This window comes from Bubalus kerabau, chromosome 6, assembly GCF_029407905.1.
Source record: "Bubalus kerabau isolate K-KA32 ecotype Philippines breed swamp buffalo chromosome 6, PCC_UOA_SB_1v2, whole genome shotgun sequence".
Lineage (NCBI taxonomy): Eukaryota > Metazoa > Chordata > Mammalia > Artiodactyla > Bovidae > Bubalus > Bubalus kerabau.
In genome coordinates, this window is record NC_073629.1 from 21,833,625 (window position 1) to 21,890,954 (window position 57,330).

Here is a 57,330-nt window from a genome sequence, read left to right on the forward strand (position 1 = left end):
AGTTCTAACCATTAGACTTCCAGGGATTTCTTATCACATCTTAAGATGTCAGTTACCTGGGTGTAAACTTCGTTGAAGCACTTCATTGTATGTATACTTGAAAACTGCAAGAGACTGGATCATAAATGCTCTCATCACAAAAAAGAAGTGAGAATTATGTGATGGGATGGAGGTGCTAGTTAATGCTCTGGTGAGAATCATTTTGCCATATATAACTGTATCTAATCAACATGCTCAACTCACAAGTGTTATGTCAATTATGTCTCAAAAATTTAGAGAAAAAAAATTTATGAAAAAAAAGAAAGAAACCTGTGTTACTTCTTTAGAATCCATCAAAAGCCAAGGGGATACGTTCTAGTGCTGCAAGTCCAAGTGCAATGCAGCTGGGGAGGAAGAAGGACTGCTTACTCACTGGTCACCTGCCCAGGGTTGTCTGCTTTGGCTCCAGCAACTGGTGGGAACTAGACTGGCCTTCACCAGCGCCTGCAGGCTCCCACTTCATCCTCATGAGGTGTTTCGATGAGGAAATCACCAAGGATTTCTTCTTTTCCCCTAATTTATTACCACTTCTCACTGTGTCTCTTCAAGACCATTGTGGATGCTGAGTGGACAGGGCTTGAAGGAAAGGCTGCCCTTCTACTACTGGTCTCTTCTGGCCCGGAGGTTACTGCCCACGGGATCACAAACCAGGGGGCCGGGAGGTCACCGGCTCTCTGAGAACCAAAAGTCGCCGCGTGCACCCAGGTGCACCGCTCACCTGTGCCTCGCCGGCTCCAGCGTACTGAATGCACACTGCCCGGCTGAAGCTTCTCCCGCAGCGCCACGCCTGCGTGGGGCTCTAGACCCCGCGACAGGGGCCATGCTGAGGTGGCCCAGCCCTGCCCCCGACCCTGGAGGACAGGCCGCGGAGAGGCCAATCTTGACCGACCTGGCCAAAAGAGTTCTTGACCTCGGCCCAGCCCCACACACTCGGGGTTAAACGACACAAACCCTAAAGTTTCAAAGGAGGGAGACTCTCGAGTTGAATCCATCTCCCGGCCTTTATGAGGAAAGTTGAGGGAGGAAATCAGACCAAGAAAAACATTATGTGCCTCAAAATGCGTAACTAACCAAAGAAAAATAGGATTTTCTGACAAGTTGGAAGTGTGCTCTGAAAGACTGGTGTCAAAGAGAAGTGTGTTCGGTCTGAGCCAACAGAGCATCAGGTAAGGTGGGAAAACACCCTTGCCACAGGGGTGGAAGGGGAAAGACCCAGAGTTTCTTTCGGAACCCTGGGGCCTTCCCAGAAAGCATAATCCATTGACGCTGTCCCCTTTCCCACATCTGTGGTCCTTAGAGATACTTGGGATCCCAGGTCTCACCTGGGGGCCTCCATTCCAACTCCTTTTTTTTTTTTTGGAAGACAAATCACAAAGATTTGCACCACTCTGATGTTTGCTTTTCAACTATCAAGGTCCTGAAAGCCTCTGGACCTCGCTAAAGGAAGGAGTAACTGACCAGCTGCAGTTCACAGAGGAGCCTGAAATTTTGGCCTGAGAGAAGAGTTGGAGGAGTGGGGAGCAGATTCTGGGGGATCTTGGGGTCTAACTGCCTGGGGGCCCACAGGGACCTCGCTCTGGGAGAGGTGAGGAACCCTAAGTCAGGGCCTTTCAGGAACCCCAGATCCTTACTTGAGTGACCACTTGGGCTTCCAGAGGCTTCTTCCTTTGAAAATCTGAAGGCCAGCTGTGTCCAAACATGCCTTTCTTGGGCACATCACTAGGCACTAGTAGCCATGTGGTTTCTGTAGTGTAGTGGTTATCACGTTTGCCTAACACTCGAAAGGTCCCCGGTTCAATGCTATGCTATGCTAAGTCACTTCAGTCGTGTCTGACTCTGTGCGACCCCATAGATGGCAGCCCACCAGGCTCCACCGTCCCTGGGATTCTCCAGGCAAGAACACTGGAGTGAGTTGCCATTTCCTTCTCCAATGCATGAAAGTGAAAAGTGAAAGTAAAGTCGCTCAGTCGTGTCAGACCCTCAGCGACCCCATGGACTGCAGCCTACCAGGCCCCTCCATCCAAGGGATTTTCCAGGCAAGAGTACTGGAGTGGGGTGCCATTGCCTTCTCCGGTCCCTGTTTCAAAGCTGGGTGGAAATAATGTCACTTTCCCACAAACCTTTAGATTCATATTTTAAACAAAAATGGAGGCCCAGCGCAGGGAGTGAGACTTGGTGCTTCAGCTTCACCATCAGTCCTCCCAAGGAATATTCAGGGTTCATTTCCTTTAGGACTGACTGGTTTCATCTCTCCTTGACCTGCATACAGGTTTTTCAGGAAGCAGGTAAGGTGGTCTGTTTTTCCCATCTCTTGAAGAATTTACAATAGTTTGTTGTGACCCACACAGTTAAAGGCTTTAGAGTAGTTCATGAATCAGAAACAGATGTCTTTCTGGAATTCTCTGGCTTCTTCTATGATCCAGTGGATGGAAAATGGAGGAAAAGAATAGAACCAAATTAATTGGAAAAGTATATGGGAAAGGTTAAATAGAGACGACTACAAACAGTGGAAGAAACTTCATTAGTAAAATGAGTTTATAGGGTAGATGATGAGCCTACTGTTTGGTGAATTCCAGGATTCCCGGTGACCTGCTTTCCCCCGAGATCCCGGACATAGGCCCTCCTGTGTGTGTGTGTGTGTGCGCGCGATTCACATCCAGGCTAAGGCAAGGTAGTGTCTATAGCCTGTCTGGCCATTTGCCTTTTTTCTTTTTTTTACTTTGACTTATAGTTGATTTTCAATGTTGTGTTTGTTTCAGGTGTACAACAAAGTGATTCAGATACGCACACATATACATCTAGTTTTGGTTCAGATTATTTTTCCTTACAGATTATTACAAAATATTGAGTATAGGTCCCTGGCTATACCCGAGGTGCTTGTTGGTTATCTGTTTTCTGCATAGTAGTAGTGTGTATATGTTAATCCCAAACTTCTAATTTACCCCTCCCCCTTTCCCCTTTAGTAACCATAATGTTATTTTCTATGTCTGTGGGTTTATTTCTGTTTTGTAAATATGTTCCTTTGTATCAGTTTTAGTGTTTTAGATTTCTCATATAAGCAATGTCATATATTTGTCTTTCTCTGCCAGGCTTACTTCACTAGGATGACAATCTCTTGGTCCATGCATGTTGCTGTAATTGGCATTACTTCATTCTTTTTTTTTTTTTTTTTTTTTGGTTGAGTAATAGTCTATCCATTTACTTTTAATTCCAGCACCAGCTATGCCCCCTAGCAGTGGTGGGAGAGCAGAATTTGCCACTGGCCTGGAAGCAAAATGCAGCAAGAAGACTAGTAAATCCCACAGCGCACAAACCTGCCAGTCAAAGCAAAACCTAGAACAACTGCTTGTCTCCCTGTTGAACAGAACACATCCCCAAAGTTTAAATATTGCCCTTCAAGGAGCCTTGCCTATAGTTACACTAACAAGATAACATGGTCATTGTTGTTGTTGTTTTCTGGTAAAGATATGTCTAATATCAGTGAGGTTTTTCTTACACTAAAGGAGAAGGCGTACTGAAGAGGTTTACACTAAAATGCAAACTAGTCATCATGGTCTAGACCAGCTCCTTTCCATCCACCATCCACTGATTTTTACAGAAACAGTAAATCATTGAACTATAGGCACAGTTTGTTGAATTTTTGCAAACGTAATCAGCACCCAGATCAAGGTGTAGAAAATCTCCCCCACCCTTGAAATGCCACTTGAGCCACTTTCTAGGCAATTCCTACACTAGATCGCTTATTTTATTACCATTCTGAGATCTACTGCAAGAGTGTACTGTTGCCTGCTCTTGAAATTCAAATGAAGGAAGCTACATTTTTGGTAACTGACTTTGCTTTCATGCAACATTTTGTTCATTAAACATATTCATAGTGTTATGCACATTTCACTACTTTTGGTATTATTGGAGTAATTTTGTCGGGATTTTTTGGTGTCAACTGGTGTTCTTGATGAATATCCCATACCAATTTTTTGCATATTGTGCATTCATAGAAGTAGTACAATTGCTGGGCCATGAAGTAGGTACAAGATTAACTTTATTAGAAACTGCCAACAGTCTTCTAGAATGATTTTGAACTGACTGCTACAGGTGCAATTGCTCCACATTTGTCGGCATTTAGTGTATGAATTTTTTAAAAAGCAGTCATGCTGGAGGCTGTGTAATGTTATCTCCTTATCAGTGTGACGTTTATTTCCCGAATGAGTAAATATGTCAAGAGTATTTTCTTATAGCTTCTGGTCATTAAAATATTACCTTTGTGATCCCCGGCTTAGGCTTCACAGGAAAAGGGAACCAGGTGCTGTGGTCGGTCGCTGAGGTGTAGATGGATTTTCCTAAGTGTCTCTCAGAGACAGAGGCCCAGGCTCAGGGTATTCCCAGTGTCGACAGGTTTAGCTCCAGTGACTGGCCCAGCAATAGTGGACATGCCCAGCCTCCCAGGCTTTTACCATCTCCACCCACTTTCAGTTGAGCAAGTGCAGAATGTGTTTTTAAAATATTCTCTTTCAACCTATTCATTCACATTCATTTCCCTGAGTACTTTGAATGGCCAATTCATCTCACTACCATCAAGGGAAAACTGTTATCAGCAGCATAGGCAGGTGGTTCATGTAAAAATCAACGTCAGAATATCAATACGATGGTGATCCAGGGAAATGCCCTGCCTCTCCAGCTGCTGTTGTTTGGAATCCTCGTGGTCTCTACCAGGCAGTGGGCACGGTTTCCCTTTTCCCTTGGAAGCTCGCTCAGAAGACCTGTTAGGACAAATGTTATGTCCACTGTAGGGCAAGAGGTGAGCGAGGGAGCGGGGCTGGTGGGCGGGGGCCAGGGGTGTGGACCAAGCCTGCAGAGGCAGCGGTAGATGAGGCAGCAACAGTGGCTGTGCGCGTATGTGGTTCTGGAAGAGCTGATGAAAGGCGGTGAGTCCGGTGGGTGAGAGTGGGTGCTCTGCCTGTGTGGGGAGGGGCGGGAGGATTGGGAGATCTTTGCTAGAATTACTTTGCAGGGAGTGATTTGGTAAGGGAGGGGGAGGGGAGGAGGGCGACCCTGAGTGCAAGATGGTGGCCCGACGGGTCCATGCTTATAGTTAGCTGGCAGCAGAGATTCCGTGATCTTGAAGGTGCTTTCTCCAATGGAACGTCTTGTCCGTTGCCTTCCCGGCGTTCTGACCTCTGTGATTTCCCTACTAGGGTGAAATCGACTTCAGAATTTCTGCTTGATAATCCCTATATAGTAAAATGTCTATATTCCTTCAGGTGAACTGAGGAAAGGACAAACTCAATAGTTTAAAGTAGCAGGGGACGGATAGGCATTACCTGGGGAACGTGCCAGAGGGCTTCATCCATGTATCAAAGTGTATCTTCCATACCTGGCTGATAAAAAAATTTTGTACCTCTTGATTTTGGTGATTATTTCACATCAAATAGCTGTTCATTCATGATTTGTGCATCTTGTTCTGTGAATACACCTTAATAATTTTTATCTCGGATAGAATGGGCGGTCACATGTTGCAGAACCCAGTGCAGACCATTACCGTGTTGAAGAAAAAGAAGTCAGACGCCACGTGAAACACGGAGGCCGTGCCGTGACTCGGATTCGAACCGAGGTTGCTGCGGCCACAACGCAGAGTACTAACCACTATACGATCACGGCGCGCCACATACCAGGCGATGAGAACGGTCTTTACTGTCTGTCCTTTGACGTGAAATGATTTCGATCGTTGCGCTGCTTTATTCTTGGGAACTGCAGCTATTCGTTTTCTCTCTTTCATGCTCGCTCGTCGGTTTCCCCGCTCTGTCTCTCAATTCTGATACATTGTGACAAAAGGAAACACAATCAAACCAAACACCAATTCTCATCTCCCCAGATGCGGCACGTTCCTTCTGGGAAGTCTGGCGGTCCTCGTCCCCACCTCGCCGGCTTCTTTTCCAGCTCTTCGCAGTCGTCCCTTTGGATCCACCTTCCCGGTTAGCTGGTTCCGGCTCCCGCCCCACCGACCGCGGTCGAGCCGAGGGAGGGCAACACCAGCGGTGCAGACGGCCGGGTGAAGGCGGAGCAAAGAACCGAAAGAACCAGTACGGAGCCCACCCGGCGTCCAACCTCCCTCCGGCCCCCTCGGCTCCGGCCCGGGGCGTCTCCGGCGCGTTTCTGCCCTCGGAAATGGGTGTGGCTCCACCGGTCGTGGAAGCGGGTAATTACGCATCCATGGGGATGAGAAGCACCTTACTCGAGCGTGTCTCTGTGGCGCCACCTATTAGTGCCTTGGGCTGTTCACGGAAAGGTTGGTTGTTCTAAACACACCTTAGGAACGCCTTCCTTGAAGCACTCAAAAGCTGTGTGGGTCTTTCTACGAGGCGCAACCTTTCTGGGAAAGGCAAAAGGGCTCCTCTACTGCTTCCCTCCTGTCCGGCGTCATGGTGCACAGGAGGTTTGCCAGGTCTCTGGGAGTCCAGAATTTCCTGAAGCAGTGAAACCAGTAACCGTATTTCTTTACCTTTCTCCTTTACTGAGTATGTAACAAATCCACTGTTCTGTGTTTTAATCAGTTACGTATTTCTATAGGGATTTATATTTAAAATCTTTTATTTTCCCCATACAGATACCATTTCTCTTTTCCTTCCTCCCTGTGCGTACATCCAGATTTCCATCTGGTGGTGTTCTTCCTAGAGGATTCCTTTAGCATTCCTTGTATAGTGGGTCTGCTGCTGATGAAGTCTTTCAGCCTTTGTATGTCTGTAATGGTCATTATTCACCTTCATATTGAAGGACTTTAAAGGTGGGTAGAGGAAACGGCAACCCACTCCAGTGTTCTTGCCTGGAGCATCCCAGGGACGGGGGAGCCTGGTGGGCTTCCGTCTATGGGGTCGCACAGAGTCGGACACTACTGAAGCGACTTAGCAGCAGCAGCAGCAGTGGTAGAATTCCACCTTGACGTTTTTGGCTTCTGTCCTTTGAAGAGGCTGCTCCACTGTATTATAACTTCCATGCATCTCTCTCCTCTCTCTCTCTCTTTTTAGTCTTTATTAAATTTGTTACAATATGGCTTCTGTTTCATGTGTGTGTGTGTGTGTGTGTGTTTTTTTTTTTTTTTTTTTTTTTTGCCATGAGGCCTGTTGGGTCTTAGCTCTCCAACCAGGCATCCAACTCACACCAAGAAGGCAAAGTCTTAACCACTGGACCACCCGGGAAGTCCCTCACTTCTAGGCTTCTGATAAAATCCGACATGTGCACTTTTGTTTCTACATGTATCCGGTCTTTCTCCTCTGGTCCCTCGGGGACTATATGCTTTTTCAATGGCTTTGAGCACCTTAATTACGATGAGACTAGATGTGTTTTTTCCGTGCTGTTGTGCTCATTCATTTTGTTCATTTGGCTCCTTGGATCGGTGGGTTTATAATCTTTACTATGATTGAAATTATCTGACATTGTTCCTCCAAAACCTGTTTCTCGTCCCTGGGTATTTTCAGGAGCATCAGTCACCCATGTATCAGGTCTTTCAGTGATGTGCTAGCATTCAATGGGCAGTGCTAAAGAACGTTCAAAGTACTGGAGAATTGTGCTCACTTCCCATGCTAGTAAGGTTATGCTCAAAACCCTTCAAGCTAGGTAGGCTTCAGCATTCCACTTGAATCAAGAAATTCCAGATGTACAAGCCGGGTTTAGAAAAGTCAGAGGAAGCAGAGATCGAATTGCAAACATTTGCTGGATCATAGACAAAGCAAGGGAATTCCAGAAAAAAACATTTACTTCTGTTTCTTGTGCTACACTAAAGCCTTTGACTGTGTGGATCATAACAAACTGTGGAACACTCTAAAAGAGATGGGAATACCAGACCATCTTCCCTGTCTCCTCAGAAGCCTGTATGCGGGTCAAGAAGCAACAGTTAGAACCTTATACGGATCAACTGACTGGTTCAAAATTGAGAAAGGAGTACAACTAGGCTGTTTACTGTCTCCCTGTTTATTTAACTTGAATGCAGAACACATCAGGGGAAATGCCAGGCTGGATGAGTTACAAGCTGGAATCAAGATTGCTGGAAAAATATCAGCAACCTCAGGTATGCAGATGACACCACCCTAGTGGCTGAAAGCAAAGAGGAACTAAAGAGCCTCTTGATGAGAGTGAAAGAGGAGAGTGAAAAAGCCAGCTCATAACTCAATATTAAAAAAACTAAGATCATGGCATCCAGCCCCATCACTTCATGGCAAATAGAAGGGGAAAATGTGGAAGCAGTGACAAATTTTCTGTTCTTGGGCTCTACAACCACTGCGGATGGTGACTGCAGCCATGAAATTAGAAGACACTGGCTTCTTGGAAGGAAAGCGATGACAAACCTAGACAGTGTATTAAAAAGCAAAGACATCACTTTGCCCACAAAGGTCCATATAGTCAAAGCTGTGATCTTTCTTGTCGTCATGTACCAATGTGAGAGTTGGACGATGAAGAAGGCAGAATGTTGAAGAACTGATGCTTTGGAACTGTGGTGCTAGAGAAGACTCTTGAAAGTCCCTTGGATGCCGAGGAGATCAAACCAGTCAATCCTAAAGGAAATCAACCCTGAATACTCATTGGAAGGATGATGCTGAAACTCCAATACTTTGGCCACCTGATGAGAAGAGCAGACTCCTTGGAGAAGTCCCTGATGCTGGGAAAGTTTGAAGGCAGAAGGAGAAAAGGGCAACAGAGGATGAGATGGTTGGACGGCATCACCGATTCAACGAACACGAACTCGGGCAAACTCTGAGAGATATTGAGGGACAGGGAGGCCTGTAGTGCTGCGGTCAGTGGAGTCACAAAGAGCCAAACACAGGTTAGCAACTGAAAAACAACGACTCTTCAATGACACTATGTTCATTAAAAGCCTTTTATTTGGACAGTGAGTTTCCATTTGGATACTGTGAACAGCTTTTCATTGCTTTGTGCTCCATAATCTTGTTTATGTTGTTTTCTGCCATGTCTAATCTGCTCTTCAATCTGGTGAATTTATTGCATTGGAAGTTATAGTTTTCAGCTCTAAAGTTTGATATTTTTTGCCATTTTTGTATGTTCTGTGTTTCTAATTAACATTTTGGACATATGTATACCGTCATGATAACTGTTAAAGTCTTCTCTGCAGATTTTTACATTGTGTCCCTTCTGGCTCAATTTCACTGACTGATTCATTCATTCATTTGTCTCCTCCTTACCTGTCATTTTCCTGCCTCTTTGCATGACTGGCATCCTTTGATTGGAGGCCAAGCACTGTCAGAGTTTCCCATTTGGGGCACTGGCTGTTTTGGTATTCCTACAAATCGTCTTGAGCTTTATCTGGGGTACATTTGAGTGACTTGTAAATGGTTTGATCCCTTTGGATCTTCCTTTCGTGATTTTTTTAGGTAGGTCAGTCTAGAGCTGCTTATTCCCAATACTGTAACAAGAGTTTTCTGAATGTTCTTCCCAATGGCCCAGGAGTTAGGAGGAGTCCATTCTGTCTGGGGGGATTGAATACAATTGCTTGTCCTGTGTGAGCACCAGGCATTGCACCAGGATCTTTTTAAAACATTCTTTCCTTGGCCTCAGGCACTTTCTTCATAACGATACCCCATCATTACTCTGCTGAGTACTTGAGGGAGACCCTTTCATATCCCAGCATTCTCTCTCTCTCCCACTCTCTCTCATCACTGGACCTTTCTTCATGTTTCTTTCTTTTATTATTAACTTTTATTGAAGTATAGCTGATTTACGATGTTGTGATAATAGCAAAGTGAATCAGCTATACATATACATATTTCCCCTCTTTTTTGGATTTCCTTCTCATTTAGGTAACCACAGAGCATCCGGTATTTCCCTATGCCATAGAGTAGGTTCCCATTTGTTATTTACTCTATACATAGCATCAATAGCGTATATAGGTAAATCCTAACTTCCCAATTCCTCTGACTCCCCTTTCCCCCTTGATAGCCATACCTTTGTTCTCTGCCTCTGTGTCTCTACTTCTGCTTTGCAAATAGGAATCATTTGCAAAGCAAATGATTGGATCTTTGTCCTGTGAACTCTAGCTGCCTTGGTCTCCACCAACACTCAGCTTCTTGAGTCCAGTGGATTGACCTCAAATCCTCCTCTTGGTGCCCAGCGTGGGAACTCACCAAAAGCAGGAAGCTGGGCCCATGGCAAGACTCATCTTGTTTGTTTGTCACCTCTCAGGGCTTGCTATCCTTTGCTGCCTGATTTCCAGTGTCTTAGAAGCTAGTATTTCATGGTTTTTGTCTTTTTGTTCCTTTGGGAGTGGGACAAAGGGGGAGAGTGAGCTTTAGGAAGGAGGGTTAATCTGATTTCTGTCGCTGCACCTTTGCTAGAAACTGAAGGCATCTCTTTATGTTCTTAGTTTCCCCTAAATAGATGTGCTAATTTATATTCCAATGTATTTTGCCGACTCAAGGAAAGAGTCTTTTTCTTCATGGTCTTGCCATCACAAGAAATTGTCAATACCCCTGTCTGTTACTCTAACAAAGGAATTTGTGCCCTACTGACTCAACTTAGCGGGAGGTACAATGAAAAGACAATGTGTACATTTCAGAGATTACACATATTTAGCAGCTAAACTTCCAAGCTGATTGGAAAGTATTCTAATAATTGTAACTCTTTTCAGTGGTGACCAAGTCATTGAGTCCAGACAAGACCAGCCAGAATGACTCTGGAGAGCCTCTTGCAGAGCAGTTTATGGATTACAGGAGTTTAAAAAAAAAAAAAGCCCACTAGTCCCAGACATTTATCCTCTTCCCTTCCCCTATGATTTGCATTTTTGCTTTGGTTGGATGCACACAATCTAATGTGGGGTCTCCCTCCAATATACGGGTACATTTGCAAGCCCGAGGCTCTCTCCGCATGATATCTTGACAGTACATGGCTACATCCGGAAAAATTATCTCATTTGAGACACATTGTTGCAAGCTACAGAATCCTGCACCGATAATACATCGTGTGCACACCTGGATCCTTAGAGTTATTGGTTCACCTTCCACTGATTCCTCAGTTGAAGCTCAGGAGGAAACAAGAGCTCTTTCAATTTTCTGTACTCAGTCGAGGATGTCTCTGGGTTCTAGGACATTTCTCTCTGCCCCTCTCTCACCCTCTTGGAGTCTGTGCCCTTCTGTCTCTCTCTGTCCCTCATACTCTAGGCCTCTGTGGATCTTACCCACTTTCTGTCCTCCTCATCTGTTTTCCGCAAATGTGCATTAGGAGTCCTTCAGTCAGCAAGCACTTACTAGACACTCACCAGGCACCAGGCCCTTCTCCAGGAAAACTGCTGTATCAGGAGCAAAGTCAAGGTCCCACTCCTTGGTGCATTCACACCAGGAGGCATCAAAAATAAGAATCTCTCTCTCTCTCTCTCACACACACACAAATAAAAATCACAGCGGGAGAACAACCTGTCATGTTCTCAGGTTCATCTGCCTGCCAGTGCCTAAGGACCCCAGCAGTGAGTAAAAAAGAATTACATAGCACATGGAAAAATGGTGACTTGAGGTCTAGAAGGCAGGTAACTAAGAATCAGGAATTAGAAAAAAAAAAAATAAACGAGTGCTTCCAGTAAACAACAGGTCCTTACTTCTCAGCTTAGGGAGTCCATGTGTTGTGCTCTTCTTCAAGTGACGTTATGGCTACATTCAGGAACATCTCCTAAAGGTACCCACACATTCTCTTAAGCTGTTAACCTATAGCCCCTCTATATATAATCTATAAAAATGTGGGCGGCATTATATTTAAACAGTGTTTTGTTATTTCTACCTTAAATAGAAATTCTCCAGGCAAAGATTATACATTAATCCAACCAATTTAATATCAGTCAAAGAACTTAAAGTTAATGATAGATCTTAAAATCGTAAATTGAGCTGAATCGTGGCAGATAAATACTACTTAGAAGCACATATTAGATGATAGCTAAAAGCATTGACCCCAAATTGAAAGGGGAATAATTAAGTCACTATGATTTGAGACTCAAAAGACTTAATCCAGATTTAAAAGATATTATATGGTATATTTAATTTACTGGGATACATAATTTTAAACTTTATAAATAATAATAAATGTGAAAGTCACCATGAAGGAGTTTTTAGACCAAAATTATTAAAGCAGTGTGGTACATACCAGGAGTCATCTCTGGGAGCATGACAGGACAAATATTTTCTATGTAATTATAATCAATTATTAGAATTTCAGGAGTGTAAAAGTATTTGAGATTCATCCTTATTATCAACTTGAATTTTATTCTTGTTTGTAGCATGGAGAGCACTAATTTATCTAAAGCTAAACCTTTTTTATATTCCTGAGTTCAGTTCAGTTCAGTTCAGTCGCTCAGTCGTGTCCCACTCTTTGCAACCCCATGAATCGCAGCATGCCAGGCCTCCCTGTCCCTCACCAACACCCGGAGTTCACTCAGACTCACGTCCATCGAGTCAGTGATGCCATCCAGCCATCTCATCCTCTGTTGTCCCCTTCTCCTCCTGCCCCCAATCCCTCCCAGCATCAGAGTCTTTTCCAATGAGTTAACTCTTCGCATGAGGTGGCCAAAGTACTGGAGTTTCAGCTTCAGCATCATACCCTCCAAAGAAATCCCAGGGCTGATCTCCGTCAGAATGGACTGGTTGGATCTCCTTGCAGTCCAAGGGACTCTCAAGAGTCTTCTCCAACACCACAGTTCAAAAGCATCAATTCTTCGGTGCTCAGCCTTCTTCACAGTCCAACTCTCACATCCATACATGACCACAGGAAAAACCATAGCCTTGACTAGACATTTCAGCAAAACAAAGGGAAAAAAAAAGAAAAGACCTACATGGTTGCTCTTCACTGAGATAGAAAAGGTGGTTCAGAATGCCACTTTGAAGAGAGGCAGAATGACATATGTGTGGGAAAACAGGGTGCCTCTGTGCTTGAATTCAGACTGGACCTGGGACTGGGTCAAAGCCAGAACACAAGACTAAGCATTATTGTCATAGGCCAGCCACCCAACCGACAGCACCCACACAGCAGTTCTGGGAAGCTTTTGAGAGTATTCCCCTCCCTTTGAAGCATTTCCCATCTGGTTCTCTCATCTTCCAACCACAGGGAAGGATTCTTCACCTCTGTGTCCTGACAGAACACTTTATGCCCCCTGCTGGGCACAGGGAGCCAGGCAGGAGCCAAGGGGGCAGCTGCACTGCCACGATGGGTTTCTAGCAAAGGGGCGTGGCAATCCCATGAACAGAGGAGCCTGGTGGGCTAGAGTCCAAGGCATGGCAAAGAGTTTTGGACAAGACTGGGCCAGTGAGCACGAGCACCAGGCAGTTCCACCACTCAGATGGATCCAAAGCACACCTGAGTGCCCGCCAAAGCAACCCACAGGAGGCCAGAGGGCAGAGGGCAGGTGAGAGCGGAGGATGAAAGCCTAGACCGTCCTACAAGCACAGGGCATGAGTGGCCTGCACTTGAGAAAGACCTGAATAAAACTCCATCTAGGCTATCCCTGCAAATACGCCTGCTATGGCAGCATTGGTGGTTCGGTGGTAGAATTCTTGCCTCCCACGTGGGAGACCCGGGTTCGATTCCCGGCCATTGCATTGTGATTGTGTTTGTTTTGGGCTTCGCTGGCTCATGGACAGAGGAATGCTACTGTCCAAGGGATGGCCAAAAGGACTGAGCGACTAACACACATATACCTTCTCTACATCCTAAAGAGAAGGGATTCCAGGTTCCTGAAGAGCCAAGAGAGCCCTCTTCCAGACGGTACAGCTGTTCCCTGGCCTTCATCCAGTTGGTCCTCCTGCCATTATCGGGGAGGCCCCGGAGTCAGGACAGACCTCAGGGAGTAGATTGACACGCTCTTCACCGGTTGAGAACCAAGTGGCCCCTGCTTCACAAGGAAATGGGTTCGGGAAGAGAGCTTGACCTCTCACCACACCTGGATTGCAGGTCTTCCCCCACGACCTGCGGCACTTACTTTGATCGGCCTAGGATGAGGCTGAACCTCTGATCGAGGTGTAAGGCAGCCGGTGTTGCGCTTTGTCTTGGGCTGCGTCTCTCTTCTGGGCATTTCTTCGGGGGCAGGGGATGGCTCCCTCCCTTCAGCGCGCTCCAACCGCCGGCTCTGGATCCCCGCCCCTTCTCCTGGTGCTGCAGGGCGCTGTGTGTCTGTGGTCCCTCGGGCGCCCGCTGTGCATCCACCCTGACCTAGAGAGGACACCGCACCCTCGTCCGGTCCAAGCAGGACGGCAGCACGCCGGTCGCGACAGAAAGACGACGAACCCGCTCCTCTGTCTGGACGTGAGAGGTGAAAACTAGGACCTGTAGGGGAGGAAAGCAAGGGGAAATCTCATGAAACTGAAAGGTTGTTGTTGAATCACGCAAAGATACCGGGATTCTTGGCCCTCGGAGGAGAAGAATTCAATCCGGGGCCAGAGACGAGGCTTGACCGCTCAGAGCTTTTGTGTAATAAAGTTTTATTAAAGTATAAAGGAGATAGAGAAAGCTTCTCACATAGGCATCAGAAGGGGGCAGAAGAGTACTCCCCTGCTAGCTTCGGCTGGATGTTATATAGTCACTAGCAAGCAGTCTGTTAATGAAAGAAAGGAATGTCTTAAAATTCAGAATGGCACCAGGCCCCTCACCCATAAGATGCATTTTGGGATAATCGTGGCCCCAAATGGTTTATCCTGGGCCATAAAATGATTAACTTGAATCTTGAAGAAGGGCAGACCACCATACAAATAGTTTCATTTACATAGATTAGGGGAACAATATCTGAGTATAACATACTGGTTTGTCAAATAGGTTCTGAGCCAAGAGGCGGAACCGACTTGAAGACCGAGTTTGGGGGTAAATGCATAGTGCATTAGCATAGCTTAAGACAAACATTTCCATAAGAAAAAGGCATTGCTTAACTTCAGGTGAAACCAGGTGTCATTATGGCAACACAGTATTTTAAGAGAAACCTCCTTTTAAATTTGTATAGAGAAGGAAAAAATATCGCTAGTTTGTTTCCTCCTGCCGCTTACGAGAGAGAAAAATGTCTGACACTTGCAGGCTATTTCCTCGGTATGGAGACCCCTGGCCTTCCTGCCTGTTACCCTCTCAAAACGTCCTGATCTAAAGCCATTTTCAAGTCCGCCTCTTTGGGGACTCAGACCTCCAGACGCACTCGGAATCCACGCGGAATCAGCCGGAGCCCCGCGGCCCTGGGGGCCGGTGCGCATCCTGGGTGCGCCTTCCTGGGGTTTGAGCCCCTGAACCTCAGACGGGAAAGAAACGCAGTGACCGCCGCCCTAAGAAAAGGAGAAAAGCCACTGCTGGAAAAAAACGGCATATGCATCCCTAAACTTGAGAAGCTTTATTTCTAAAGGAAACCAGAGACAGACAAACACACAGACAACATGGCATTAAAGTCTTTCAGCGAAAAGAAATTCTGCCTGCTGTGAGGTGAACAAGAAAACTCTTCAAGACACCTGCTTTCTGAGAAAACCGCCTTTACCTCTCTGTTAAAATTCACTCTCCATGAAATGTTGAACTGGAAAATTCAAACTGGAAAAAAGGCAAACAGAAGACTTTTCAGACATTGTAAAATGTAAAGCAAAGCTGTCCTTCAAGAATAATCTCAAGTTTGATGAGAAAGGAATGAAGACCGTCAGATCTGCGTGGACTGCGCCTGGCTCCTCCGCGGCTTTATGCGGGGCCAGGTCGGCAAACGAATTCAACAAATGACCTGAGCCTCAGCCTTTGCTGCACTTCCTGCTAAACGTGAAAATGTGATGCAAGTCTTGCATTATCTCAGTTGTATTATATCCTGAGAAACCCCTGCCCCCATGCCCGCCCAGTGCCCGACGGCACCATAGAAGTGCTGTGATAGGGCTGTGAGAGAGCGCGGGTCAGGCGCATCGGAGCAGAGGGGAGGGCAGGTCAGAGGAGAGGGCATGTCATTCGTTTCACGAGTGGAATTTAAAGCATCGAGCTCGCTGCCCGCTGGCGCCATGAAAAGGGACTGCAAAGCGCGCATTCGCAGCCTGAAAGGGCTGCGTCCACCTTGCAGGACGTCGGGCCGCCTGGGGATCAGACTCACCTAACTGCCCTGGCTGCTAGGGCTCCTGAAAACTGAGGCCTCAGCGGGGGCGACCTCTGAGCTTGGGCGCAAAGCTGGCACACAGGGACCTCGCTCCTGGAGAAGCGTGGAACCCTAAATCAGCTCCTTTCAGGAACTGCAGATCCTTACTTGACGGATTGCCTGTGTTTCCAGAATCCTCTTCCTTTGAAAATTTGAAGGTCAGGTGTGTTCAAACATGCAGTTCTTGGATATGTCACTAGACAAAAGCGGCCGTGTGGTTTCCGTAGTGTAGTGGTTATCACGTTCGCCTAACACGCGAAAGGTCCCCGTTTCGAAACCGTGCGGAAACAACTCAACTTTCCCGCAAGCTTTTAGATTCATATTTTAAACACAAAATGAAGGCCTGCCGCGTGGAGTGAGGCTTGGAACTTCAGCTTCACCGTCAGTCTTTCCAGTGAATATTCAGTGTTGATTTCCTTTCCTGACTGGTTTGAACTCTCCTTGACCTGCATACAGGTTTTTCAGGAGACAGGTAAGGTGGTCTGGTATTCCCATCTCTTGAAGAATTTTCCACAATTTGTTGTGATCCAAACAAAGGCTTTAGCGGAGTCAATGAGGCAGAAATAGATGTCTTTCTGGAATTCTCTTGCTTTTTCTATGATTCAATGAATGAAAAACGGAGGAAAAGAAAAGAACAAAATTATTCGGAAAATATATGGAAAAAGTTAAATAGAGACCACTACTAACAGTGGAAGAAACTTCATTGGTAAAAGGAGATTACAGGATGATGATGATGAGCCTACTCTTTCATGAATTCTAGGATTCCCAGTCAACCTGTTTTCCTGCAGAGATCCTCTCTGAGGATCAGGTACTATCTGGTCGTACGTCCTTCCGTGTGTGTGTATACAAGACACAGTGGAGTAGGGTAGTAGTGGAGCTTGGGAGAGGATGCCCAGACTAGAAGCAATCGTACATCATTTACATTTTAAAAGAGTGAAACAACTCCCTGGGTGGGCTCGAACCACCAGCCTTTCGGTTAACAGCCCAGAGCGCTAACCGATTGTGCCACAGAGACCTGAGACAAGTTTATTCCTCCCTCCCACCGAAAGCAAGCATACTTAGGGACCTAGGCAGAGCCACCTGTGTTTCGCAGCATGCAGTTTCCGCCTAATAGTGTGTTCCTAGCACGGCGTTTCTCCAGACAGCGGGAGAGATGGAGTCCACGCAGCCTGTTCGTTCCCGTCGGGAAGCCGAGATGTTCCTAGGGCAGAAAGTCACCTGAGCGCCCCCGCCGCGCATTGCGCCCAAGAGACGCCGGAGCCTGAGCCGAGGGGCCCCCGAAGGAAGCTGCTGGCTCTTGGTGTTTGCTATCCCTTCCTCCGACTATTTGTGCTTCTGGGCAGCGGTTTAGTGCGTGTGGTCCGTGTGGCTGCAGCTGGCAAGAGACCAGTTTGTCGTGATCCACACAGTTAAAGGCTTTACCTGTCTTTGGACTTAGAGAAAAGAAAGGTGTGAGGCCGACGAAAACATCCGAGGAAGGACAAGACCAGGAGAGAACAGAGAATGAGCCAGAAGAGAGAAAGGGACTGGAAGGGAGAGGAGAGGGCTGGTACCGCGGTGGGAGCCGTCGCTGGGTTGGGGCATCACAGCGCCTCATTCAGGAGCCGTGCCCACCCTTTACTGAGGTGTCCAGGAATCCGGTTCACCCCAAATTGCAAAGCTGCTGGCCTGGCATTTGTTCTGGCATTTTCCTTTGCCGGTTCCATGAGGAAGGGCAAGGTGGGCAGTGTGGGTTTGCAGGTGAATGCAAGACCTATGGGCTACCTTGGGGATGACTGGTGGGCAAGGAAACACAGAAATTCACTTTTCCATTTGCAGGCTGGTCTTCAGGGTCTGGGTGGGAAACTGGAAAATCTGAGTGCCGATAGCAGTATTTATTTAGAGATAAGGAGATCAATAGCCAAGCAGTCAGTGAAAGTGGTTATGTTGGTGGGGGAGTGGGAGTGGGAACCTGACTGGGGCCAGTGGAGTACTCTTTGGGGTATATGTAACTAGGAATCATTCGCATGTGTGTGTGTGTGTGTGTGTGTGTGTGTATACAAACATATATACATAGTAAGGAGCATTGCTTATATTTTAACTTTAAATTTTTACATAGTCATAAATAAATATATATCTTATCTAAAATTCTGGGTCTTGTGTCATGTATAAGAAGGTTTTCCACTTAAAACCTTAATTTTTTTTATTGGGGGATATTTGAAGCAAGGAATTGGACTACTGTTCTTTTGACGAGCTGATCAGATGAACTAGTAAACTGGCAGATCCCACCAGCCCAGGAGGCTACCACTGCCACTGTAAGGCATCAGGAACTTAAAGCCACACCCAGACTTTATGCAGTGCAGTGCCAAAATGCAACACCTTAGACTCAGTGATGACATGCAAAGTGCCATGTGCTGAGGCACTGTCTACAAATTTTACATGGGTGTTCTCACTTTATCCTTTCAACAGGCTTCTATCATATCATCATCCTCATTTCACACATAAGAAACCTCAGATATGGAAGGTTAAGTAACTTGTCTAGTCACTCAATCAGTGAGTGGGAATCTGAAACCAGCATTTTGAACTGGAAGCCTGCCTGGCTCCACAGGATATGGTGCCCATCAAAGAGGAACACAAATGGTAAAAATGTTTGGCAAGAAATTTAAGACTGTATATTTCTTTCACAAAACACCAAGCAGGATTCACATAATATGAATAAAATTGTCTGCAATATTCTCATGAACCACTTGCCTCCCAAACACCTTTCTTATTCCAAGAGCTGCTCCCCTTGAATCCCCAACTTAAACACACCTTCTGCAAGGACTAGATTTTTCCTCCCTTTTATCCTTTCCTCTCACCTTTCTAATACCTCTTCCACAGCTCTTCTGTTCTTTCACTTCCAGGTCATTCATTTTTTTAATTACAAATGTTAAATATATCTAAAGAAGGAAATAAGCAGTCATCCATAGTCCCACCTCCTGGAAGGGACTACTGTTATCATCTTTGCATGTTTTCCTTCAAATCTGTTTTTAAATTATCCTAAGTTGTAGCAAAAGGTGCATGGGTTCATGCTAAGTCATTTCAGTCCTGTCTGAGTCTTTTGGACCCCAGTGACTGTAGCCTGCCCGGCTCCTCTGACCGTGAGAGGATTCCAGGCCAGAATATGGAGTGGGTAGCTATGCCCTCCTCCAGGGAATCTTCCTGAACCAGGGATAGACCCCACATCTCTTGTGTCTCTTGCATTGGCAGGTGGGTTCTTTACCATCAGTATCACCTGGGAAGCCCCTAAAGTATGTAGGTTTATTTTTCAAATTTCAAATAATGCACAAAATACAAATATGTAACATTTTGAAACATCTTAAATTCAAAAGTAACTTCTGTTAATGTAGGTAAATGCTGCTGGAGTCATTTAGGTATATCAACAGAGAGAAGAATATATATAAATATGCTTTTATATGATTGAGCTCTTATAGGTTCTATTCCTATTTTCAAGTATTTCAATTTAATAGTGCATAAATTTAATGAAAAAAATACAAAAATGAAGAAACTGTTGAGCTTTCAATCAAATTGTTTACCTTAAGAGATATACATTTCTAAAAGAACCCTCTAATGCTAATAATAATGATTATAATTGAATTAAGTTATTAAAATTTGGAAGGATTCTTCTCAAAGTAATTTTTAAAAATCAAATTTCTTAAGAATTAATTTAAATATAATACAATCTATCCATTTCAAGTTTGATGACTTTTGACAACTGAACATGCCCATGGAACCACTACCATGTTCAAGAACATCTCCAGCACTCCAAAATATCCTCTTGAGCCCCTTTGCTGACAATCCCCCTGCCACGCCCTGTCGATCTGTCCCAGGTACTCAATGATCTAGTTCTTTTCACTAGGGATTAGGTTGCCTCATCTAGTAATTTGCATAAGTGGATCCACAGAGTATATACTCTTTTCATCACTCAGGGTGATGTTTTAATCCATATTGTTGCCATGTATCAGGAATTTGTTTCCTTTTATTGAAGAGTAGTATTCCTTTGAGTGAATATATCACCATTATATCTATTCACTTCGTGATGAACATTTGAATGGTTTTCAAATTGGAAACCATTATGAACAAAGCTGATATTAGCAAGTTCCTTTTGTGGGCATGTGATTTATAAATTCCATTTAAAACTTTTTATAAATTCACAAATTTATTTTGTGAATGTGAATTCATTCACAAATTATGAATAAATTCATAAAGACAAAATTTATTGAAATGTTTAAAAACTGTATTCAAATGTTACAAAAGACTGAAGTACCAGCTTCTCTTCGATTGTTTCCTACAAGAACATCCTTAATATTAGCCACATGCTCTACCAGCTGTATTATTTAATTATCTCATTTAATCTACAAATAGCTTTATGAAGTACTTATTATTTCTTTTATATGACACTTGCAAAATTGGCCAAGCAAATTGGAGTTGACCCAAGGTCAGAGGGAAAGCAAATAGTGGCACCGGGACTAAAAGGAGGCCCCCAGATGTTGGGCTCATTACACTTGGGCTAAATATTCTCTGCCCTTCCTGGTTTCCTGTCTACCTTTCACCCCTGATCTGTGTGCTTGAGGCTGACCCTGGCAACCAGCATTTCCAGGTCTTTCTTGCCAATGGACTCCAGTGGGTGTAGCCAAACAAATGAGATCAGAAGAGAGAGGGGAGGAATGTGAATGAAAAATTTGCCTGCCGTATCAGCAAACAAAGCGTGCTGTGCCATCTGGCCACCAGCCACTACCGACCTTAATAAGTGCATTAAGAAGGAACCTATCTGTTGTTGGAGTAGGAAATGCAAGCCACTGCAGTGTTCTTACCTGGAAAATCCCATGAAGAGAGGAGCCTGGTGGGCTCCCACCATTTCATGGCGTCCCACAGAGTTGGATATGACTGAGCATGCGTGGCTGAACACAGACTGTGGGGTCTTAGGTCCACAAACCCTGGCCCACAGCTGTGAAAGCACCAAGTTCCAACCACTAGACTGCCTGGGATTTCTTATCACATCTTAAGATGTCAGTTACCTGGGTGTAAACTTTGTCGAAACACTTCATTATTTGTGTATTTGAAAGATGCAAGAGACTGGATCATAAATATTCTCATCACAAAAAAGAAATGAGAATTATGTGATGGGATGGAGGTGCTAGTTAATGCTCTGGTGGGACTCATTTTGCCATATATAACTGTATCCAATCAACGTGCTGCACACCCTAAACTCACACAGTGTTATATGTCAATTATATCTCAATAAACCTGGAGAAAAAATTTATAAAAAAAGAAAGAAACCTATCTCTTGTATCTTTGGAACCCATCAAAAGCCTAGGGGGACACATTCCCGTGCTGCAAGTTCAAGTGCTACCCAGCTGGGGAAGAAGAAGGCCTGCTTACTCACTGGCCACCTAGCCAAGGATGTCTACTTTGGCTCCAGCTGCTGAGGAGAACTCCACCCACCTTCACCGGTGCCAGGAGGGCCTGGTCCCTGCCTATACTCACTTCATCCTCAGGAGTGGTTTAGATGAGGAAATCACTGAGGATTTCTTCTTTTCCCCTAATCTAGTCCCACTCTTTCACTGTGTCTTCAAGACCACTGTTGGATGCTGAAAGTACAGGACTTAAAGGAGATGCTGCCCTTCTCCTACTGGTCTCATCTTGTCCAGACGTTACTGCCCTGGGGTTCAGAACCAGAGCGGCCAGGAGGGCACTGGCTGCCTGAGAACCTTTGTCGCCACGTGCATCCAAGTGCACCGTGCACCTGTGCCTCTCCAGCTCCCTGCAATTTGAATCTGCTGCCCCCGAGCTTCTCAGGTGGCAAGAGAAGAGTAAAGCAGTCCTCTTTGACCTGCAGTAATCTCCAGGGCTGGGAGGATCTGTGAGTTTATCAGCTCATCTGATCAGCTCAACAAAAGAGCAATAATGGTCCAACTCCTTCCTTCCGGAATGCTGAACTTTTTTTAAAAAAATCATGGTTTTACAGTGGAAAACACTCCCCTACACATGACAATAGACCTAGAATTTTTAAAGACTTATGACTACACACAAATTTAAATCCAAAATACAAGCAATGAGCTTTTGAAAATATCGTGTATGTAATACAATGTTACACACGCCCCCAAACAGTAGTTTCCTGATCCCTTCCCACGTTCCTTTTTTCCAGGGATAACCACTTTCACTGACTGTTTGGCTGTATATCTCCTTATCTCTAAGTAAATATTGACGCTCGGATTTTCCGGAGCCCGACGCTGCAGACCGGCCTGCAAAGCTGAAAGTGGAGTGTCTGTGTAGTTCCCCGCCCGCCATTCATCTCCAAGGCAGCGGCCACCTGCAGATCTACATAACCCACCTCACCACTCCACACGGAACCCGCAAAGGGAACTTTGTCAGAACAAATGCCAGGCCAGCAGCTTTGCGATTTGGGGTGAATCGGGTCCCTGGACACCTCAGTAAAGGGTGGGATCTGCTCGCAGTGAGGCGCTGTGGTCTTCCCAACCTAGCGACCGCCCGCCGCAGTACCTGCCCGCTCCTCTCCTTTCCAATCCCTTTCTGCTTCTGGCTCATCCTCTGTTCTCTCCTGATCTTGGCCCTTCCTCGGATGTTTTCGCCGGCCTCATACCTATCCTTATAACCGCTGAAAGTTTCAAATTATAAAGATCAGAGAGATGCTTCTCAGCACCACGAAAGGAAAACTAGCTATTCATGTCCATCACGGGCCTCATCCGTACTTTTCTCCCGAGCACTAGAGGACACAAATGTTTCCATCTGCTTACGTCGTGAGACGTCTTCTCGGTGGAGCAGAGTCGCGGCAGAACGAAGGGAACCCAGCCCTCGGCTCCGGACTCCCTTCGGCCCCGGAGCAGCCTGGCCGGGCGGCCCTGGGTCAGGGACCTGGGGTCTCCTCAGACGTCGAAATCTGCGACCTCTTTCGATCTGAGCTTGGGACCAAAGGACGAGATTTCCAGAAGTGAAGGTTCGAATCTTGACCGAACAGAGGCTTTGCGTGTCCAATGGAGACTTAAGAGTGAGAAACTCTGAATAAAATCATAATAAACTGGGACAGGGCCAATAAAAATTCGGAAGAATAGAGAACTTGAATAAAACACAGTTCTTCTCATTCAGGTCTGGAACCCTAGAACCTAAAGCTGTCGAGATTCCCAGCTTATTATTGACATCGCAGCCCCTCCACGTCACCATTTAGTCACAGGGACAACTTTTCTAATTAGAAAGGTTCCACGAGATTTGAACTCGGATCGCTGGATCCAGGGTCCTCACCATTACACCATGGAACCTCTTTGGCATCTACATTCTCTCCACTGCCAGGGAAAGGGTATCTGCTTCTTCAGCCTCCATATGTCCCATTCCTACTCCCAAGACTTGAACACAGTTGACACTCTTCCCTTTGCTTTCTTTCTGCTCCTCTCCTCTGATAGGCTCAGTTCACTCTCACCTCAGAAAATGAGGTAAAATCCACTTTGGGTTTTGTGCCAGGGAAGAGCCCCCTAGCTCTCCATCATCAACCACATATTCTGCTCTGGTTAAGCAGAATGTCCCATCTTGAGGTAAAATTTCTGCAAATAAGAGTGTTATTTGCCTTCTCCTTGCCTTCACTTTTTCTCATTGCTTCAAGAGGGCAGATGGTTGTCTGGGCAGGAGGCGGGATTTCCTGGGTCCCTTAGTTTTCCCATAGTACAGATTACCCTCCAAAGCTGCTGCCACCACCTCTAATCTGTAACATGTAAAGTGTGTCGGCAGTGGAGTGGGAATGGAGGCAGGAGAATGCTCCTTTTCTTCATATATTTCTGATTTGGGAGGGGTGAGGTTTTTTCACAGCAAGTGTATATTTGTTAGATTTGCAATATAAGTAAAAATAACCATTTACATCAAACACTCAGACAAACCAGCTATACTCACCTAGAAGTGAAGTGAACCTCGCTCAGTCTAGTCTGACTTTGTGACCCCATGGACTGGAGCATGCCAGGTTCCTCTGTCCAAGAAATTCTCCAGGCAAGAATACTGTAGTGGGTGGCCATTCCCTTCTCCAGGGGATCTTCCCAACCCAGGGATTTACCCTGGGTCTCTTGCATTGCAGGCAGATTCCTTACCTGCTGAGCCACTAGGGAAGACCCAAACTCACCTGGAGTGACTCAAAATCAACCACATGTTGAGGAGGACATGAGGCACAGCTCTGACACTTAGGCAGTCACAGACTCTTTGGTCAGGTCGATCAAGTCAGTTTCTTTTCCATTTCTTAACATACCAAATCTAGAAATTGCAGTTTTAAAAAAGGCGTACAAATATCAAGGTACCCAAGAGCACTGATTGTTGAATCATAGAGGATGCACATCCAAGTTGTCTTACAGTACAGACGGTACTTATGTACCCAAAATACCACTACATTAAATATTTGCATGTATAATAGGTATAAATCCTATCAGGGCTCAGACTAATAATCTTTACTTCATTGTATCGTAAAAGTGTTTCTTCCCTAAGCAAATACACATAACAGAAAAAATAGCACTGGTTTTTGGCCTGTCAAAAGAGTCAGAAAGATGGCTACTGTTGCCTTGAGACATATTTGTTTCCAGAGACTGGAGAGAGGTTGACTCAAGGAGGAAGGAGGCAAAGGGGAGGCTCTTGTTATGAGGAGGAAGTTCACAGCTCCAGGGTGAGAATATGAATCTTCTTTTTGGAAAATCAAGCTGTTGAGTAGTAACGAACAACACAAAGCCAAGGTTTATGAATTCAAGGACCTGAAATGGACTCTGACTCATAAAGGAAGAAAAGAAATCCATAGAAAGTATGTTGAGAGATCACAGAATGGCCAGGAAACCTGGAGAACAGGGCTCTCACAAGGGGCAAGGACAGAATCAGGTGAGGTTAGAACTGGGATGGGTGGAGATGTGTGTTCTTCCCATTTCCTCCAGCCTGCACATCGGTCCTGATCTGCGAGCAGAGAACTGGCAGTGAAGGGTGGTCCAGCTACATTGGAGCAAACTTCAAGAACACTCAGGGAGCAAACTGCAAGAGCAATCACAGGAGCCTTTGTCTTGATTCCGTTTACAGAAATTTCTGGAAGTATCAAGTTAATTCAAGGTGAAATAAATAAGGGTAGAATTCTCCAAGCCAGCCTTCAGCAATATGTGAACCGTGAACTTCCTAATGTTCAAGCTGGTTTTAGAAAAGGCAGAGGAACCAGAGATCAAATTGCCAACATCCGCTGGATCATGGAAAAAGCAAGAGAGTGCCAGAAAAACATCTATTTCTGCTTTATTGACTATGCCAAAGCCTTTGACTGTGTGCATCACAATCAACTGTGGAAAATTCTGAAAGAGATGGGAATACCCGACCACCTGACCTGCCTCTTGAGAAATTTGTATGCAGGTCAGGAAGCAACAGTTAGAACTGGACATGGAACAACAGACTGGTTTCAAATAGGAAAAGGAGTTTGTCAAGGCTGTATATTGTCACCCTGCTTATTTAACTTATATGCAGAGTACATCATGAGAAACGCTGGACTGGAAGAAACACAAGCTGGAATCAAGATTGCAGGGAGAAATATCAATAACCTCAGATATGCAGATGACACCACCCTTATGGCAGAAAGTGAAGAGGAACTAAAAAGCCTCTTGATGAAAGTGAAAGAGGAGAGTGAAAAAGTTGGCTTAAAGCTCAACATTCAGAAAATGAAGATCATGGCATCCGGTCCCATCACTTCATGGGAAATAGATGGGGAAACAGTGGAAACAGTGACAGACTTTATTTTGGGGGGCTCCAAAATCATGGCAGATGGTGACTGCAGCCATGAAATTAAAAGACGCTTACTCCTTGGAAGGAAAGTTATGACCAACCTAGATAGCATATTCAAAAGCAGAGACATTACTTTGCCAAGAAAGGTTCGTCTAGTCAAGGCTATGGTTTTTCCTGTGGTCATGTATGGATGTGAGAGTTGGACTGTGAAGAAGGCCGAGCGCTGAAGAATTGATGCTTTTGAAGTGTGGTGTTAGATTGAGAGTCCCTTGGACTGCAAGGAGATCCAACCAGTCCATTCTGAAGGAGATCAGCCCTGGGATTTCTTTGGAAGGAATGATGCTAAAGCTGAAACTCCAGTACTTTGGCCACCTCATGCGAAGAGTTGACTCATTGGAAAAGACTCTGATGCTGAGAGGGATTGGGGGCAGGAGGAGAAGGGGACGACAGAGGATGAGATGGCTGGATGGCATCACTGACTCGATGGACGTGAGTCTGAGTGAACTCTGGGAGTTGGTGATGGACAGGGAGGCCTGGCGAGCTGGGATTCATGGGGTCGCAAAGAGTCGGACAGGACTGAGCCACTGAACTGAACTGAACTGAGAGTTTGTCAAAAGATTCTGAGAATAGTGACAACAATATTCATGATTTCACAGCTGATAACATGATTCATCCAGTAGTTTCTAAACCCAGGCACATCTGACAACAAATGCTTTCATTCCTCCCATTTTAAAGCAGAAAGAAGGGAGGCACAAGAAATTTTCTTTATTTGTCTAAGGCCACATAAGGACAGAACTATTTTTACAACCCAGAATTTGTGCACCCGAGCACAGATAGTTGGATCTCTCTTCTCAGAAGTGGGTGTATCAAGATTTCTCAGTTGTAGGGATGGGAAGAAGACCACGAAGAGGAGAGAAGGCAAGTGGAGGGAGGGGGGAAAGGTAGAAGCACAAACACTTTTATTCTCTCCTTCCTCCCCTCTCCTTAGGCCTCCTTGATTCTTGCCTGCACCAGCCCTGTCCCTCCTTCCCCACTCTGCTACCTGGAGTGGAGCAATGTTCAGCTCTAAGGATTCCTGCCCAAGCCTCCTGGGAGGTCTCCATGCCTTCCTCCCAAACCAGCCTTCCCAGCTTGGTTTTCACCCTTTCCCGCGGCCAGGCGGACCTCACAGAAGGCAGCCTACCCAGACTGCGATGCAGGAGCTCCAACCTGCTGGGGCTGTTCCGCGGGGGCCTTTCCATTGCCCACCCCACTGGATGCTGCGGATTCCAAAAACTGGGATAAAGTCTTTTAAAAAAGAACCGTTCACTTTGAAAACTTTTCTGTATTTCCCTTCTCAACGGTCTTCATGGGACGAAGGGCTAAAGATGACGATGTATTCATCCAAGTCTTAGAGCATCGCAGTGAGTGCCCGACTCTGTCGCCGGCGTGAGGACACAGAACGACCATCCCCGCGACCTCTGTGCTTAGTCGCTAAGTCCTGTCCAACTCTTTGCCACCCCATGGACTTGGCCCGCCAGGCTCTTTGTCCAATGGGATTCTCTAGGCAAGAATACTGGCGTGGGTTGCACGCCCTCCTCCAGGGGATAGTCCCAAACCAGGGATTGAACCCGGGTGTCCTGCATTGCAGGCGGATTCTTACCGTCTGAGCCCCAGGGAAGCCCATTCTGGTGGAAATCGCCTGGTGGACACAGGAAACCTAACACAGCCCCGGAGGCCTACGCCAGGGTGGGCAAACTCTCATTCGTTGGGTGCAGGCGAGGACGTGGGAAGAACCATCATGGGAGCCCCGCCCCCACCCCCCCTCCCACCCCCCTACCCCCCGGGGTGTTCGGCTGTCCTTGGATCTATTTCCGTTCAGGCCCACAGTATTGGAGCCCTGGCTCCTGGTATCTCTGGGGGTTCTGGCATCTGTGGTCGGTAGAGGGCACAGAAATGGCACCGTTTCCCTGGGGGCAGGGGTCTTACCCTAGGAAGAAGTGTCAACTCCAGAGACTCCAGGAAAAGCCGGTACTGCCTTCTCTGCAGCGTCGGCTGTTAACCCTAAAGGTTTGTGGTTCGAGCCCACCCAGGGACGGTGGGGTGGCATTTTAGAGACCGCCAAAGAGACTCCCTTTGGCCAGGAGAACACCAGAAAGTGCAGTGGCGAGCTGGCATGCAAGAGCACAGGAGTCAGGCACAAAAGAGCAGCGGAGAGGGCGGGTCCCAGGGGATTGGAAGCGTCGATCATTCCCGAAAGCCCAGAGTACTGACCGCCGGCGCTGTGAAAAGGGCCACCGCGGCGCGGGCCCACAACGTGGGAGGGGCGGCGTCCACACAGCTGGGCCGCGGAGTTTCCTGGCCTCCGACACACCCACCGTCCCCGCCTCCTGGGGCTTCCGGGAGTTCGGCAATCGGCTGGGGCCACCCCTGAGCTCGGGTGCAGAGCTAAGGGTCTGAGGCCTCTGCGTTGGGTGCGGGACCCCGAATGCAGCCTGTGGGGGCCCCAGGGTCCTCACTTGAGGGGAGATGAGGAACTCTAAAGCAGGTCTCTCGGGAACTGGCTTCTCCGCGTTTGAGCGAGCTTGGGGCTTCAAGGTTCCTGTTTGAGTGTTAAAATTAGGTGGTCTAGATGCTGGTGGCAGCATTGGGGATTTCATGAATACAGTGTTAAGTATTGGAGGGTGTCCCGTTTCCGTAGTGTAGTGGTTATCACGTTCGCCTTACACGCGAAAGGTCCCCGGTTCGAAACCGGGCGGAAACAGGTTGCTCTCCTCCACCACCCCATCGCGGAGATTTCTGATTGGTGGAACCACCTCGTCCTGACCCGCACTGGCTCAGTTATGTCCTACTCTTTTCAACCCCATGAACTGTAGCCAGTCAGGCTCCTCTCTCTATGGGATTTTCCCGCTACTTTGCTGGAAACCCATCGGGTCAGGGCAGCTTCCCCCTTCACTCTTGCCTGCCTCCCTGTGTCCTGCAGGGACCACAGAGTGTTCTGTCAGGACACAGAGGTGAGAAGTCCTTCTCTGTGGCTGGTGGAATAGAGAACCAGATGGGAAACGCGTCCAAGGGAGGGGGCGTATCCTCAAGAGCTTTCCAGGACTGTTGAGTGGGTGCTGTCAGGTGGGTCTAAGCCCCAGGATAATAATGCCTAGTCTTGTGTTGTTCTGGCCTTGACCCAGTCCCAGGTCCAGTCCGAATTCAAGCACAGAGGCATCCAGCTTAACACACATATTCCACTCTCCCTCTCTCCAAAGTGGGGTAGTGAACCACCTTTTCTATCTCAGGGAATAGAACCCATGTGGGTTGGGTATTTTTTTCCCCTTGAACTTTCTGATTTGCTGAAATGTAACACAGGAATATAAAAAACATTTAGCTTTAGATAAATTAGTACTCTCCATGCTACGTACAAGAAAAAATTTCAAATTGATAATAAGGATGAATTTTGAATACTTTTAACACTCTAGATAATTCTAATAATTGATATATAATTGCATAGAAAATGTCCTGTCATACTCTCAGAGATGACTCCTGGTACGCCTTACCCAGCTTTAATAATTTTAGTCTAAAACCTACTTCATGTTGACTTTCAGATTTTCTAAAAATGTGTAAAATATTGGTACCATACTATTGTAGGTTGTAGAAGTCTTATATTTATTTTCTATTCAAAATCCGAATGAAAGTGAACTGCCTAAATTTCCTGTATTGCTTTGATTCCCTTAAGCAAACTCTAATTCCAAAAATTATTTCCATTTACATAATTCAAAATTATGTGCCACAGAAAATTAAATATACCATATAATTTTTTTCAACGAAGATTAAGTCCTATAATTATAGAAATGATAGTTACCTATATTCCCCTTTCAACATGGGGGTAAATGTTTTTAGGTACCATGTAATATGTGAATATCTGACATGGCAACTCATACCGGCAACCATTTACTCACAGGGACACCCTGCAGTTACAAAACGGGCAGTGCGAAGCCTCCTCGCAAGGCAGGACTCCGTGGGCTCAGCATCTGCCTTTTACTCCAGAGACCCAGGGCACCCGACGAGGGGGAGGCACTGGCTGGGCCGCTGCGCCCCTGGCCGGGGCTTGGAGGGCAGAGATGGGCAGAGCCGCCCGGGTCCAGCGAGGATGCCCCGGGTCGGTCCCGCACCTGTCCGCCGTGTCCTTGTCAACCAGGCCGCTGAGGGTCGCGGGAGACCTCAGGCGGGTCCTATTAGGGGAGTAAAAAGTGTTCTTCTTCTAACTAGGCAGAAAGGTCCCACCGAGATTTGAACTTGGATCGCTGGATTCAGAGTCCAGAGTGCTCACCATTACACCATGGAACCCCCTCGAGAGCCGCCTCGCCTCCACCGCCAGACAACGGTATCCGCTTCTTTAGCCTCCATACGTCCCACCCATAACCTCAGGGCAGTTCTTCTAGGGCCCTGAGAAGACTCCAATACGGTTGACTCCCCTAGGTGCTCAACCCTCTCGCTTTCTCTCCGCTCCTCTCCTTTGATCGACTCAGCTTACTCTCACCTCAGAAAATGAAGTGAAATCCACTTTGGGTTTTGTGCCGGGGAGGACCCCCTAGGTCTCTATCACCAACCGCATATTCCGTTTAGGTTACCAGAGTGTCCCATTCGGAGGTAAAATTTCTGCAAATAAGAGTGTTATTTTCCTTTTCTTTCCCTTTTCCCATAGCCCAGAGAGGGCAGACGGTCGTCAGGGCAAGAGGCAGGGTTTCCTGGGTCCCTTAGTTTTCTCACAGCGCTGATCACACTCCAAAGGGCCACCACCTCTTACCTGTAACATATAAAGTGTGTCAGCGGTGGAGTGGGAATGGAGGCAGGAGAACTCTTCTTTTATTCTTCATATATTTCTGATTTGGAGAGGGATAAGTTATTCTCACAACAAGTGTATATTGTTAAATTTACAATGTGAGTACAAATAACCATTTAAAGAAAACACTCAGACAAACGAGCTATACTCACTTAAACTGAAGCCAATGTCGCTCAGTCGTGTTCAACTCTTTGTGTCCCTAGGGACTGTAGCCTCCCAGGCTCCACTGTCCAAAGATTCTCCAGCTAAGAATACTGGAGTGGGTGGCCATTCCCTTCTCCAGGGGATCTTCCAAAATCAAAGACTGAATCAGGGTGCCCTGCATTGTAGACGGATTCTTACCGTCTGAGCCCCCAGGGAAGCCCACTCTGGTGGAAACCGCCTGGTGGACACAGGAAACCGAAGCACAGCCCCGGAGGCCTTTGCCAGGGTGGGCAAACTCTCATTCGTTGGGTGTAGGCGAGGAAACGGGAAGAGCCACCGTGGGAGCACCCCGGTGTTCAGCTGTGCTTGGATCTATTTCGGTTCAAGCCTGAAGCTTCGAGGCCTGGATGGCGGTTTCAGTGGGGGCGCTGGCATCTGTGGCAGGTAGGGGCAGGGAAAAGGCACCGTTTCTCTGGGGGACAGAGCGCTCACCCCGGGAATGAGTGTCTACTCCAGAGAGTGTCCAAAAGAACCCAGTACCGCTGTCTCTGTGGCGCAATCGGTTAGCGCGTTCGGCTGTTAACCGAAAGGTTGGTGGTTCGAGCCCACCCAGGGACGTGGGGTGACATTTTAGGGACCACCGAAGAGAACTCCCTTTTGCCAGGAGGACACCGGAGAAGTGATGCGCCCAACGGACTTTCAGAGAAACACAACAGGAGTCAGGTGCAAAGGAACAGCGGGGAGGGCGCGTCCGGGGTGGATCGGAAGCGTCGGTCATTCCTGAGAGCCCCGAGCGCTGATCGCCGGCGCCGAGAACAGGACCACCGAGGCGCGGGTCCGCAGCCCGGGAGGGGCGGCTTCCACACCGCTGGGTTTCGGGGGTCACCTGGGCCTCGGGCGCACCCACCGTCCCCGCCTCCTGCGGCTTCCGGGAGCTGCGGAGACGGCGGGGGCGACCCCTGAACTCAGGGTGCGCAGCTGAGGATCTGAGGATTCTGCGTTGGGTGCGGGGCCCCGAAGGCAACCTGTGGGGGCCCAGGGGTCCTCACTTCAGGGGAGAGGAGGAACCCTAAAGCAGGGCCCTCGGGAGCCGCCGTCTCCGTGCCTGAGAGAGCTTGGAGCTTCAAGGTTCCTCTTTGAGTGTTAAGAGTTGGTGGTGTGCTTAGTGGTGGCGGGACCTCGGGATTTCATGGACACATTGTTCAGGAGAATAGTTTATACCGTTTCCGTAGTGTAGTGGTTATCACGTTCGCCTCACACGCGAAAAGTCCCCGGTTCGATACCGGGCGGAAACAGGTTTTTCTCTTTCTTTTTGTCCCCCTGAGATGTGTCTTCTCATTGGAAAAACCAACAGGCGGGAAAAGCACGGGGTGAGGCAGCGGACGCAGCTGGAGGAAGACTTGGTGACCACCTGGAAGTCTCTTTATTCAGCGCTAGCAGAGGCCCCGGAGCAGCGTCAGAGATCTGGAGGTGGACGGAACCGCTCATCACCCGCCACTCATCACCGAGCCTGACGACAAAGAAAACCGAGGTTCTCAAGGAGAGCAAGACCTGGGCTCGGCAGCACGCAGCGCTACAGCTAGACCAGGAGGGACCCAGTCCGCTACTTTGTGTCCTTGCCCCAGAGCAAAAGCGACGCCCAGGAAAGGAGACGTGAAGGGCGATGAGCAGCGGGGGCACGGCTGGGAGCCCTGCACAGCTGCACACAGCCCTGGGCCGCGGCGACATTGCCTTTCCTGCTTTCTGAGTTTCTGAAGGGTCATCTTCCACCGACCTTTCACCTGGAGAAGCTAAATAAGCCATTTGTCTACAGCTCCATGGTGATCTAGTGGCTAGGATTCGGCGCTCTCACCGCCGCGTCCCGGGTTCGATTCACGGTCAGGGAAAACTTTCTTTCAGGGTCTGCACTCACACAAGTTTCTCTCTTCCTGCTCACACAAGTCTCTCTCTTCCTGCCCAGATGGGAACTGTATTTTGCTTAAAGGTCCAGTGCAGAACATTTCTGCACAGAGTTTCTAAATGCCACTGAGTCCCGGCTTCAAGGTCCTGGACCTCAGGCTGGCTGTTGGAGCTGAGATGCCGTAAACAGCCCGGGCTGGCCAGCTCTGGCCTCCACTCTTCTCCTGGCATGGTAAACCCAGAGTCTTACTTAACAGACTTTTCACTCAAAGAGAATGTGAGGCTTCAGTTCCAAAAATTCATTAAAATCCCAAACCAAAAGCTTTTGTAAGATACCAAAGTTTGCAAGAATACGAACATCCTATATTCTGTACCTAAGTGCCGAGTTAACATCACACTCTTTCTTTATATAAGTCATGACATCACTTGATAGTAAGGTGCCCATGTCTCGGGATTGTTCCTTTCCTTTGGCGTCCCTCTCAAAGTTAACTTCTGTGGGACCTGTCTTCCAAGGCCAGGGAACAGCTGTACCGTCCGGAAGAGGGCCCTCTTGGCCCTTCAGGAACCTGGAATCCCTTCTCTTTAGGATGTAGAGAAGGTGTATGTGTGTTAGTCGCTCAGTCCTTTTGGACTTTTGGCCATCCCTTGGACTGTAGCATTCCTCTGTCCATGGGCCAGCGAAGCTCAAAACAAACACAACAACAATGCATTGGCCGGGATCGAACCCAGGTCTCCCGCGTGGGAGGTGAGAATTCTACCACTGAACCACCAATGCTGCTATAGAGAGCATATTTGCAGGGATAGCCTAGATGGAGTTTTATTCAGGTCTTTCTCATGTGCAGGCCACTCATGCCCTGTGCTTATAGGACAGTCTAGGCTTTCATCCTCCGCTCTCGGCTGCACCGGCTGCCCTCTGCTCTCTGGCCTCCTGCGGGTTGCTTTGGCGGGCACTCAGGTGTACTTTGGATCTGAGTGTTGGAACCGCCTGCTGCTCGTGCTCACTGGCCCAGTCTTGTCCAAAACTCTTTTCGACCCCTTGGACTGTAGCCCACCAGGCTCCTCTGTCCTTGGGATTTCCACGCTCCTTTGCTAGAAACCCATCGAGGCAGTACAGCTGCCCCCTTGGCTCTTGCCTGGCTTTCCGCGCCCTGCAGGGAGCATAAAGTGTTCTTTCAGGACACAGAGGTGAAGAATCCTTCCCTGTGGTTGGAAGATGAGAGAACCAGATGGGAAATGCTGCAAAGAGGAAGAGTGGAATATTCTCAGAAGCTTCCCAGAACTGCTGTGTGGGTGCTGTCGGTTGGGTGGCTGGCCTATGACAATAAGGCTTAGTCTTGTGTTCTGGCCTTGACCCAGTCCCTGGTCCAGTCTGAATTCAAGCACAGAGGCACCCTGCTTTCCCACACATATGTCATTCTGCCTCTCTCCAAGCGGAGTTCTGAACCACCTTTTCTATCTCAGTGAAGAGCAACCATGTGGGTCTTTTCCTTTTTTTTATCCCTTTAACTTTGTTTTGCTGAAATGTAACTCAGGAATATAAAAAGGTTTAGCTTTAGATAAATTAGTGCTCTCCATGCTACAAACAAGAATAAAATTCAACTTGACTATAAGGATGAATCTCGAATACTTTTACACTCTTGAAAATTCTAATAATTCATGTGTAATTACATAGAAGATGTTTGTCCTGTCATGCTCCCAGAGATGACTTTCGGTATGCACCACACTATTTTTATAATTTTGATCTAAAAACTACCTCATGGTTACTTTCAGACTTATTATTATTTATAAAATTTAAAATTATGTGCTCCAGTAAATTAAATATACCATATAATATCTTTTAAATCAGGATTAAGTCTTTTGATTTAAGAAATCATAATGACTTAATTATTCCCCTTTCAATTTGGGGTCAATGTTTTTAGATATCATCGAATATGTGATTCTAAGCAGCATTTATCAGACACGACTCAGCTCAAATTGCAATTTTAAGATCTATCTTTAAGTTCTTTGATACCAAATTGGTTGAATTAATGTATAATCTTTACCTGGAAAATTTCTAATTGAAGTAGAAATAATAATGCCCACTTTTTTATAGGTTATATACAGAAGAGCTCTAGCTTAACACCTTAGAAGAATGTGTGGGTACTTTTAGGAGATGTTCCTGAATGTAGCCATAACGTCACTTGAAGAAGAGCACAACACATGAACTCTCTAGGTTAAGTAAGGACATGTTGCTGACCTGATGTACTCCTTTATTAAAAACAAAAACAAAAATTCCTGATTCTTAGTTACCTGCCTTCTAGATCTCAAGTCACCCATTTCCCCATGTGCTAGGTAACTCTTTTTTTAGTCACTGCGGTGTCCTTAGATGCTGGCAGGCAGGTGAACCTGAGAAGAACATGACAGGCTGCTCTCCTGCTGTGATTCTTATTTGTCTGTGTGTGTGTGAGTGAGATTCTTATTTTTGATGCCTCCTGGTGTCAATGCACCTAGGAGTGGGACCTTGACTTTGCTCCTGATACAGCAGTTTTCCAGGAGAAGGGCCTGGTACCTGGTGAGCACCTAGTAAGTGCTTGCTGACTCAAGGACTCCTAATACACAGTTTTGGAAAACTGATGAAGAGGACAGAATGTGGGTAAGATCCACACAGGCCTAGAGTATAAGGGACAGAAGGACACAAACTCCAAGAGGGAGAGAGAAGGGCAGAGACAAATGTCCTAGAACCTAGAGACATCCTCGACTGAGTACGGAAAATCTGAAGAGCTCTTCTTTCCTCATGAACTTCAACTGAGGAATCAGTGGAAGGTGAACCAGGAACTCTAAGGATCCAGGTTTGCACAAGATGTATTATCGGTGCAGGATTCTGTAGCTTGCAACAATGTGTCTCAAATGAGATAATTTTTGCAGATGTAGCCACGTACTGTCCAGATATCATACAGAGACAGTCTCAGGCTTGCAAATGCACCCACATACCGGAGGGAGACCCCTCATTAGATTGTGTGCATCCAACCAAAGTCAAAATACAACTCATGAAGGGAAGAGGATAAATGTCTGGGACCATTCGTTTTTGTTTTTGTTTTTGTTTTTAACTCCTGTAATCCATAAGCTGCTCTGCAAGAGGCTCTCCAGAGTCATTCTGGCTGGTCTTGTCTGGACTCAATGACTTGGTCACCACTGAAAACAGTTACAATTCTTAGAATACTTTCCAATCAGCTTGGAAGTTTGGTTGCTGAATATGTGCAGTCTCTGGAAATGTACACATTGTCTTTTCATTGTACCTCCCGCTAAGTTGAGCCAGTAGGGCACAAATTCCTTTGTTAGAGTAACAGACAGGTGTATTGACAATTTCTTGTGATGGCAAGACCATGAAGAAAAAGACTCTTTCCTTGAGTCGGCAAAATACATTGGAATATAAATTAGCACATCTATTTAGGGAAAATTAAAAACATAAAGAGATGCCTTCAGTTTCTAGCAAAGATGCAGTGACAGAAATCAGATTAACCCTCCTTCCTAAAGCTCACTCTCCCTCTTTGTCCCACTCCCAAAGAACAAAAAGACAAAAAGCATGAAATATTAATTTCTAAGACACTGGACATCAGGCAGCAAAGGAGAGCAAGCCCTGAGAGGTGACAAACAAACAAGGTGAGTCTTGCCTGGGCCCAGCTTCCTGCTTTCAGTGAGTTCCCAGGCTGGGCACCAAGAGGAGGATGTCAGGTAGTATTGGTGGACAGCAAGGCAGCTAGAGTTCATAGGACAAAGATCCAGTGATTCTTATTTCAAAGCAGATGTAGAGCAAAAGTACGGCTATCAAGGCTGAAAGGGGTGCTGGGGGAATTGGGAAATTGGGGTTTACCTATATACACTATTTTTTTTTCTTTTATAACTGAGATTTTATTGGTTGTTTTGAGGATCACTACACAGACATTTCCATTTGTACACAATTCTTCACATATGTACCAGAAATCTAAAATATCATGTAGTTATGATTCTTAACAGTTATTCCAGTGACTTGCCAGCTTAAAATTTGGTGCAAACTTTCCTTAACAGGATATCAAGTACCAATATCTTCAAATATTGATATGTTGTTACATCATAAGTCCCACTGATTCACAATTTAATATCATATACACTACATACCCAAACTGTCAATCGTTCACAGCACATTAACCAAGTTACTAGGAAAACTGGACTACCACGACCAAAGATGTTATAGTATAGTGCACAAAATTCTGACCAGGAGAGCCAAGATCAAAAAGTGGTTTGCTGTAGGAAATAATTCTACCAAAACAATATGGGAAGAGAAGTAATTTAAAGTGTTCAAGACATTAAATGCACAACTGACTCCAACTGTCATTTAGTATGCTTTTGTGTTACAGGATATAAAAGCTACCCCCCATCTACGGAATGTTAAGCTGACACCCAAGACAATCAAAGCCTCCCGTATCCAATATCCCACTATTTTCTGGTTGTACCAAAAAATAAACAACCAGCAAATGATTTCACCTCTTAAAAAAAGCATTTACACTTAAAAAATGGGATGAGGTGGGATTCCCTCCTCTTTAAAAATGTTTCTAGAGCTACTAAAAAACTTGCATTTACAAAATAGTTGATAAAAATACTCCTCTGGATTGTACAAGAAGGGAAACAGGGACCACTGACAGGACTCGGTGTGTGGTTATTAATCAGCCTTGGCTTCTTTCTCTTCTGCTTCATCAGAGGCTGGGTTCTCCTCGTTTTTAGTCTCTCCATTTTCTGCAGGTAAGTCTTCTTTAGTCTCCTGGTTGGCCATTTCCGCCTGTTTTCCCTTTGCTCCTCTTTTCCCCTTTGTTTGCACTTTTTTGTCTGAAGATTTATCCTTTCCCGCCGCCTTTTTTGGCTTCGTTTCCACTTTTACAGGAGCCGGTTTAGCTGACAACCTCGCCGACCTCCTCTTGGGCTCCTCCTTCAACGCCCCCTCGGCGGAGCTGACCTTCCTCTTGGGCATTGTGGCGACGGGGCAGGCGAGAGCCCGGTGCCTGAGGGCCGCGGCGCGCCGAGAGCCTTCGCGAAGCTGAGTAGCCTGACCGCTGCCACTCCTCCCGCCCTATATACACTATTGATGCTATGTATGACACCACACTTATGGCAGAAAGTGAAGAAGAACTAAAGAGCTTCTTGTTGAAAGTGAACGAAGAGAGTGAAAACGTTGCCTTAAAGCTCAATATTCAGAAAACTAATATCAGGGCATCCGGTCCCATTACTTCATGGCAAATAGTGGATGGGCAAACAGTGGAAACCATGGCAGACTTTATTTTTCTGGGCTCCAAAATCACTGCAGATGGTGACTGCAGGCATGAATTTAAAAGACGCTTACTCCTTGGAAGGAAAGTTATGACCAACCTAGACAGCATATTAAAAAGCAGAGATATTACTTTGCCAACAAAGGTCCATCTAGTCAAGGCTATGGTTTTTCCAGTGGTCATGTATGCATGTGAGATTTGGACTAAAAAGAAAGCTGAGCACTGAAGAATTGATGCTTTTGAACTGTGGTGTTTAGAAGACTCTCCAGAGTCCCCTGGATTGCAAGGAGATACAACCAGTCCATCCTAAAGGACATCGGTCCTGGGTGTTCATTAGAACTGATGTTGAAACTGAAACTCCAATACTTTGGCCACCTGATGCAAAGAGCTGACTCATTTGAAAAGACCCTGATGCTGGGAAAGATTGAGGGCAGGAGGAGAAGGGGACAACAGAGGATGAGATGGTTGGATGGCATCACCAACTCAATGTACATAGGTTTGGGTGGACTCTGGGAGTTGGTGATGGACAGGGAGCCCTGGCGTGCTACAGTTCATGGGGTCCCAAAGACTCAGACACAACTGAGTGACTGAACTGAGCTGAACTGGTACAATAAATAACAAATGAGAACCTATTGTATGGCATAGGGAATTACTGGATACTCTGTGTTACCTAAATGAGAAGGAAATCCAAAAGAGAGGGAATATATGTATAGCCAATTCACTGTGCTATTAACACAACATCATAATTAACACACTGGAAAACAGATATACTCAAATAACAGTTAATAATAAAAAAAGAAACATGAAGAAAGGTCCCGTGATGAGAGAGAGTGGGAGAGAGAGAGAATGCCGGGATATGAAAGGGGCTCCCTCAAGTACTCAGCAGAGAAATGATCGGGATATCCTTATGAAGAAAGTGCCTGAGGCCAAGGAAAGAACGTTTTAAAACGATCATGGAACACAACCTGGTGCTCACACAGGACAAGTAATTGTATGTAAGCGATCTCCCACACAGACTGGACTACTTATAACTCATGGGCCATTGGGAAGAACATTCAAAAAACTCTTGTGATGGACAGGGGGGCCTGGTTGTTAAAATGCTGCACTCAATATGCCCGTAAACTTAGAAAACTCAGCAGCAGCCACAGGACTGGAAAAGGTCAGTTTTCATTCCAGTCCCAAAGAAAGGCAATGCCCAAGAATGTTCAAACTGCTACACAATTGTTGTCATCTCACATGTTAGCAAAGTAATGGTCAAAATTCTCACTGTGAGGCTTTCACAGTATGTAAACTGAGAACATCCAGATGTGCAAGCTGGATTCTGAAAAGGCAGAGGAACCAGAGATCAAATTGCCGACATCCGTTGGTTCATATTAAAAGGAAGAGAGCTCCAGAAAAACATCTACTTCTGCTTTATTGACTATGCCAAAGATGTTGACTGTGTGGATCACAACAAACTGTGGAAAATTCTTCAAGAGATGGGAACACCAGACCACCCTACCTGCCTCCTGAGAAATCTGTATGCAGGTCAAGAAGCAACAGTTAGACATGAAACAATGGACTGGTTCCAAATTAGGAAAGGAGTATGTCAAGACTGCGTGTTGTCACCCTGCTTATTTAACTTCTATGCAACGTACATCACGTGAAATGCCAGCCTGGGTGAAGCACAAGCTGGAATCAATATTTCTGCAAGAAATATCAATAACCTCAGATATGCAGATGACACCACGTTTATGGCAGAAAGCAAAGAGGAAGTAAAGAGCCTCTTGATGAAAGTGAAAGAGGAGAGTGAAAAAGCTGGCTTAATAGTCAACATTCAAAAAACTAAGATCATGGCATCTGATCCCATCACGATATGGCAAATAGATGGGGAAACTATGGAAACAGTGAGAGACTTTATTTTCTTGGGCTCCAAAATCACTGTAGATGGGGACCACAGCCATGAAATTAAAAGACACTTGCTCCTTGGAAGAAAAGCTATGACCAACCTAGACAGCATATTAAAAAGCAGAGATATTACTGTGCCAACACAATTCCGTCTAATCAAAGCTATGGTTCCTCCAGTAGTCATGTATGGATGTGAGAGTTGGACTATAAAGGAAACTGAGTACCAAAGAATTGATGCTTTTAAACTGCTGCTGGAGAAGCCCCTCGAGAGCCACTTGGACTGCAAGGACATCCAATCAGTCCATCCTAAAGGAAATCAGTCCTGAATATTCATCAGAAGGACTGATGCTGAAGTTGAAGCTCCAATATTTTGGACACCTGATGGGAAGAGCTGACTCAGTATCAAAGTCCCTGTTGCTGGGAAAGATTGAAGGCAAGAGGAGAAGTGGGTGGCTGAGGATGAGATGGTTGGATGGCATCACCGACTCAATGCACATGCATTTGAACAAACTCCAGGGTTTGGTGATAGACAGGGAAGCCTGGCATGTTGCCATCCTTGGATCCCTACTGAACTGAAGAAATTGGGGAACAGTTCCTTACCACCAGAAATCTCCATAGGGCCTACAACCAGCCCATCTTTCTCTGCTCTGAGTCACCTTGTAGAACAAGCCACAGTCTGTGAATCCAAGAGGGCACAGGACAAAGCTGACTGCAGGATACTTTTACCTCCTGATATCCCCTCACCTTTTCATCTGGGCCCTACATCGTCTCTACCTGTGACACCCATTATCTCTCTGAAAACCAAGAAGTTCATCCCTTGTGAAGACACTTCGCTTTCCCTCACCCCAGCACACCTGCGGGACAATCTGATTTGAGTCAGAGAACAAAAGGGAACGAATTCAACTCTACAGCCGAAGACACAATGATGAAGAGGGTCAGGCTCTGCGGATTGAGCTGATCCAGGAGGAAAAGCAGCCGGTGGTGGAGCCGCTATCAGGGGAGGCCCCGAAATCAGGTCAAGATCAGGGAGTAGATGGACCCGCCCATCACCAGCTGAGAACCAAGTAGCCCCTGCTTCACAAGGAAACAGGTTCAGAAAGAGAGCTTGACCTCTCACCACACCTGGATTCCAGGTCTTCCCTCACGACCTGCGGAGCCTCCCTTGTCCAGTTCCTGGATGAGGCTGAGCCTCTGATCCAGGGGTTGGGCGGCCGTCGTTGTGCTTTGTCACATCTTCGGGGGCAGGAGATGGATCCGTCCTCTTGGCGCGCTCCACCCGCCGGCTCTGAAGCCCTGGGCCTACCATTTCTGCTGCAGGGAGCCGTGTGTCTGTGGTCCCTCGGGCGTCCGCTATGCGTCCACCCTGACGGGGAGAGGACCACCTCACCCTCGTCCCGTCCCAGTGGGACGTCAGTATGCCGGACGCGACAGAAAACGATGAATCCGCTCCTCTGTCTGGACGTGGGAGGTGAAATCTAGGACCTGCAGGGGAGGAAAGCAAGGCGAAATCTCAAGAAACGCCCTGATGTAAAGCTATTTTCAAATCCGCCTCTTTGGCAACTCAGGCCTCTAGCGCGATTGAGGGTGCTGTCGCGCGGTCGCACTCTCGACCGCACTCGGAGTCCACGCGGAACCAGGAGGAGCCCTGCGGCCTGGGAGCCGGTGCGCATGCGGCCCGCGCCTTCCTCGGGGTCTGAGCCTCTGAACCTCAGACGCGAAAGCAACGCCGCACTGAGAAAAGGAGGAAAGCCACTGCTGGAGAAAAGGGCACATGCATTCCCCAAAGTGAGAAGCTCTACTGCTAAAGGAAACCAGAGACAGTCAGATACACAGACACCATTGCATTAAAACCTTTCAGCGAAAAGAAACTCTGCCTGCTGTGAGGTAAATAGGAAAACCCTTCAAGACACCTGCTTTCTGAAAGAAAAAAAACAAAAACAAAAACAAAAACCCCGCCTTTGCCTCTCTGTTAAATTCGCGCTCCACGACTTGTTGAACTGCAAAATTATGAAAGAAAAACAAGAGGCGTTTCAGACATTGTAAAATGTAAAACAAAGCAGTCCTTCAAGATAAATCTCCAGCTTGAAATGAAGACGGTCAGATCTGCGTGGACCGTGCCTGGCTTCTCCGCGGCTTTATGCTGGGCCTGGTAGGCAAAGGAATTCAACAAATGGCCCGAGCCTCAGTCTTTGTGGCGGTTCCTGCTAAACATGAAAGCGTGATGCAAGTCTGGACTGAAACTAGAGGACTAGAATCAGCCACAGACGCAGGAACCTGAGGAACCCCCGGTGCCAGGCGGCGCTGGAGAAGCGCTGCTGTGAAAGGCCTGCGAGAGAGGAGCGCACGGGTCAGGCGGGGTAGAGGGGACGGCGGGTCCTTTGTTTCCCGAGTGTGGTTTGAAGCATCGAGCCTGGTCCCCGCTGGCGCCATGAAAAGGGACTCTAAGGCGCGGATCTGCCTCTGGAAGGGCTGTGCCCACCTTGACGGACGTGTGGCCACCTGGGGCTCAGACGCACCTTACTCCCTCCGCTCCTGAGGCTTCTGAGAACTGGGGAGTCGGGGGGGGGCGACCTCTGTGCTTGGGCGCAAAGCTGGCACACAGGAACCTTGCCCCGGAAGAGGCGAGGAACCCTAAATCAGGCCCTCTCAGGAAATGCAGATCCTTACTTGACGGATTGCCCGTGTTTCCAGAGTGCTCTTCCTTTGAAAATTTGAAGGTCAGGTGTGTTCAAACATGCAATTCTTGGATATGTCACTAGACACAACTGGCCGTGTGGTTTCCGTAGTGTAGTGGTTATCACGTTCGCCTAACACGCGAAAGGTCCCCGGTTCGAAACCGGGCGAAACAACTCCATTTTCCCCCTCAAACTTTTAGATTCATATTCTAAACAGAAAATAGAGGTCTGCCGCCTGGAGTGAGGCTTGGAGCTTCAGCTTCCCCATCAGTCTTCCCAAAGAATATTCAGGGTTGATATCCTTTAGGGCTGACTGGTTTCATCTCTCCTTGACCTGCATACAGGTTTTTCAGGAAGCAGGTAAGGTGGTCTGCTATTCCCATCTCTTGAAGAATTTTCCATATTTTGTTGTGATCCACGCAGTCAAAGGTTTTAGAGGAGTCAATGAAGCAGAAATAAATGTCTTTCTGGAATTCTCTTGCTTTTTCTATGATACAATGGAGGGAAAAAGGAGGAAAAGGATAGAACCAAATTAATTGGAAAAGTATATGGAAAAGGTTAAATAGAGAGTATATAAGCAATGGAGGAAATTTCATTGGTAAAAGGCGTTTACAGGGTGATGATGATGAGCCTACTCTTTCATGTATTCTAGGATTCCCAGTCAACCTGCTTTCCTCCAGAGATCCTCTCTGAGGATCACAGACTACCTGGACCTACGTCCTTGTGTGTGTGTGTGTGTGTGTGTGTGTGTACAAGACACAGAGGAGTAGGGTAGTAGTGGAGCATGGGAGAGGATGCATAGACTAGAAACAATCATACATCATTTACATTCTAAAAGAGTGAGACACGTCCCTGGATGGGCTCAAACCAGGAGCTTTGCGGTTAAAAGACCAACCTGCTAACCGATTGCGCCACAAAGTCGGGAGGAGAGTTTCATCCTCACTCCCACAGAAAGCAAGCATACTTACGGAACTGGGAGAAGCCACCTGTGTTTTGCAGAACGGCGTTTCCACTTCGGAGCCTCGGACAACCTGAGAGATGGAGTCCACTCAGCCTGTTCGTTCCCGTCGGGGAGCCTGGAGGTTCCGAGGGCAGAAGGTCTCCTGAGCATCCTCGCCGCTGCAGATTTCAGCGCCCAAGAGAAGCCCCGAGCTTGAGCCGAGGGGCCCCAGAAAGAAGCTGATGGCTCCTGGTTTGCTCCGCCTTCGTCCGACCATTTGCGCTTCTGCACATCGGTTTAGTAGATGGGGTGCGTGTGGCTGCAGCTGGAAAGAGATCAGTTTGTTGTGATCCATACAATGTAAGGCTTTAGCTGTCTTTTGAGGAAGGGAAAGGAAAGGTGTGAAGAGGGCGAATAGATCCGAGGAAGGCCAAGGGCAGGAGAGAACAGAAAATGAGCCAGAGGGAGAAAGAGACTGCAAGAGAGAGGAGCGGGCTGGTATCGTGGCCGGGGCAGTCGCTGGATGGGGAGATCACCGAGCCTGACTCTGGCTCAGCTCCCAGGCTTTACTGAGGTGTCCGGGAATCCGGTTCACCCCCAATTGCAAAGCTGCTGGCCCTTTGCGGGGCCAGCAAAGGGGCCATGTTTGTTCTGGCAGTTTCCTTTGCTGGTTCCATGAGGAGGGGCAAGGTGGGCTGTGTGGGTTTGCAAGTGAATACAAGACCTATGGGCTACCTTGAAGATAACTAGTGGGCAAGGAAACACACAAATTCACTTTCCCGTTTGCAGGCTGGTCTTCAGGGTCTGGGTGGGAAACTGGAAAATCTGAGTGCGGATATCAATATTGATTTCGAGATAAGGAGATCAATAGCTAAGCAGTCAGTGAAAGTGGTTGTGTTGGTGGAGGAGTGGGAGTGGGAACCTGACAAGGGGGCAGTGGACTACTCTTCCCAGGCATGTGTAACTTGATACTGTGTGTGTGTGTGTGTGTGTGCTGTATATACACAGATATACACATAGTAAGGTCCATTGCGTGTATTTTAACTTTAAATATTTATGTAGTCATAAATATATATATATATATGTTATGTAAAATTCTGGGTCTTGTGTCATGTATAGGAATGTTTTCCACTGTAAAACTTTAATTTTTTTTTTAATTGGGGGATTTTTGAAGCAAGGAATTGGACTACTGTTCCCCTTTTGATGAGCTGATCAGATGAACTAGTAAACTGGCCGGTCCCACAAGCCCAGGAAGCTACTGCTGGTCAGACAGGATTCCTTCACTCTCTCTTGAAAGTTCCGCTGCCACTGAAAGATATCACTAACTTAAAAGAAAACCACACCCAGACTTTATGCAGTGCAGTGCCAAAATGCAACACCTTACACTCAGTGGTGACATGCAAAGTGTCATGTGCTGAGGCACTGTCTACAAGTTTTACATGGGTGTTCTCACTTTATCCTTTCAGCAGGCTTCTATCATATCATCATCCTCATTTCACACATGAGAAATCTGAGACATGGAAGGTTAAATAACTTGTCTAGTCACTCAATCAGTGAGTGGGATCTGAAAGCAGCAATTTGAACTGGAGCCTGCCTGGCTACACAGGATATGGTGCTAGTCAAAGAGGATCACATATGGTAAAAATGTTTGGCAAGAGATTTAAGCCCGCATGTTTCTTTGACAAAACACCAAGGAGGAGTCATGTAAGACGAATAAAACTGCAGTATCCTCATGACCCACTTGCCTCCCAAACACCTTTCTTATTCCAAGAGCTGCTCCCCTTGAATCCCCAACTTACACACACTTCTGCAAGAACTAGGTTTTCCCTCCCTTTTATCCTTTCCTCTCACATTTCCAATACCTCTTCCATAGCTCTTCTGTTCTCTCTTCTGTTCTTTCACTTCCAGGTCATTCATTTTTTTTTAATTTAAAAATGTTAACTATATCTAAAGAAGAAAATAAGCAGTCATCCATAGTCCCACCTCCTAGAATGGACTGCTGTTAACAACTTTGCACATTTTCCTTCAAATCGATTTTTACATTATTCTAAGTAGCAGAAGTGCATGGGTTCATGCTAAATCATTTCAGTCCTGTCCGACTCTTTGGGACCCATGGACTGTAGCCCACCAGGATCCTCTGACCATGAGAGGATTCCAGGTAAGAATATGGAGTGGGTGGCCATATCCTCCTCCAGGGAATCTTCCTGAACCAGGGATAGACCCCACATCTCTTGTGTTTCTTGCATTGGCAGGTGGGTTCTTTACCGTTAGTATCACTTGGGAAGCCCCTAAACTCTATGTGTTATTTTTAAAAATTGAAATGATGCAGAACATACAAATATGTAAAATTTTGAAACATCTTAAATTCAAAAGTAACTTCTGTTAATGTAAGTAAATGATAATGGAGTCTTTTAGGTATATATATATATACATATATACTTTTATATGATTGAGCTCTTATAGAATCTATTCCAACTTTAAAGTGTTTCAATATACTAGTGTATAAATTTAATGAAAAAACACAAAAATGAAGAAACTGTTGAACTTTCAATCAAATTGTTTACTTTAAGAGACTTACATTTCTAAAGGAACCCTCTAATGCTAATAATAATAATGAGTGTCATTGAGTTATTAAAATTTGGAATGATTCTCGTTACTTTAAAAAATCAAATTTCTTAAGAATTAATTTTAAAATGATACAATCTATCCATTTCAAGTTTGATGACTTTTGACAACTGAACATACCCATGGAACCACTACCCAGTTCAGGAACATCTCCAGTACTCCAAAATATCCTCTTAAGCCCCTTTGCCATCAATCCCCCTGCCACTCCCTGTGCCAGGTAATCAATGATATAGTTCTTGTCACTAGGGATTAGTTTGCCTCATCTAGTAATTCCTATAGGTGGCTCTGCAGAGTATGTACTCTTTTCATCACTCAGGGTGATGTTTTAATCCATATCGTTGCCATGGATCAGGAATTTCTTTCATTTTATTGAAGAGTAGTATTCCTTTGAGTGAATACGTCACAATTATATCTATTCACTTCATGCTGGACATGTGAATGCTTTTCAATTTGGGGACTATTATGAACAAAGCTACTATAAGCAAGTCCTTTTTGTGGGCATATGTTTTATAAATTCCATTTAAAATTTTCTATTCTTTAATATACATTTGTTTTGGAATGGATGTTGCATTCAATGACAAAATTTATTGAAATATTTAAAAATGTATTCAAATGTTACAAAAGACTGAAGTGCCAGCTTATCTTTGATTGTTTCCTCCCAGAACATACTTAGTATTGGCCACCTTCTGTGCCAGCTGTGTTATTTGATTATCCCATTTAATCTAGACAATAGCTTTATGAAGTACTTATTATTTCTTTCACAAGACACTTGCAAATTGGCCTAGCAAATTGGAGTTGACCCAAGGTCAAAAGGAAGGTAAGTGGTGGCACCAGGACTAATAGGAGGCCCCCTGAATGTTGAGCTCATTACATTTGGGCTAAATATTCTCTGCCGTTCCTGGTTCCTGGTTTCCTGTCTAGCTTTTGCCCCTGATCTGTGTGCTTGAGGCGGACCCTGGCAACCAGCATTTCCCTGTCTTGCTTGCCCATGGAATCCAATGGGTGCAGCCAAACAAATGAGATCAGAAGGGAGAGGGGAGGAATGTGAATGAAAAAGTTTACCTGCCATATCAGCAAACAAAGCATGCTGTGCCATCTAGCCACCAGCCACTACCGACCTTAATAAGTGCATTAAGAAGAAACCTATCTGTTGTTGCAGTAGAAAAAGGCAACCCACTGCAGGATTCTCTGGAAAATCCCATGAAGAGAGGAGCATGGTGGGCTACAGTCCATGGAGTCCCACAGAGTTGGATATGACTGAGCATGCATGACTGAACACAGACTGTGGGATCTTAGGTCCACAAACCCTGGCCCACAGCTGCGAAAGCAGTAAGTTCTAATCATTAGACTTCCAGGGATTTCTTATCACATCTTAAGATGTCAGTTACCTGGGTGTAAACTTCGTTGAAGCACTTCATTGTATGTATACTTGAAAACTGCAAGAGACTGGATCATAAATGCTCTCATCACAAAAAAGAAGTGAAAATTATGTGATGGGATGGAGGTGCTAGTTAATGCTCTGGTGAGAATCATTTTGCCATATATAACTGTATCTAATCAACATGCTCAACTCACAAGTGTTATGTCAATTATGTCTCAAAAATTTGGAGAAAAAAAATTTATGAAAAAAAAGAAAGAAACCTGTGTTACTTCTTTAGAATCCATCAAAAGCCAAGGGGATACGTTCTAGTGCTGCAAGTCCAAGTGCAATGCAGCTGGGGAGGAAGAAGGACTGCTTACTCACTGGTCACCTGCCCAGGGTTGTCTGCTTTGGCTCCAGCAACTGGTGGGAACTAGACTGGCCTTCACCAGCGCCTGCAGGCTCCCACTTCATCCTCATGAGGTGTTTCGATGAGGAAATCACCAAGGATTTCTTCTTTTCCCCTAATTTATTACCACTTCTCACTGTGTCTCTTCAAGACCATTGTGGATGCTGAGTGGACAGGGCTTGAAGGAAAGGCTGCCCTTCTACTACTGGTCTCTTCTGGCCCGGAGGTTACTGCCCACGGGATCACAAACCAGGGGGCCGGGAGGTCACCGGCTCTCTGAGAACCAAAAGTCGCCGCGTGCACCCAGGTGCACCGCTCACCTGTGCCTCGCCGGCTCCAGCGTACTGAATGCGCACTGCCCGGCTGAAGCTTCTCCCGCAGCGCCACGCCTGCGTGGGGCTCTAGACCCCGCGACAGGGGCCATGCTGAGGTGGCCCAGCCCTGCCCCCGACCCTGGAGGACAGGCCGCGGAGAGGCCAATCTTGACCGACCTGGCCAAAAGAGTTCTTGACCTCGGCCCAGCCCCACACACTCGAGGTTAAAAGACTCAAACCCTAAAGTTTCAAAGGAGGGAGACTCTCGAGTTGAATCCATCTCCCGGCCTTTATGAGGAAAGTTGAGGGAGGAAATCAGACCAAGAAAAACATTATGTGCCTCAAAATGCGTAACTAACCAAAGAAAAATAGGATTTTCTGAAAAGTTGGAAGTGTGGTCTGAAAGACTGGTGTCAAAGAGAAGTGTGTTCAGTCTGAGCCAACAGAGCATCAGGTAAGGTGGGAAAACACCCTTGCCACAGGGGTGGAAGGGAAAAGACCCAGAGTTTCTTTCGGAACCCTGGGGCCTTCCCAGAAAGCATAATCCATTGACGCTGTCCCCTTTCCCACATCTGTGGTCCTTAGAGATACTTGGGATCCCAGGTCTCACCTGGGGGCCTCCATTCCAACTCCTTTTTTTTTTTTGGAAGACAAATCACAAAGGTTTGCACCACTCTGATGTTTGCTTTTCAACTATCAAGGTCCTGAAAGCCTCTGGACCTCGCTAAAGGAAGGAGTAACTGACCAGCTGCAGTTCACAGAGGAGCCTGAAATTTTGGCCTGAGAGAAGAGTTGGAGGAGTGGGGAGCAGATTCTGGGGGATCTTGGGGTCTAACTGCCTGGGGGCCCACAGGGACCTCGCTCTGGGAGAGGTGAGGAACCCTAAGTCAGGGCCTTTCAGGAACCCCAGATCCTTACTTGAGTGACCACTTGGGCTTCCAGAGGCTTCTTCCTTTGAAAATCTGAAGGCCAGCTGTGTCCAAACATGCCTTTCTTGGGCACATCACTAGGCACTAGTAGCCATGTGGTTTCTGTAGTGTAGTGGTTATCACGTTTGCCTAACACTCGAAAGGTCCCCGGTTCAATGCTATGCTATGCTAAGTCACTTCAGTCGTGTCTGACTCTGTGCGACCCCATAGATGGCAGCCCACCAGGTTCCACCGTCCCTGGGATTCTCCAGGCAAGAACACTGGAGTGAGTTGCCATTTCCTTCTCCAATGCATGAAAGTGGAAAGTGAAAAGTGAAAAGTGAAAGTAAAGTCGCTCAGTCGTGTCAGACCCTCAGCGACCCCATGGACTGCAGCCTTCCAGGCCCCTCCATCCATGGGATTTTCCAGGCAAGAGTACTGGAGTGGGGTGCCATCGCCTTCTCCGGTCCCTGGTTCAAAGCTGGGTAGAAATAATGTCACTTTCCCACAAACCTTTAGATTCATATTTTAAACAAAAATGGAGGCCCAGCGCAGGGAGTGAGACTTGGTGCTTCAGCTTCACCATCAGTCCTCCCAAGGAATATTCAGGGTTCATTTCCTTTAGGACTGACTGGTTTCATCTCTCCTTGACCTGCATACAGGTTTTTCAGGAAGCAGGTAAGGTGGTCTGTTTTTCCCATCCCTTGAAGAATTTACAATAGTTTGTTGTGACCCACACAGTTAAAGGCTTTAGAGTAGTTCATGAATCAGAAACAGATGTGTTTCTGGAATTCTCTGGCTTCTTCTATGATCCAGTGGATGGAAAATGGAGGAAAAGAATAGAACCAAATTAATTGGAAAAGTATATGGGAAAGGTTAAATAGAGACTACTACAAACAGTGGAAGAAACTTCATTAGTAAAATGAGTTTACAGGGTAGATGATGAGCCTACTGTTTGGTGAATTCCAGGATTCCCGGTGACCTGCTTTCCCCCGAGATCCCGGACATAGGCCCTCCTGTGTGTGTGTGTGTGCGCGCGGTTCACATCCAGGCTAAGGCAAGGTAGTGTCTATCGCCTGTCTTGCCATTTGCCTTTTTTCTTTTTTTTACTTTGACTTATAGTCGATTTTCAATGTCGTGTTTGTTTCAGGTGTACAACAAAGTGATTCAGTTATGCACACATATACATCTAGTTTTGGTTCAGATTATTTTTCCTTACAGATTATTACAAAATATTGAGTATAGGTCCCTGGCTATACCCGAGGTGCTTGTTGGTTATCTGTTTTCTGCATAGTAGTAGTGTGTATATGTTAATCCCAAACTTCTAATTTACCCCTCCCCCTTTCCCCTTTAGTAACCATAATGTTATTTTCTATGTCTGTGGGTTTATTTCTGTTTTGTAAATATGTTCCTTTGTATCAGTTTTAGTTTTGTGTTTTAGATTTCTCATATAAGCGATGTCATATGATATTTGTCTTTCTCTGCCAGGCTTACTTCACTAGGATGACAATCTCTTGGTCCATGCATGTTGCTGTAATTGGCATTACTTCATTCTTTTTTTTTTTTTTTGGGGGGGTTGAGTAATAGTCTATCCATTTACTTTTAATTCCAGCACCAGCTATGCCCCCTAGCAGTGGTGGGAGAGCAGAATTTGCCACTGGCCTGGAAGCAAAATGCAGCAAGAAGAGGAGTAAATCCCACAGCGCACAAACCTGCCAGTCAAAGCAAAACCTAGAACAACTGCTTGTCTCCCTGTTGAACAGAACACATCCCCAAAGTTTAAATATTGCCCTTCAAGGAGCCTTGCCTATAGTTACACTAACAAGATAACATGGTCATTGTTGTTTTTATTTTCTGGTAAAGATATGTCTAATATCAGTGGGGTTTTTCTTACACTAAAGGAGAAGGCGTACTGAAGAGGTTTACACTAAAATGCAAACTAGTCATCATGGTCTAGACCAGCTCCTTTCCATCCACCATCCACTGATTTTTACAGAAACAGTAAATCATTGAACTATAGGCACAGTTTGTTGAATTTTTGCAAACGTAATCAGCACCCAGATCAAGGTGTAGAAAATCTCCCCCACCCTTGAAATGCCACTTGAGCCACTTTCTAGGCAATTCCTACACTAGATCGCTTATTTTATGACCATTCTGAGGTCTACTGCAAGAGTGTACTGTTGCCTGCTCTTGAAATTCAAATGAAGGAAGCTACATTTTTGGTAACTGACTTTGCTTTCATGCAACATTTTGTTCATTAAACATATTCATAGTGTTATGCACATTTCACTACTTTTGGTATTAGTGGAGTAATTTTGTCGGGATTTTTTGGTGTCAACTGGTGTTCTTGATGAATATCCCATACCAATTTTTTGCATATTGTGCATTCATAGAAGTAGTACAATTGCTGGGCCATGAAGTAGGTACAAGATTAACTTTATTAGAAACTGCCAACAGTCTTCTAGAATGATTTTGAACTGACTGCTACAGGTGCAATTGCTCCACATTTGTCGGCATTTAGTGTATGAATTTTTTAAAAAGCAGTCATGCTGGAGGCTGTGTAATGTTATCTCCTTATCAGTGTGACGTTTATTTCCCGAATGAGTAAATATGTCAAGAGTATTTTCTTATAGCTTCTGGTCATTAAAATATTACCTTTGTGATCCCCGGCTTAGGCTTCACAGGAAAAGGGAACCAGGTGCTGTGGTCGGTCGCTGAGGTGTAGATGGATTTTCCTAAGTGTCTCTCAGAGACAGAGGCCCAGGCTCAGGGTATTCCCAGTGTCGACAGGTTTAGCTCCAGTGACTGGCCCAGCAATAGTGGACATGCCCAGCCTCCCAGGCTTTTACCATCTCCACCCACTTTCAGTTGAGCAAGTGCAGAACGTGTTTTTAAAATATTCTCTTTCAACCTATTCATTCACATTCATTTCCCTGAGTACTTTGAATGGCCAATTCATCTCACTACCATCAAGGGAAAACTGTTATCAGCAGCATAGGCAGGTGGTTCATGTAAAAATCAACGTCAGAATATCAATACGATGGTGATCCAGGGAAATGCCCTGCCTCTCCAGCTGCTGTTGTTTGGAATCCCCGTGGTCTCTACCAGGCAGTGGGCACGGTTTCCCTTTTCCCTTGGAAGCTCGCTCAGAAGACCTGTTAGGACAAATGTTATGTCCACTGTAGGGCAAGAGGTGAGCGAGGGAGCGGGGCTGGTGGGCGGGGGCCAGGGGTGTGGACCAAGCCTGCAGAGGCAGCGGTAGATGAGGCAGCAACAGTGGCTGTGCGCGTATGTGGTTCCGGAAGAGCTGATGAAAGGCGGTGAGTCCGGTGGGTGAGAGTGGGTGCTCTGCCTGTGTGGGGAGGGGCGGGAGGATTGGGAGATCTTTGCTAGAATTACTTTGCGGGGAGTGATTTGGTAAGGGTGGGGGAGGGGAGGAGGGCGACCCTGAGTGCAAGATGGTGGCCCGACGGGTCCATGCTTATAGTTAGCTGGCAGCAGAGATTCCGTGATCTTGAAGGTGCTTTCTCCAATGGAACGTCTTGTCCGTTGCCTTCCCGGCGTTCTGACCTCTGTGATTTCCCTACTAGGGTGAAATCGACTTCAGAATTTCTGCTTGATAATCCCTATATAGTAAAATGTCTATATTCCTTCAGGTGAACTGAGGAAAGGACAAACTCAATAGTTTAAAGTAACAGGGGACGGATAGGCATTACCTGGGAAACGTGCCAGAGGGCTTCATCCATGTATCAAAGTGTATCTTCCATACCTGGCTGATAAAAAAATTTTGTACCTCTTGATTTTGGTGATTATTTCACATCAAATAGCTGTTCATTCATGATTTGTGCATCTTGTTCTGTGAATACACCTTAATAATTTTTATCTCGGATAGAATGGGCGGTCACATGTTGCAGAACCCAGTGCAGACCATTACCGTGTTGAAGAAAAAGAAGTCAGACGCCACGTGAAACACGGAGGCCATGCCGTGACTCGGATTCGAGCCGAGATTGCTGCGGCCACAACGCAGACTACCAACCACTATACGATCACGGCGCGCCACATACCAGGCGATGAGAACGGTCTTTACTGTCTGTCCTTTGACGTGAAATGATTTCGATCGTTGCGCTGCTTTATTCTTGGGAACTGCAGCTATTCGTTTTCTCTCTTTCATGCTCGCTCGTCGGTTTCCCCGCTCTGTCTCTCAATTCTGATATATTGTGACAAAAGGAAACACAATCAAACCAAACACCAATTCTCATCTCCCCAGATGCGGCACGTTCCTTCTGGGAAGTCTGGCGGTCCTCGTCCCCACCTCGCCGGCTTCTTTTCCAGCTCTTCGCAGTCGTCCCTTTGGATCCACCTTCCCGGTTAGCTGGTTCCGGCTCCCGCCCCACCGACCGCGGTCGAGCCGAGGGAGGGCAACACCAGCGGTGCAGACGGCCGGGTGAAGGCGGAGCAAAGAACCGAAAGAACCAGTACGGAGCCCACCCGGCGTCCAACCTCCCTCCGGCCCCCTCGGCTCCGGCCCGGGGCGTCTCCGGCGCGTTTCTGCCCTCGGAAATGGGTGTGGCTCCACCGGTCGTGGAAGCGGGTAATTACGCATCCATGGGGATGAGAAGCACCTTACTCGAGCGTGTCTCTGTGGCGCCACCTATTAGTGCCTTGGGCTGTTCACGGAAAGGTTGGTTGTTCTAAACACACCTTAGGAACGCCTTCCTTGAAACACTCAAAAGCTGTGTGGGTCTTTCTACGAGGCGCAACCTTTCTGGGAAAGGCAAAAGGGCTCCTCTACTGCTTCCCTCCTGTCCGGCGTCATGGTGCACAGGAGGTTTGCCAGGTCCCTGGGAGTCCAGAATCTCCTGAAGCAGTGAAACCAGTAACCGTATTTCTTTACCTTTCTCCTTTACTGAGTATGTAACAAATCCACTGTTCTGTGTTTTAATCAGTTACGTATTTCTATAGGGATTTATATTTAAAATCTTCTATTTTCCCCATACAGATACCATTTCTCTTTTCCTTCCTCCCTGTGCGTACATCCAGATTTCCATCTGGTGGTGTTCTTCCTGGAGGATTCCTTTAGCATTCCTTGTATAGTGGGTCTGCTGCTGATGAAGTCTTTCAGCCTTTGTATGTCTGTAATGGTCATTATTCACCTTCATATTGAAGGACTTTAAAGGTGGGTAGAGGAAACGGCAACCCACTCCAGTGTTCTTGCCTGGAGCATCCCAGGGACGGGGGAGCCTGGTGGGCTTCCGTCTATGGGGTCGCACAGAGTCGGACACTACTGAAGCGACTTAGCAGCAGCAGCAGCAGTGATAGAATTCCACCTTGACGTTTTTGGCTTCTGTCCTTTGAAGAGGCTGCTCCACTGTATTATAACTTCCATGCATCTCTCTCCTCCTCTCTCTCTTTTTAGTCTTTATTAAATTTGTTACAATATGGCTTCTGTTTCATTTGGGTTTTTTTTTTTTTTTTTTTTGGCCATGAGGCCTGTTGGGTCTTAGCTCTCCAACCAGGCATCCAACTCACACCAAGAAGACAAAGTCTTAACCACTGGACCACCCGGGAAGTCCCTCACTTCTAGGCTTCTGATAAAATCTGACATGTGCACTTTTGTTTCTATATGTATCCAGTCTTTCTCCTCTGGTCCCTTGGGGACTATATGCTTTTTCAATGGCTTTGAGCACTTTAATTACGATGAGACTAGATGTGTTTTTTCCGTGCTGTTGTGCTCATTCATTTTGTTCATTTGGCTCCTTGGATCGGTGGGTTTATAATCTTTACTATGATTGAAATTATCTGACATTGTTCCTCCAAAACCTGTTTCTCGTCCCTGGGTATTTTCAGGAGCATCAGTCACCCATGTATCAGGTCTTTCAGTGATGTGCTAGCATTCAATGGGCAGTGCTAAAGAACGTTCAAAGTACTGGAGAATTGTGCTCACTTCCCATGCTAATAAGGTTATGCTCAAAATCCTTCAAGCAAGGTAGGCTTCAGCATTCCACTTGAATCAAGAAATTCCAGATGTACAAGCCGGGTTTAGAAAAGTCAGAGGAAGCAGAGATCGAATTGCAAACATTTGCTGGATCATAGACAAAGCAAGGGAATTCCAGAAAAAACATTTACTTCTGTTTCTTGTGCTACACTAAAGCCTTTGACTGTGTGGATCATAACAAACTGTGGAACACTCTAAAAGAGATGGGAATACCAGACCATCTTCCCTGTCTCCTCAGAAGCCTGTATGCGGGTCAAGAAGCAACAGTTAGAACCTTATACGGATCAACTGACTGGTTCAAAATTGAGAAAGGAGTACAACCAGGCTGTTTACGGTCTCCCTGTTTATTTAACTTGAATGAAGAACACATCAGGGGAAATGCCAGGCTGGATGAGTTACAAGCTGGAATCAAGATTGCTGGGAAAAATATCAGCAACCTCAGGTATGCAGATGACACCACCCTAGTGGCTGAAAGCAAAGAGGAACTAAAGAGCCTCTTGATGAGAGTGAAAGAGGAGAGTGAAAAAGCCAGCTCATAACTCAATATTAAAAAAACTAAGATCATGGCATCCAGCCCCATCACTTCATGGCAAATAGAAGGGGAAAATGTGGAAGCAGTGACAAATTTTCTGTTCTTGGGCTCTACAACCACTGCGGATGGTGACTGCAGCCATGAAATTAGAAGACACTGGCTTCTTGGAAGGAAAGCGATGACAAACCTAGACAGTGTATTCAAAAGCAAAGACATCACTTTGCCCACAAAGGTCCATATAGTCAAAGCTGTGATCTTTCTTGTCGTCATGTACCAATGTGAGAGTTGGACGATGAAGAAGGCAGAATGTTGAAGAACTGATGCTTTGGAACTGTGGTGCTAGAGAAGACTCTTGAAAGTCCCTTGGATGCCGAGGAGATCAAACCAGTCAATCCTAAAGGAAATCAACCCTGAATACTCATTGGAAGGATGATGCTGAAACTCCAATACTTTGGCCACCTGATGAGAAGAGCAGACTCCTTGGAGAAGTCCCTGATGCTGGGAAAGTTTGAAGGCAGAAGGAGAAAAGGGCAACAGAGGATGAGATGGTTGGACGGCATCACCGATTCAACGAACACGAACTTGGGCAAACTCTGAGAGATATTGAGGGACAGGGAGGCCTGTAGTGCTGCGGTCAGTGGAGTCACAAAGAGCCAAACACAGGTTAGCAACTGAAAAACAACGACTCTTCAATGACACTGTGTTCATTAAAAGCCTTTTATTTGGACAGTGAGTTTCCATTTGGATACTGTGAACAGCTTTTCATTGCTTTGTGCTCCATAATCTTGTTTATGTTGTTTTCTGCCATGTCTAATCTGCTCTTCAATCTGGTGAATTTATTGCATTGGAAGTTATAGTTTTCAGCTCTAAAGTTTGATTTTTTTTTTGCCATTTTTGTATGTTCTGTGTTTCTAATTAACATTTTGGACATATGTATACCGTCATGATAACTGTTAAAGTCTTCTCTGCAGATTTTTACATTGTGTCCCTTCTGGCTCAATTTCACTGACTGATTCATTCATTCATTTGTCTCCTCCTTACCTGTCATTTTCCTGCCTCTTTGCATGACTGGCATCCTTTGATTGGAGGCCAAGCACTGTCAGAGTTTCCCATTTGGGGCACTGGCTGTTTTGGTATTCCTACAAATCGTCTTGAGCTTTATCTGGGGTACATTTGAGTGACTTGTAAATGGTTTGATCCCTTTGGATATTCCTTTCGTGATTTTTTTAGGTAGGTCAGTCTAGAGCTGCTTATTCCCAATACTGTAACAAGAGTTTTCTGAATGTTCTTCCCAATGGCCCAGGAGTTAGGAGGAGTCCATTCTGTCTGGGGGGATCGAATACAATTGCTTGTCCTGTGTGAGCACCAGGCATTGCACCAGGATCTTTTTAAAACATTCTTTCCTTGGCCTCAGGCACTTTCTTCATAACGATACCCCATCATTACTCTGCTGAGTACTTGAGGGAGACCCTTTCATATCCCAGCATTCTCTCTCTCTCCCACTCTCTCTCATCACTGGACCTTTCTTCATGTTTCTTTCTTTTATTATAAACTTTTATTGAAGTATAGCTGATTTATGATGTTGTGATAATAGCAAAGTGAATCAGCTATACATAAACATATATCCCCTCTTTTTTGGATTTCCTTCTC

At 46.2% G+C, this 57,330-nt stretch overlaps 1 protein-coding gene and 7 non-coding genes across 8 annotated transcripts; 5 read left to right on the plus strand and 3 right to left on the minus strand.

Annotated features, from left to right (window-relative positions):
- Positions 1-5,622: 5,622 nt before the first annotated feature.
- Positions 5,623-5,694, minus strand: TRNAH-GUG (transfer RNA histidin (anticodon GUG)). Its single transcript has one exon. It is a non-coding gene; the product is annotated as a tRNA-His (tRNA).
- A 10,673-nt stretch (positions 5,695-16,367) lies between these two features.
- Positions 16,368-16,440, plus strand: TRNAV-AAC (transfer RNA valine (anticodon AAC)). Its single transcript has one exon. It is a non-coding gene; the product is annotated as a tRNA-Val (tRNA).
- A 12,133-nt stretch (positions 16,441-28,573) lies between these two features.
- TRNAV-UAC (transfer RNA valine (anticodon UAC)) lies at positions 28,574-28,646 on the plus strand. The gene has a single exon. It is a non-coding gene; the product is annotated as a tRNA-Val (tRNA).
- Positions 28,647-30,148: 1,502 nt separating this feature from the next.
- On the minus strand, positions 30,149-30,220 carry TRNAQ-CUG (transfer RNA glutamine (anticodon CUG)). Its single transcript has one exon. It is a non-coding gene; the product is annotated as a tRNA-Gln (tRNA).
- Positions 30,221-31,404: 1,184 nt separating this feature from the next.
- Positions 31,405-31,478, plus strand: TRNAN-GUU (transfer RNA asparagine (anticodon GUU)). The gene has a single exon. It is a non-coding gene; the product is annotated as a tRNA-Asn (tRNA).
- A 604-nt stretch (positions 31,479-32,082) lies between these two features.
- TRNAV-CAC (transfer RNA valine (anticodon CAC)) lies at positions 32,083-32,155 on the plus strand. Its single transcript has one exon. It is a non-coding gene; the product is annotated as a tRNA-Val (tRNA).
- A 4,704-nt stretch (positions 32,156-36,859) lies between these two features.
- LOC129656062 (non-histone chromosomal protein HMG-14-like) lies at positions 36,860-37,796 on the minus strand. Its single transcript, XM_055586856.1, has one exon. It carries the CDS (start codon positions 37,738-37,740, stop codon positions 37,435-37,437), a length of 306 nt encoding a protein of 101 aa, XP_055442831.1. The 5' UTR covers positions 37,741-37,796; the 3' UTR covers positions 36,860-37,434.
- A 4,901-nt stretch (positions 37,797-42,697) lies between these two features.
- TRNAV-AAC (transfer RNA valine (anticodon AAC)) lies at positions 42,698-42,771 on the plus strand. The gene has a single exon. It is a non-coding gene; the product is annotated as a tRNA-Val (tRNA).
- Positions 42,772-57,330: the final 14,559 nt, after the last annotated feature.

Excerpts from the sequence above, each read along its gene's own strand:
- LOC129656062 (XM_055586856.1), bottom strand. The coding sequence starts at position 37,740 with ATGCCCAAGAGGAAGGTCAGCTCCGCCGAGGGGGCGTTGAAGGAGGAG.